At 39.1% G+C, this 72,089-nt stretch overlaps 3 protein-coding genes and 1 non-coding gene across 4 annotated transcripts; 2 read left to right on the forward strand and 2 right to left on the reverse strand.

The window, feature by feature from the left end:
• Positions 1–8,857: 8,857 nt before the first annotated feature.
• ACRALDRAFT_t198 lies at positions 8,858–8,932 on the reverse strand. Its single transcript has one exon. It is a non-coding gene; the product is annotated as a tRNA-OTHER (tRNA).
• Positions 8,933–10,119: 1,187 nt separating this feature from the next.
• ACRALDRAFT_2020636 (uncharacterized protein) lies at positions 10,120–16,564 on the forward strand (the record flags this gene model as incomplete). The annotated part of the gene is made up of 3 exons (XM_071020028.1): positions 10,120–10,144; positions 10,253–10,549; positions 16,554–16,564. 3 exons carry the CDS (start codon positions 10,120–10,122, stop codon positions 16,562–16,564), a joined length of 333 nt encoding a protein of 110 aa, XP_070874259.1.
• A 15,452-nt stretch (positions 16,565–32,016) lies between these two features.
• ACRALDRAFT_1035108 (uncharacterized protein) lies at positions 32,017–32,610 on the forward strand (the record flags this gene model as incomplete). The annotated part of the gene is made up of 1 exon (XM_071014986.1): positions 32,017–32,610. One exon carries the CDS (start codon positions 32,017–32,019, stop codon positions 32,608–32,610), a length of 594 nt encoding a protein of 197 aa, XP_070874260.1.
• A 625-nt stretch (positions 32,611–33,235) lies between these two features.
• On the reverse strand, positions 33,236–35,212 carry ACRALDRAFT_2042984 (uncharacterized protein; the record flags this gene model as incomplete). The annotated part of the gene is made up of 2 exons (XM_071021304.1): positions 33,236–35,136; positions 35,200–35,212. 2 exons carry the CDS (start codon positions 35,210–35,212, stop codon positions 33,236–33,238), a joined length of 1,914 nt encoding a protein of 637 aa, XP_070874261.1.
• Between the last annotated feature and the right edge of the window lie 36,877 nt (positions 35,213–72,089).

A 72,089-nucleotide genomic window follows, 5' to 3' on the forward strand; every position in this document is an offset into this window, starting at 1 on the left:
CTATTCGCTGGCGCGCCTATAGCGTAGTCTTCCCGCTACTAGCCGGGAAATTCGCGGAATAGTTTATCTTAGAATATGTAACGAATAACACTATCTAGAACGCGGCAGACCTCCTACTACTAGTAGCGCTCTAGCGTACAGAGTCCTAAGTCTATATCGCGCGTCTAGAGAATAATAGATTGCTAGAAGATAGTAAGAGGAGCGTGATAACATAGCGCTTTATCGACGACCCCGACTTAGCCATTACCCTTATATACCACGCTAAGGTAATTTAGGAGTATTATAATAGCCGGGCCTATAAGGGTATCCTCGCGTCGTATAATATAAAGCCGTTAGACCTTAAGATTAGGTGTAACGAGATTATTATAGAGGAGGTGGCCGCTATTACCGGCCTCGACCCGGATATATAGGGCATCCTAACCGATAAGCTAGACAAGCCCGCCGTTATTATTATCTAATAGTACCCGGGCATTATCGGTTTAGCGAGTAAACTATCGGGCACTACACGACGAAGCCACTTATTCGGCGCTCTATTACCTCCTTATTATTCTTAATTATCCTTATTATTTATTTTTTCTTATTTTATTTTCTACGGGTCCTTGGTTAGTAATTCTAAGATAGAAGGACGGGTGGCTAGACACACTTGCCAGTGTCGTATATAGAACCCACGGAGTTAGGAAATCGCGCTAGGAAGGCGCTATCTTATATAGTAAATTTTTGTTTCTTAATAGTAAAGAGAGAGAGTGCCTATATCTATAACCATTACTAGTATAATAATCGGCCCAGCCGAGTCCAAGCTAGACTATATAGACTTAAGTATAGTTAGAAGCCCGCGGGACGCAGGGCTTTACCTTTCCCGGGGTATATACTATGCACCACTATCCTATACTATACTGGCACTAAAGCCCGTATAGCGCTAGACTAGTGCTAGCACTAGCTAAGTCCTAAATAGACTGAGGTTTCCCCGTGGCTATATAGAGCGGGAACCTCGCCCTCTCCTTTAAAGAATATATTCTATTTACATATCATTTACTGCACCCTAAGGTTACCTAACTTAAATCCTCTCGTAGGTCCTATAGTACTAGCTGGCCAGAGATACGTACGGTTAGTGCATATTATAAAGACTATTATACCGGCGCCGATCTTTAATATCGCTTATAAATAGGTAGGTAGGTACCTATCCTAGTCCTTAACTCTTATAAAGATATACCGCTCCGGATATAAACTAACTCCTATTAGACTCGGTAAGCATAAGAACCTAAAAACAGTGATTAGATCTAGAACATAAAGACGGTAGGCAGGCCACTTATATATAGATTCCAATTAAGGTAAGGTGCTAGGTAATTAAAGCTATTCCACCTATTATTTAACCTAAATAGTTATATCTTTGTTAATATCGACTAGGTAGAGCTTTATAGGCGAGATAGTATTAATGCCCATAATTATAGGTTTACCGAGGGAGATAATAAGTAACTTAAGGATACCGTTAAGTTCGCTAGTACCATAACTATTATAAGAATAGCAAAGATATATTATTTATTGCTTTCTTTATAAATAAAGATCTAGACGACCCGTCCTATATATTATTTATCGTCGTCGTGATACTATACGTAGTGGCCTTTTCTAAAGGCGAAGCGTCGAAGATCCCTAAGTTAATTAACGGGGTTAGTTACCTCGTGTACTATTAGTAAGTTATCCGTGTACCCTCTAAGACTAAAGAAGTCACTAATATCTGACTCTAACTTAATACTATAAACGTGATATAGGAAAGCTCGTGATATAAGGGGGTCGCTATAAGGTTAACTTCTATCTTTTATCGATATATAGCATATAGATACGCTATATTATAACTATTTTCCTTTAATCCAGGTAACTCACTTTAATAGATGCGCGAGAATCTAAAGATAGATAAAAATATTGCGGCTAAGATATTTATAGTTAATATTAACGATAGGAGATTCCTGTATAAACACCACTTTAGCTTTATAACCGTTTTATACTACCCGCCGGGCACCTAGGATACCCTAAATCTATCTTAATTAAACGAATAACCTGCCTAGAAGATAGAACTCGATATATTAGTACGTACCTATACGTATCTATATATAAAGGCTAGTTTATTTAATTACTGGATCCGTTTATTACCGAATAAGAAAATCTCGGGTTAATCGTAGTCTCTGATATAAGATCTGCGTAATAGGGCTCTAAAGGTTACGGTTATATTATCTTAATAGACAGGTAGCTGGCGACCTTTATTAGCGCTATGCATAGTTATACGTATATCTCTTTAAGGGATCTAGCTAATAGCACTAGGCCGTCGATAGTGCTTATCGGTCCCCTAGTTAATAATATCGAGTTTATTCTTATCTTAAAACTCCTGCTATATGTTATAGCGATCGCTTCTTAATAGGATACTATCGAATAGTATCGGGCTGCTTTCGTATATTACACGAATTATTATAGTTAACTCGCTATTATTATTGGTAAAAGCACCACGGAGTATAAGTCGAATAGTTATCTATATATTAATCTTTTATAGTAGCAGTGTCTTAATATTTAAATGGTTTGTCTCGTAGACTCTCTTCTTAAATATTCTGTAGGCAAACTACACTTAGCTAACCGTATAGAGTAGAAGTGGAAGGATATACCTGTGTTTATCCTCTTCTAAGAGGATATTAACGTTTACTAACAGGGTATACTCTTTTATAATAGCTAGATAATATACGCTAAGATGTATATTAGAACGTATTATATCGTGTAGATATTATATAGCCCGGCGAGGTACTTCGGCCTCTTACTCGACGCTCGATAGAATGGCGCTAGTGCCGCTAGGTCTACTAGACTCCGATAGGGTAATAGAGGGGGTAATAGAGGGGGTAACTAAACGGGCTATACTAAAATAATACGCCCAGGGGTTAGTAGTAATAGAACCGGAGGCGAAGACGTATAGGCTTTAGTATATACGCCGACTCTCCTTGAAAATATCTCTAAGGCGTTACTGCTTATCGCTAACAATATGCCAGCTTATAAGTAAGCTATTAGTCTTTATTATCTTCGCGAAGTAATAGATAATATATTCGATAACCGCTTAGTCTATAGCTGGCTGGGTTAGAGATACCCCCGGGATACCGTGTCGGGCTTGATTTATAGAAAAACTATTAATATACCGCGGTGAAAGCTATAATCGAAGCAGCCTAAGGATAATAACCGATTAAGGGTATAGCTAGCTAGGGAATAGCTTACTAAGTAATAGATAGGTGATATTAGTCTTTCCTAGCTAGGCGGGAATAGCTAATACCTTAGAGCCTGGGCGTATTCCTTAATACCCTAAGCTTTTAAAATACTATCTATAAAGATACTATGTATAAGAGCTAAAAGACCGGCGTACTTAGAATGGGCGGGACCTGCTAGATATAATAGAATTAAATCCAGGGCAGGAGACAGATTAGCTATAGTTAGCAATTCCTTACTGATTCCCTGCTAGGTCCTATACCGTTTTTAATTAGTATCTATATGGAATTTATCTATATCAGATCGTATATTTATATACTGCCGATAATACCGTTTATAGGTAATAATATCGAAGTTTACGATACCCTCGGGGCTAGCTGCCTTCGCTAAAGGACCGATGTGATAAAATCGACAGAACTTATATACCTTCGGACCTTTAAAACCGGAGTTTTTATCCTACTATAATATATCCCTAATATAGCAGATTATCGCTATATACAGGACCTTCTCTTCTCCGCGAATATTAATATAGATACTATAGTCTAGCTCGCCGAGACTCTATAATACTCGAATAATATCCTCGAAATTAGATCTATATAGGCTTAGGGTTAGAGGAAAGATATAAGCGCGTTTATACACAGTATATAGTCAGAACTTAGAGTATAATCATAATAGTTAAGAGGAGAGAGAGGGCACTTACTGATATCCAGTATCCGCGTTTAACCCGCTAAGGATAATATATACGCCAATAAAGGATCGGTACGAGTTTAGTAAAGGCTAAAGCCATTAATAAAGACTATAATAGGACACGATATTATTAAATCGTTCTTATCCTAGTCCTCGAATAGCTACCGTTTATATAACTTAAATTTAAGTTCGCTACGGATAGGATATATATAATAAAGAGGAATAAGACGGAGTACCTAACCGTTATTAAGATACTTAAGTATTAAAGCCTAGCAGATATAATAGGCACGGTTATAAGGCGTGAAGGTAGGTTAATACTTCGGGTATTCCTTTTTAGGTCTAGCTAACCTACCTTTAGTCGGCACTATAGGGCTTAGATTATTAAACGACTTGCCCTAGCTATAATTATAAACTAGCCTAGCGATATATCGAAGTAAGTGGCTTTAAGAGAAATAGGTATTCCCTACGTTAAGGATTATCTTGTCTTCTTCTTAGAGGATCTCTAATACCCGTCCTTAACGTGGATAAGGTGGAAGTAACGATTCGGGCTGATATACTATAAAAGCGTCTTAGATTTATAGGGCTAGGTCTTACTTTTATTAGGTATAAGGGATACTCTAATAGTTATAGCCGATATTATAGACTCGACTAAGATAGGTATAACCTGGACTGTTAATACTAATTGTTTACTAGGAGCACGATATATCTAAGTAGTAGAAAAGTATAAAGTCTAATAAAAAGACGGTGGATAGAACTTCTAGGCGTTCGCTTCTATCTTCCTTAAGATAAACTCGAATAATATAGGCGAAGATACTAGAGGTAGCTTATAAAGAGGATACCTAGTAATACGAATAGAATAATTCGGTTTGGTTGTCCACGAAAAAACTATAGGCCCGATATATAAGTTATTAACTATATCCGAATTTATAAACGCGGTAAAGATATTAACGGGGTTAAGGATATATAATATAGCTATAAGCCCTCCTTATTCCTGCTTTTTCGTTACCCGTTCGGTAAGTAGCTTTTCTATATATAGTAGAATCTCCGTAGTATGTATATCTATTAGAGGGAACCTCTTTAAGATTCTATTCTTTAGCAGAGAAAGCTGGTTCCATAGCGCCTTAATATCCGGAAGTATACGGCTATCTTCTAGCCGTAAAGTGCGTAGCACCTTATATAAGGTATTATACTAGGTGCGATTAATACTAAAGATATAAGCGAAAAGGCTAAAGCTTAGTTAGAAAACGGTAAGATAAAGGAATTAGTTCTACTAGTAAGGGATTAGTATAATAGGATTATCGTTACGGCCTTAGTATACTATATAAGGTTAAGGCTAGTGGATAAGGTCTTCTATAATAGATCCCTACTCTATTATACGGGATTTATCTTTATCCTTAATAGTCTTATTAAAAGGCAGCGCCTTATTACCTTTAATAACCTTATTAATAAGCGTATTATAATCCGTAGCACGCTAAAGCTCGGTACTATTAAGCCCAGGAGGGAGAAGGTCTTCTATCCAATCACTAATATTAAGGCGTACCTCTTTAAGGTTAATAATACCTAGGTATTTAGGTAAATTAGCTATATCTCGTTTTAGCTAAAGTATATACTTACCGTCTTCTAATTCCTAATCGTCTTCTAATTCTTAATCGTCTTTGTATTAACTAGTATTATTAGATTTATTATTATAAGGCCCGGTATCCGCTATTATAGTATCTTCGTTATCGTCGTTTATATATAAGTTACCGCCCTTAATAGTATTATCCGTATGCTCTGATTCTATAGGCTAAGTTTAACTAGGATCTTAACTTTCTATTAGTTAACTAAGGAACCTAAACGCCTACCCACGTCTTAAGTATCAGTCGCTAGCAATAACACCTCTAGAGTCGTAACTAAACGGCTTAGCCCTCCTACGCCTAGGTATTCTATAAAAGGGTTAGTATAGTATAAATACGCGGGATAAATAAAGAATTTAGAGGAGACGTTATAAACCAGAATTAGAAGTTAGTGATAGTTATAGGCAAGGTAGCCAGATAAATTCAAAGTTAATAGTAACCTGGAAAGGAAAAGGTTAAAGAATATCTGTTTAGGTACACGACCTAGAATTCTAAAGAACGAGGGAGTTAAGGCAGGAGTAGGAAGGAGCTCTGGGTCTAGTACCTTCCGCCTATATCTATCGCCCCCTTTTTTCCTTTTTCATTTTTTCATTTTCTTTTTTCTTTTTTTTCCCCCCCGATATCACTAACTTCTATAAGCTTTGCTTAACGCTTATAACTTAGTACTATTTTCTTTATACTACTTCTTACTAATTTCTACCTTTTCCGTTTATTTCTTTTAGCGTTAGCTTATTATAAATAATTATATTTTCTTTTCCTTTTAGTTTTTAGCGTTAGCTTATAATAAACGAATTTACTATTTACGACTTTAATTACTCTTATATATATCGACCCTATTCTATTAAATATATCCGCGAGCTATAAATACCTAGTACTAATACCTCTCTTAGACTATAGTATTAACTATTCTCTTATCTTCTTCCCCCTCGCTAATAGTCAGGTATTATATTACTATATTATCGACTCCTAAAAATACCGGGAGAAGAGCTTATGGTCGCTAGAGCTGCGGGGGTTACCAGAGTCGCGGGGGTCGTGGCTAGGGTCATAGTAGTCCTAAGCCTCCTAATCCTGCTTTTATCCCTCCTAGCTTTATAAATATTTAACTAGTATTAGCGATTTAATTAGCACTAGCGACTCCTCTTCGTTAATCTATCCCTATATAGCCTCTCTATAGCTATATATCCGTAACACCTTAGTCGTAGTAATAATAGCTATAGTAATAGTAGCCGTAGTAATAGTAGCTATAGTAATAGCAGACTAGTCTACCTAATATTACTCCTCGCCCTCCTATTCCGGCCTTTACTTAGCCGATTTAGCCCGGTAACAGTCGCTTAACTTACTTCAGTAAGCCTAGTTCTAAGCTTTAATATAGGTAAGCCACTCCTAATACCTTTATAACGTTACGCTTATAGACTTAAATATTACTCGATATATCTATAATAAGTTTTAGGGGCCACAGTTTAGGTAAAGCAACCACGCCTATATTAGGTTTTAAGGTATACATTTCCTAGCCACTCATAAAGTAACTATAGGTAGGTTATTTCTAATAGTTTATATATATAGCGCCCTAAGCCTATAAGTAATATTAGCTCTTATTTACTCGATAAGTCTACTAGCTCCCTAATAGTAATTATTCGCGCTATACGCCCGATTACCCGCACTACTAGACGTTCCGGTTCTATATTAGGCCTAGGCTCTGGGTCTAGTCCTAGAGCTAAAGTAAGTGGCTCTGGTTCCGGTATATAACCTATAAATTCACCCTAGGTCCCCGGTATTAGCGCCGATCTCCGCTAGCTTTCCCGAACTTGTTTTTTTACACCGTCTTATATAGCTATACAGGAACGTCTTAAGAATCCACCTACCCGTATCGAGTTTAAACTAACTGCTACTAGACTAGTTTAGGTCTATAACGACGCTAACGACGAGGATATTTTTATATCTAATACCCTTACGACTCCTAGTTAGGCCAGAGGCCAGTTCCTTACCTGTATTTCTAAGGATTAGCACGCGACGTCTAATATTATTATAGAGCAGGAATATTAGAAGAATCAGTTTATCTAGGGACTCTCTAGGGAGACCTTATATTTCCATAGAAAGACCTTACATATAACGTCTTCGTGGGATTTTATAGGGCTATAATAAAGCTATAAAGCCGCTTAAGTACCATACCTCTTTTTATATACATACTTAACTATGCGTTATACTATACTAGTCTTATACCATTACTCGATATTCCCTAAAATCAGTGATTTTTTAAGGCATAAACAGCTTAAAACTAGCCCTTAAGCTATCTCGTACAGGGAAGAAAAGGGGCATAGGAATAGTAGTACTTACTAGTAGATTCGAAATCGTAGCTACTAAAGTACCTAGGTACTATGGCCGGGCACCGCGGGAATAATCTAAAAAAAGTCCCGTAAATAGAAGAACTTAAATAGAAATATTAAGTATAGGTATCCACTTAAGCTAGATATATAAATTATATAGGATACTTAGGGAGCTTCATAGCTTTATTATAGCCCTATAAAAGTGTCACGTGTATGGTCTCTCTAAAGAGAGATAATTGTTTTTTATTTATTTATTCTTACTCCCTTATCCTTATCCTACCTAGGTAGCTAGGAGCCAGAATTCTGTCTATACGGTCCTTCTCTGATGCCTATAGGGGGGAAAGCCGTAGTATAAGACTTAGGGAACTAGTATAAGACTTAGATAAAAACCCCTATACTCCCCTCTTTTAAGGATTAGTGCCGCGTCGGGACCTCGACGGCCCCGGTAATAACTCTATATATATCCGAAACTCGCGGCTTCTATTCTGGGAAGCCTATAACGTTTTACTTATAGCGGCTTTAAAGCCGACTACGTGCTCGATTAACGCCGCGTGCGTGGTTATCTCTGTTTATTTTATACGCATTCCTGTATGCCCTAGGGCTAACCTCTATAGGCCCACTACGTGCGGCTTATATATACGCTTCCTAGGGTTTAAAGCTCCTAAGCTTCCCTGCTTTATAGCTGCAGGTAGAGCTAATATAGGCTACGTGCCTACGCAGAACGCTTACGTAATAGCGTAAGAGGTTACCTCTGTATCGTGGAAAAGACGCCGCGTATTTTACTCACGCGCTCAGGGACAGCGCGATACCGTCTTCTTATTTCCACGGTAGGGCGACTAATGCCCCCGTAGCATCTATTATCGACTAGCGAAGCCGGGCGGAAGGTGGGTCTAACGGGCCCCCTATTTAACCCTTATTATATATACTAAGGCAGATAAGGGCCCCCTAGAATAGGATCCGAGTAGCATAAAAAAGGAAAAGGGGTTCCTCTTTTGCGTGCGCCTCTAGCCGGATTCGAACCGACCCGGTCACCTTAACCGTATACCAGGTATACTACTACTATACTATAGAGGCTATAGAAATATAAGTTCTCCGTACAGAGTCACTTTATCTATTATTATAACTAGTTCTTTATATATTCGATTATTAAGGCCTACTTAACTATTAATACTAGACGGGACGTTATAGACCGGCTCTTACTAGGTATCGACTATCTTCGCTAGTACTCGTAGTACTTATAGAACTTCCTGTTTATCGATTTCCTAATATAGGCTAAGAACTTTATTATTAATAACCCTTATATTATCGAGCTCTATACCGTTCAACCCGAGTATCCTTATTTCCGTGCTAGGATAAATTAGGCCCGCGGTATCTTAGAGCCATCCCTTAATAAAAACAGCTTCGAGAAGATCTAGCGCTTTATAGCTAACTATATCGATTACGAGGCTACCTTCTCGGATCATATAGCTTTATCTTTTTTGTTTATTAAGGTTATCTTTTTTACTTTAGAATCTAAGCTCTTTAAATTAATCTATACCGAGAAGCAGAAAAAACGCTTAAATAGGTATTTCCCCTGATAAGAAGCAGTAGATACATAAAAACCAGCGTAAGCTTATTCAGGAGCTATATAACGTCCTAAAGGCAGAGCTATATTTCTAGTATATTAACCGCGATATTTTTACATAGAAGGTAATTATTATAAAGCGCCAGCGTACTGTTACTACCTAACGGCTCCTAAATCAGAATATATGGTTCGATAATAAAGCACCACCTCCCTTACTATCTGCTAGGGTTATTAACGGCGACTCTGGCGAGGCTAGTGGTTATGCTAATATAAGCGGGCTTACTATAGATAGTGCTTACGATAAGTGGCCCGAGATAGGTCAGACACTAGACTTTAACTATTATTATAATCATAACTCTAATACGATAGATACGGAGGGCTCTAAGATTAACGAGAATAAGATACTAAGTCTTACGGCGACGCTACGCGCTATTAGCCCTACTCCTATACGCTTTCGGAATATTCGCCGTTAATAATATAGCGTTTTGGATATTAGATAATAATAACAGTGACTTTCTATTATTATTTTATACTCTAAGCCTAGAGGCTACGACAGTATTATTATTACTAGACTGCTAGATAAGATAGATCTAAGATACTGCTAAGGGTAACTAAAGTTATCTTTTTTGATATATTATATCTCGCGTGCCTTCTGGACGGGATCTTACGTGCCTTCTAGCTCTTTAACGTGTATAAAATGTTCTTTGATATCTTATATTCGTGTGCTTTAACGGTTAGAAGCCCTACTCTGTTTTTTTCCCTTTTCCTATCTCTACCTCTATCTCTACCTCTATCTATTTCCATCTTTACCTATCTCCCTCTTTACCCAGCGAATAATAATAATAATAATAATAATAATAATAATAATAATAATAATAATAATAATAATAATAATAATAATAATAATAATAATAATAATAATAATAATAATAATAATAATAATAATAATAATAATAATAATAATAATAATAATAATAATAATAATAATAATAATAATAATAATAATAATAATAATAATAATAATAATAATAATAATAATAATAATAATAATAATAATAATAATAATAATAATAATAATAATAATAATAATAATAATAATAATAATAATAATAATAATAATAATAGCAGTAATAATAGTAATAATATCACGATAGAAGTAAGTAAGTATACGTATCGTAGTATAGGTTTAGTTTAATACTAACTCTATTCTAGCGCTAGAATAGATAACTAGAACTAATACCTCCAACTAACTTCTGAAGGTATAACCGACCTCGCTTTAGTAAGGGATTATATTCTAATACCTATATTCCAGCCTTTAAAGATTTAGTAACTAACTCGACTCGTCTTATAGTCCTCTGGCTCCGATACCTCCTCCTAGTAACGCTGTAAAGCCCGCCGTGCTAATAAACTTACCGCTACCGGCCTGCCTCTAGACTAGCCTACCGATAACCGGTACGAGAAAGCTATTATAGCTAATAACGATTTTAAAGTCGCTAAAGCCACCGTTACCGATATAGTTAACTTACTACTTAAATACCTTACCCAGGTCGCTAGGCGTAACGAGGTTAAGGAGAACCCTCGCCCTAGATTTAAATATTTTATGCGTATCGTTAAGGCTATTAAGGGAGTACCGGTATCCCGGAGAACCCTGTCTGGTATCTGGCATAGGCCTTACCCTTTTAGGATAGGTTGCCAAGGCATATTTTCGGACACGAAATTAGGCTCTGGGCGTAAGGTCCCGGTATATATACATCGTAGAGCCGCGAAACAGGGACGGAACGGGTTATTCCGTACCGACATTAGATAGGTACGGGTCACCTGCAGGGTCAAGAGCAGAGTTTTTCCCGATCTTCTAGCAGATCAGATCCTTCTTCTATAGAGTCAATTACATTAACAGAGTCAATTACATTAACAGAGTCAATTACATTAACAGAGTCAATTACATCAACAGAGTCAATTAAATTAACAGATCTACTGCTAAGTTTATATACGCTGTTTATACAATATACGCTGCCCGGCGCCTGCTACGTCCCGGGATATATATACTAGCAATCCGACTTGTATTTGGCTAGGAGGATACCCAAGAGATACATAGGTATATGTACTTATAACGTAAGCGTGTCCACTATGTTATAACGTGACTCTACGATATACCGGGACCTTACGCCTAGGAGTACCACTATTTACAGCCGCCCTATCTGGTATTTATAGCCCTCTCTATCCTATTTCGGAAGGTTACGCGAGCCCGCGTAGTAGTCTATATACGCTACTATCTTAGCTATATATATCGCGTACCGGTATATACCTATATCACGATAAAATTTTTATAGTGTTAAGACTACCCCTGTTTACTATGACTTATCTCGAATACTCTATACTGCAAAATCACTGCTATTTTTCGATTATTTTTATTTATCTTTAAGTATCTCGGAATACACGATATTCTTTTCCTGCCCTAGGCCTATTATCCCAGCTACTACTACCCACGATAAGCTCCTTATAGCTATAAAGGCGTATTATTATTAGTATGGCTTTAGTGTCGTGAAGTCGGGTAATAGGAAGCGTGCCACCGGTAAGCTCTTCTATATCCGACTCGTCTATAACCGCGGCGGCGCATAGAGGCTATCTAAAGCCACTAAAAGAGCTACTAAAATAATTAAAATCGGATACCCTTAGGCTACTATTATAGTACTAATTAGGGAGGCGTGGGAATTTATTATCGCGGATAAGGATTTCTATAATTAACCTCCCCTCGCGTCGCATATAGTAGCTATGTTAGTAATAGCGAGGCTAGATTCGTAACGGGCTACTAGAGTAGCGCGGGTTAAGATAATAATCGAGTAACTATCGGGTATAGGTAAGCTCTCTGCCCCGTAAATTACTAGGTAAATATAGTAAAAATTTAGGGAGGATCTCCTTCACGGCCTCTTAATTAACGTATAGGATGTCCGTAACTATTAAGGGCAGTTACGGCGGGAGAAGTACGGACCTTTATTATCGACGCAGTATTTCCTTAAGAAACTATAAATAGGGGCGTTAGGCGAATACCACGTTTATTAGCACTTTAACCGCGATACGAATCGTATCGATATAATCTTTTAGACCTATCGAGACTATATCGAGTAATAGAAAAAGAATCCGGAGTTATTACTTATAGATTACACCTATTCTGTTAGTAAATACCGGCCACGAACTCGTAGATTATTTACGATTAACTAACCTTTACTTAGGTAAATCGTTTTAATATACCTTTTTTCGAGGTTATAGGCGTAGCCGCAGACTATAGCTCTTATAACTACTATTTTGCCCTAGTATCTAGGGAAAATTAAGAGGCTTTTAGATAGGTCTATAAAAGGATAGAGGCGATCTTCGTAATTAAGGCTATTTAGTTTCTAAGTTTTATTATCACTGATTTCGATAAAGCTCTTAGAAATACGTTAAGTGTTATTTTCCCTGCTATTAACTAGCAGAGCTGTATATAGTATATTATAAAGAACGTTAATCTTTATACTAAAAAGAAATAGGACGGCCCTCTTAAGGGAAGCAGCCTTTTCCCGCCCCGTAAGTTAAGTCCATAATCTTTTTTTTAGTGTTTTAGATTACTATATATAGATAGATTAATTATGCGTATATATATATATATATATAGGGTAGGGTAGTGGGTCCTTAAAAATTTTTCTTATAATAATATTAGCTATCTTATTACTTACCCTACCTAAATCGGGTTTAGTATATAAAAATTTTTTACTAACCGAATAATAGCTATATATAATCCTTTTAACGATAAATACGATACTAGTGCTCGCGAAGAGGATAAAAGTAATAATATCGTCGCCTTATAACTCGGCGGTAATCCGGAAATCGCCGCCTTAATTACTAGCGAAATTAGAGATAGTAATTATGCTAGGGCACTACAAGATTCGTGTGTTTCTATATCGGCGCCGTCTAATTAGCCGATAGTTAACGGGTTCCTCGCTTTATAGAGGTCCTGTGTTTATATACTAATAGAGGAATTATTTAATAAGTATTAGGGCTTATTAAAGCAGTAGTTTAGCTATAAATAGTTCGGTACGTTACTATTACCCTCTGCTACCATCATTATTACTAACCTTACTATAGCTTTTATGGATTATCTTAAATAGACCTACCTCCCGTATCGCGATTAGTTCTATAACTACGTAGTAAAGTATTTTTATAACTACGGTATTAGAGTAATAAGCCGTATAGAGTCCGCCCACGCAGAGCTTAAGACGTATCTTCGAAATCGTTTAATTAACCTCGATAAGCTCTCTTCGTAAGTCTAATAGATAGTGACTAAAAAGAGTAAGCGACTAAGGATTAGCCTAGTAAAGGCGGGTATAAAGCACGTACTAATATATATAAATCGACCCGTTATTTCTAGCCTCGTCTTTAAGGTTATATTTAAGGCGCTAGAGCTTATCTAGTAATAGTATCTGATTATAGAGGAAGCCTTTAGGACTTATTAGCCTCTTCCTGACTATATAGGGACCTTTTAGGCGTAGTACGGATTACTATACCGTTATACGATATTACGCTGCCTAGAGGCAGTAGGCGTACTAGAACGTGCTTAAGTCAATCCGCACTAATAGGTTAATTAGAGCCTGGTATATTTGCCCGCTCCTTTTATATTATCTTATTTCTGACCGTTTACCACCTATTTTAGTCCGAAATATGATAGATACGTAAAAGGACCTAAATCCTTAATCCTTTTCCTATCCGATCGACTCGGAATGAATTAAGGGAGCTGCCTAACACTCCTAGCGAGCCGCGATAGCCGTAGCGATCGCGCGCTGCCGGCACTTAAAGGAGTTAAGCGCTGCCTAGGGCTTAAGGCCCTAGGGATCGAAGTGGCCGCTTACTATTATAGTATGAAAGGGATTAACTAAGGCCGCGGCGTAAGAGGATTAATCCGGTATAGGTAGCTATAGTAGCTGCTATAGAGACTACCCGCGCGTTATTTACTAAGCTTAGGGCCGAGATGGTTTTAGCACTTACTAATAGGTATCGCTATATACCTTAAGGGCAGCCGCCTAGCTAAATATAGTGGCTAGAGTCTTAGTAGGTATATTAGTCTACTTAATAGCAGGTATTCTAAGTATATATAAACGTGCCGCCTTCGAATTAATAGGCGGCTAGGAGTAAGTTTTAGGTTACGCCGTAGCCATAGCGATAGGTGATATAGCGCGATTAGTGGCCTTAGTTAAATACTTATTTTATAGTAAATAGCGATTAAGTTTAGGGTAGTTTTAAATAAGACGGTCGATTCAGAAACATAGTATTTTACTAGCTAATTTAACCGATTTTAAGAATACCGAGTCTTACTTAGACTTATTTAAAACTTAACACTATAAAAATTTTATCGCGATACAGGTACGTACCGGTACGCGATATATACAGCCAAGATAGTGGCGTATACAGACTACTGCGCGGGCTCGCGTAACCTTCCGAAATAGGATAAAGAGGGCTGTAAATACCAGATAGGTCGGCTGTAAATAGTGGTACTCTACGCCCAGAGCCTAATTTCGGAGTACCACTATTTGCAGCCGCCCTGTCTGGTATTTACAGCCCTCTCTATCCTATTTCGGAAGGTTACGCGAGCCCGCGCAGTAGTCTGCATACGCCACTATCTTAGCTGTATATATCACGTACCGGTACGGTATATACGTTATACCCTGGATCAGGACAAAATTTTCATAGTGTTAAGACTGCCGTAATTCACTATGACTTTTCTCTGATGCTCTCTGTATAGTAAAATCACTGTTATTTTTCGATTATTTTCATTATCTATTAGTATCTTAGAATACCCGATATCCTTTACCTGTCCGAGGGCTAAAAAGAGGGTGGAAGAGTAGTAGAAAAGGGTGGTGGAAAAGGGTAGTGGAAAAGGGTAGTGGAAAAGGGTAGTGGAAAAGGGTGGAAAAGAGTAGTGGAAAAGAGGGCAGAAAAAATTTTCTCGTAAGGTCACGTAATTAGTCACGTAATTAGTCACGTAATTAGTTATATAATCAGTCACGTGTTTAGTCACGTAACCACTTATACACTATGTTATATCAAGGTGTATATATTATTAGCTCTTAGTCACGTGACTAGTCACGTAATTGATTATGTGACTGATTGCGTGGCTGATTACGTGACTGATTACGTGACCTTATAAGAAAATCGTTTCCGCCCTCTTTTCTACTACTCTTTTCTACCCTTTTTTATTACCCTTTTCCACTACCCTTTTCCACCACCCTTTTCCACTACTCTCTTCTACCTCTAGGTAAACGTGATATATTTATATCGCCTAGAGGTTCATATACAGAAGGTTATTATAAGTAGTGAATTTATAGTTATAGACATTAGAGATAAGATTAGGTAAGAAAGTCTTATCCTAATATATACATACCGGTACGCGACATCTGCAGCTAAGATAGTGGCGTATGCAGACTACTACGCGGGCTCGCGTAACCTTCCGAAATAGCATAGAGAGGGCTGCAAATACCAGACAGGGCGGCTGCAAATAGTGGTACTCCTAATTTCGTGTCCGAAAATATGCCTTAGTAATCTATTCTAAAAGGGTAAGGCCTATGCCAGACACCAGACAGGGTTCTCCGGGATACCGGTACTCCTATTAAGGAAGCCTATACTACCGCCGAAAAAGTAGCTACTATTCGCCTTAAGGAATTCCGCGATAATAATACTTACTGTTAATAGCGTTATAATAAACTTAAACGTTAGGAGCAGTAATAGTAATAGTAATAGCAGCTATAATAGTAATAGCAATAGTAATAGACTATAGGTCGGGCTAGTGAATAATAAGACGAAAATTATGCATAAAGTTAATAGCCTATACTTAGGTATAGGATATCGTTAAGTATTCTATAAGGTGGCTCTAAGGGGTGGGCAGTGCAGTTTATATAACGTCTAACTAATATTAAGAATAAACAAGTATAATACCTAGTAGAAGTATTAAATTTAAATAGACTAATGAAATTATAGTAAAGTAAAATTCCCGTACTTCCTATTAGTTTATAAGCAAGGATTATTCTATGCTAAAGGATAGTGTGTGTGCTAAGGATAGTAAGGCTTTTCTAAGGATATATCATAGGTGTTGTGTGAGGAGTGAAGAGAGTCGTTAAGACTATAACAAGAATAGGTCACGAAGCTGACCTTAGGGGGGGGAATGATTATAAGATTATTCGTTAAGCCCTTTTAACTTAGGACTTAACGGGAAACACCCTACTTAAGGACCAGTAACTATCCTCCCTAGGATCGGTATATAATAACCTAAGGCTCTAAGACCGTAGGTCTTAGGCCAGCTTAATAATCCTAAAACATAACTCGGTCCTAATTATCCCTAGGGTTACCTTAGGGCCGGTTCCGGGTTCTTAACGTATTCTTTAACGCCTCTAAGTCCTATCCGACTCCCTTAAATAGAATATCCCTGATATCACGCCCCTCCTTCTAAGGCTCCCGTCCACGGGAGCCGGTAACCGTTACTAGTCCGGCCCGCCTATTAATCTATCCCGACCTAGGGACGGATAGGCCGGCCTAAACTCCACCTATCGGGGCCACTAACTCCTTCCTCGTCTACCTAAACTAAACTAGCCGTTCCCCTTAACCTGCCCTTCCTTTAGTTAATCCCGTCCACCTTATATAGTATAACCGTAGCCTTATAAACCGAGAGGCCTAGTTATCTTTAGGTAAAGCATAACTCTCTAACTCTCCTAGGTCTCCTTTATTCACCTCCCTTACTACGACTACACTATAATAAAGCCCTAAGCGTTCTGGCCGGGGCCCTATCTAATAAAAGGCTCTAGTCAGAATAACCATAACTCTAAAAACAGATATTATATTAGTAGTGAATTATAGACCCTTATACTACCACCGTTATTAAGACGACCTAAAAAGCCTATATAAAGAACACTTTTAGAATAAGGCCCGCCACGCTATTATCCTAGATAATAAAAGAACTTACTCTATTTCCTTTATCGCCCTCTCGCGGCTTATCCAGCTTAAGGCTAGGTAATAATGAGGCGTGATATCTATTATGAATATTAATAATAATAAAGCCTATCCGTAGACGCGTATACTATAATAGCACCCTAGACGCGCCCTTTATTAACTAAATAACCGTATCGTAGAAACCCGTAATAGGCAGTTATATCTAGGTAAAAGGGGAAGGAATAATATAAGTAAGGCCTATATTAGGTTATACGACTATTCTAATATAGGACTTTTCTATCTACTTAACTTATCTTATTATTTTCCTTTTCCTTACCCTTTCTTATTTACCTATCTATAATAATAATAATAAAATACACGGATAGGATTCAAGCTACCCGACGCGTAACTTAAGTAAAAACGACGAAACTAACTAGAGAAGGAACCTAACTCCCTCCTTTACGCCGCGATAGCACCGAGTAGAAGCCGTAGTGCGGACGCGGGGGCAGATACGATAAAAGGGGTGGTAGCGACCGGCTTACTACCTAAAAATTCTATAAACCGCCCTTACCGATAACGACCACTACTTAACTCTTATCGCCTAAACCAGGGTAATACCGTAAGTAACTAAACCGAGACTAACACGGGGGCTCCGCGGGCCGCTAGAACGAAAATCCAATAAGTTAAGACGTTAATCCGAACTATACGAGCTAATAGGAACACGATTAATTAGGCCGTGGAGCTAGTAAAGGAGCTTATTAAGCTACGCTGCCTTAATAGCCAGAGCACCGTAACGGCCCTGATTATACACCTCTATACCACTATTCGGAGTATAATCAGGGAAGAACTCCGAAAAGGAATAAAGCTAACCTAGGCCATAATAGCCGTATCGCCACCTACTATAACGCCCCTATAGGACCCGGCCCCCCCTAAAGTGATTCTAGCCCGATACTATAAAGAACTAATTATTAAATATAGAGACTAGCTAGACTAGGCACTTCTAGCCTATATACCTAAAAAGATTATCTAAGCTATAAACATAGCCGCTAGCCGCGATAATACCGCGGCGGCTTAAAGGTTACCTAATAGCGATATATACCTAACCTTTACTAAAGGGGCGTAGTAATAGTCCACCTTCGCTAACTACTAGGTTAAATAGGCCTTCGGCGCCGGAGCTAAGCTAGCCACCTAAACCTACCTAGTCCTAGTAAAAACTATCCCCGGCTTAATCCTAGGCCCTTTAACCGAAAATAAGCTCCTATAATCCCTACACACCTCTAATCCCGATATAAAAATATACCGAGTAAGGACCCGGCTCCCTTAACACGGTACTAGTAAGGTAGCGATACTGCTTATCAAGACTATTATACCGGAAGGCGCGGAAAGCCTTATATAGAATAGTCTCCTTTTTAAAGGTAATAGCTTCCTATATAAGCCTTACGACCCGGATATAAACCTTTTATGGTACTATACCTACCTATAATTCGGGTATAGGGCCGCCTAGTGCCTAAAGGCAGAGAAGCGGTGCCGCTACTATACTAAACCCGAGTCTACCTATTAGGATAGCTTTAAGAACTACCTAGCGTCGGCCCTAAAAGCTACCCGGAGGTACGCCGCTTATAACAGGAACTATAAAGCCTTCGACAACGCCTATTAAGTCAGAAAATAAAAAGCCGCGAGAGCCCGGGAAGTATATAAATACCGGGTAAGGGAATTCGATATCTCGAGGTGGACTAAGGCGGCGTATTAGCGATCCCGCCCCCGCTATCCCTTACCCTCCCCCTCCCCTACCCTATTATAGGCCGCCCCTATCCGCCGCGGCCCCGGCCGCCCGCTAAAAAGACCCCGTGAACACCCCCCGGCCTCTAGACCCCTAGAGCCCTTCCTTATCCCCCGTAAGACCGACCCGACCCCGATATAAGACACCTAGGAGGCCGTACTAGCCGGGTCGACCTTAAACCCCCCCCCCTTTAAATAATAAAACTCCGTGTCCTAATATAGAATATAGGGGCTAAATAGGCCTAAGCGGAGCTTCCGCTATAAGCCCGTACTAAGTACGACGTAATAGCTATCTAAGAGCCAGGGCTTAACCCCTTCACGAAAGGACCTAAAGCCCTAAGTAGGGCTCCGTACCTCCTAATCTAAAGAAGCGGCAGAGCCCTGCTTTATATCTATAAACGATACCCCCCTAGTATATAGATATAGTAAGCCTACCGGGACTCCTATACGGTCACCTTTAGCGTAGGTAACTAAGCTATCACGATCTAGTTAATCTACTCTAAGAACTACTAATCCGCCTTTACCCTATAATATACCCCCCTAACTATAAATCTCGCGGGGGCCCTACCCCGGGGCCGCTATATCCTCCTTAGAGACTTTAACCTTTACTATCCCCTCTAAGCCAGCTACCCTAGATTCTATCCTAAGTCTAGCACCCTTCTTAAGCTAACCGCCCGCTAAAACCTTAACCTAGTTACCCCCCCCGGGATAACCACCTAGTATAAGCTAGGCCGGCGACTAAGCACTATTAACCTTATCTAGGCGTCCTAGGGGCTCCGCTACGGCTATAACGGTATAGATAACAAGGTTATTAGATCGGACCACCTCTCCTAAACCGCGACTATCTACCTTAGTATAGACCGCTTTACCGATACGGCCCCGCCATAGCCCCCTAACCGCCCTTACTAGGTATAGAAGGAATTCGTACCCTCCCTTACCTACTAGGTAGCCCCCGGGATCCTCTCGTGACTAGGCCCCCTAATAACGCCCTTTAATATCGATAAGGCCCTTAACTAGCTAACATATAACCTTACTATCGTTACCGACTAAATAGCCCCGTGATACTAACCCGGCCCCCCCGGCCGCCCACCTTACCTATAATAGACTAATAAACTAACGTCCTTAACCTAAGAAGCCCGTAGAATATATAAGCGATATATAGCGAGGAAATCACGGAATAGGTAGGAGGAATATAAGTAAGCTAAGCTCCGCCGCGATAAAGCTATAGCGGCGGCGAAAAGGTAGTATTAGCGCCACCTCCTTTACTCGACCTAAGCGAATAACGGGCTCCTTTAGAGGCTCTAAAGATAGGCCCGAACTAAGGGACACTAACCGCCTAGGCCCCTTACTATACCCCCGCTACGCCGCGACTAAGGCGATCCTATAATATCCTATAATAAAAAGGCAGATATCCTATACGCTAAGTTTTTCCCTCCCCCTAGGGACTCGGACCCTAGGCCCCTAGGCCGGGCATACCCCTCTAGGTAGGATATAGACCGGACCGTTACTATAGCGGATATCCGGGGCCGCCTCCGCTAGACTAAACTATAGGCCGCCCCCGGCCCGGACGGCTTCCTTATAGGCCTCCTAAAGGCCTATAGCCCGGTCTTATATTAGATCCTAGCCACGATCCTCTCGGCCTACTTAGTTATAAGTTACCTCCCGCGCTATTACTATACCGCTACTATTATAATTATCTAAAAGGAAGGCCGCCTATAAGGCGACTATAAGATAGCTAGAGGCTAGCGACCGATCTCCCTCCTTAATATAATTAGAAAGTTACTTAAAGGTATTATAACGGACCGCTTCGCGGCTATAATAGAGGAATACCGGCTACTCCCTAATAGCCAGATAGGGAATAGACCCGGGTATAGTATAGAGACGGCTATTTAGTATACGATAAAAGCCGTTAAGGCCGCCTAGGCCCTAGGCGGTACCCCCGCGATACTCTAACTAGATATACGCGGGGCCTTCGATACTATCCCCCACGCTAGACTTCTCAAGTCCCTTAAATATAAGGGTTTCCTAGACTAGGCCGTCTAGCTAATTAATAGCTTCCCCTAAGACCGGATAATCTACCTCCTTTTTAATAGCTAGACGGTAACCCCGCGGCCCCTATATACCGGCGTACTATAAAGGTCTCTAGTCTCCCTAATCCTCTTTATCTTATATATTTCTACTCTATATAAAGAACTTAAATACGCCGCGAGAACCACTATTATCGGCTTTACCGATAATATAAATATTATCGCCTTTAGCCGTATAAAAGCCTAAATATAACACCGACTCGCCTCCGCTTAGCGGATATATAAAGCTTAGTCCTAGGTAAACGGCCTTTAATTTAAGCCCTCGAAATATATCTTTATACCCTTTATAAAATCCTACTCCTTATCCCTATTACCCCTCCACCTTAGCACCGTTCCGGTACCGCCCTTAACGGAGGCTAGGTTCCTTAGCGTATAGCTAGACTAGAAACTAAACTTCTTATGATATAGGAAGGAGATTTAGAGTAAACTAGCGATATAGAACTATACCCTAACCCGGCTCGCCGCGGTAGCCTAGGGCTATAGCTTCGCCGATACCCGACGCCTTTATACCGCTATAATCCGCCTAACTATCTCCTACTATACCCTTACCTTCTATAAAATCACTAATAGACCCCGCTATAGCCTCGCTACGGCTCTTAGCTTAGCCTAAAATAAGTGCCTTAGGACTATTACGGGAGCCTATAGGGCCACGCTAATCCGGATCCTAGAAAAAGAGACGTTTATCCCCCCCCTTAACCTATATCTTACCCGCCTTATAGCTAAAAGAGCTCTTAACTACTAAAATACCGGAACTAAGGGACTTATCCTAGCCGGCGCCTAAGCCGCTATAAGAGTATTAGCGGCACCGAGGCGTAGCTATATCGCCTAATAAGTACTCGCCTAGCCCGCTTAATCCTTTACCGCCTAGGACTAAGTAAATAATTCTAACCCGGATACCGCCCTCTAAGAGGAGTAAAAGAAAAGGTGGCGGGACTTAGGATCTACGCGGAACCCGACCTATACCGTAGCGGTACTAAATCGAAACCTATATAAAAAAGACCTTTAGAGATATAAAGGCCTCCTAAAGCCATAAAGCTCCGTCCTTACCTAAATCCGCTCTAAGAAACTAAGCCTTAGAGCCTTCCTCTTTAAAGCGAGGGTCCCCGGTTTTACTATAGCCCGGTGCCCTTACGGCGATAGGGGGGCGGAGATAGCTAAATATATTATCCTATAATACTATAGTATCACTCTAGAATCGCGACGGGACCTTTATAGTACCGTAAAGAGGCCGATCTTAACTAGGGGAGACCTTTTCGACGCCCTAAACCACCCTGAAAAGGTAAAAGTAATCGCGAAATAGTTCCTACGCCTTAGCCGTTTAAATAACTTCCGTCTTACTTTAGAGATTATAATAAACTATACCTTAGAGACCCTATAGCGGGACCGGCCCGGTATAAAGGATACGAAACAGAGATAGCACCTAACCTAGACTTTTATATTCACTTAGGGGCCCTATATACCGGGGCCCTAGCGGCACTAAAGGGATATACCTTAGCGGCCTTTACTCTTTACTTAGCCTTATTTCTAGCACCCTCCTCTTTACTCTTACTCTTAGTAGTATTATCGCTATTAGCGTTATATTCGTGACCCTATCCCGCTATATTAGCTTTACTCTACTATAAAAGGAGTATAGGGATATATACGGCCACCTCTAATAGAATAGCGATTATTCCCTTTAACCGATTTAATTAACGCTTTAGGCTAGCTAGTATAGTATTATTACCGTGGCGGCGGTTAGCGGGGCGAGTATACCTAGCGGCGCGCTTAAAGGATACCACCGCCGCTATAAGTCGACCTTAAGCCTATTCTAGGTTAGCGCGGTATAGCCTCGGCACCCCTAGGGCCTTAACTTATAACCACTCTATCACCGCCCTTACCGATAACCGCTATATACTCTTAATAACGCTTAAGGACGCGCTATTAGTGCTTTAAAGCTATAGCTAGAACCTATTCTAGATATTAGAACCCGCTATTACCGCCCCGGCACCACTAAGCCACCACTATAAGACTAACTTATATCCTTATAAGTCCGCTAACTATTAGTATACTAATAGTAAGCTACGCCCTTTCTAGTAGTGTTAATATATACTTCCACGTTTTCGGGTTTTTCGCCCCTAAGGCGTTTAGTGTATCTAAGGCATCTATTTAAAGTTAGAGACGGCCACCTAGCGGTATTACTCTAGCACCCTAAAGGCACCTCCAGGAAAACCCATAGTAGTACCCGCGCGGCTCTAGCGTCGTAATAGCGGGAATTACCCTTTTTTTTAGGCTATTTCTTCTTAGGCGGTATCTAGGAAGCTATTAATACTAAGCTTAGAACTAACGCGCCCCCTTACGGCACCCCCTTAAACTTATATTAAAGACTTCGGGCTATTAATTATTTTAACTATTATTTTAACTGACTATAGCCTATCCTGTTAGCCCGCCCTAAAACCGCTAACTCCCTACCCGCGTTACCGCGCTGCCACTTATAAATTAACGCTACTATAGAAAAGCGGAAAATAGCGACCCGGCCTATCCACGACTTATTAAACGCTTTATTAGTAACTACGGCACGGAGCCGGGAATAGAGGTAGGAGAAGGGGGATAGGCGGCTTAATAGGAAACCTATGATATCGCGATAGGAGGGTTAAAGGAGGGAAAATAAGAAGAAGGGCGGAGGCCCTTAAAATTTTCTATTAACCTAACTATAACTATAGGAAGCTGCCGAATTCGGCAGGCATATATAATAAAGGCAGGAGCCCCTGCTAAATCCCCCGCCTAAAAGGAAGGTGTAAATAAACCGGCCACCCCGATATAAGGAGGATTCCTAGAGCGCGGAGCCGCCGCGGACCTCTTTCGGCCCCCTGTATAGGGTGCCGCGTCCCTAGGCTAACTTAAAACCCCTAGCCTGTTACCTTCCCGTTAGCCACTAGACTAAAGGTATAATCCAGATACGTATTAAGCTACTACCGGGGCCGTCGAGGCCCCGTTACGGCACCGATCCTAGCGAGGAGAGTATAGGGGTTTTTCTACCCGAACGGGTTTTTCCCCCCTATAACCATCTAAGAAGGACCGTATAGCCTAAGCCGGGCTCCTAGACTAGTTAGGATACCGGAGTAAGAGAATAATAATAATAATAATAATAATAATAATAATAATAATAATAGCATCGCTATTATAGTAAGTTATCTATCCCCGTCTATATTAAGGGTATCGACTTATCCTATCGACTCCTTATTAGGCTATATATTATCTCTACGTGGTTCTGTGTATCGCGTATAGGATCGCGGGCGGCTTAGGATTCGGCTAATATCGTGATAGATTATTATTATTATTATTACCACCGTTACTATCACTACTATATAAGTATTATATCCCCTTCGCGTAGACTATAGGCTGACTTATAGTATTAGAGCAGACTACTATTATATAATAGCGCCCCCTGCTTTAGCTAATAAGCATAAAAAGTCCGGCGCGGCCAGTAAATCCAAGAAGTCCGGTAAGGCCGGTATAAAGTCTACTAAGGTGGTACCTAAGGTTATTAATAAGGGGATAACTAAGACTACTAGGAAGAAGGCATAGCGGGCCGCTAAGAAGGCTTAGGCTAAGGCTAAGGCCGCGGCTATAGCGGCTACTCTTAAGCAGTAGTAGTAGTAGTAGTAGCAGTAGTAGTCTAACTCTTTATCGGACTTATTATCGGATTCGTCCTCGGATTTATTGTCTTTTTCCTCCTTAAAGGACAAAGCTATTAAGTAGCTAGGTACGGCGGTTACTCTAGCTAAGTAAGCTACGCCGGTTAGGACCGTTAAGAAGCCGGCTACTATAGCTACTCCGGTCACTAAGTCGACTAGCCCTCTCCTTTTAGGGTATAATAATTCGCTATAGGGTACTCTTAAGCCCCTCGGTAACCTAAAGGGCGTCCTTAACTATACTAGTCAGGACGTTATTATAAGCGGTGGTGCTAATAAAGCCACCCTCTTTAATAATAAGGAAGCTAACTCCGATAAGTCGTTATCGTCGGAGTTCGCTTTATCTATAAACGGGTCTAGCGATAGACCCTCGGACTTTAGTGATAGTAGCGGCGTCGAAATACCGGTGCGTCCCGTTATTTTAGTTAGGTTAGGCCTAGAGCTTCGTGCTCCCTATAGGCGGTGCGCCCGCGTACTGGGTTTCCTAGTGCTACGTGGCGATAGCGTTACCGGTCTTATTACTATACGGCCCTACTATAGTAGTAAGCTATCCGATAAATACCACTACTATTATAATAGTAATAGCCGCGATTACGAGTTAATACGTTTATATAGCTATAGTCCCCTCTACTTTAACCGCTCTTAAGGTTATTAACTGGATATATAGCTTTTATTATAAGCGGAGCGGGTAGCTAAGAAGCTATAGAAGATATTAATAGCGGCTATATAGGGCGGCGGTGGTCTAGACGACTAGGCGTCTATAAGTTAGCCCGATATCCTTATAAAAAGCACCGCTAATATATATAAGCGCCGGGCCTTCCGGGTCTAAATTAAGCTATACTAGGCCCTTAAGGCTATAAAGAAGTACGCCCGCGATAATAAGGGGTTTGACCCCCTAGAGCGTCGTCGCTAGGAGGAGGAGGAGGAGGCGGAGAAGAAGCGCCGCGATACTCCTATTAACACGGAGCGCTACCTAGCCACTATTACCCGCTATCTAGGCTAGTTAGTTAAATAAAATTCGAAGTTAGCCGGTCTTTATAAAAAAACCTGCTATAAAAAATAAATAAGGATTATATACGGTTATCGTTAGGCTCGTACTAAGGGGAGTTAGGGGTGGGGGGGGCGTTAGCGTTTCTTTTTTTTTTTTTTGTTTTTAATTTTTTTTTTTCTCTTTCTATTTTTTTATTTTTTTTCTTCCCTAGACCTAAATAAGAAAAGTCTTTACGGGGCGCCGACGATACTATTAACTAGTCCTACTCTTTTGATTATAATACTCCTCGATAAGCGTATCAGGGAGATATCTTCGTGGTTCCTATATATTATATTTATATTTATACCCGGCCTACTTAATAAGGTATTCGCGCCTATTCCCGTTATAGCGATAAGCCAGGACTTCCTTTACCTTATATTTATCCGACTCTTATAGTTCGACCTTAACGTCCACGGGTATAGGCGACCTACCGTCCCGAGACTTCTATAGTTCGAGGAGTAAGATTAGGAAAACGTTATAAATCTTTATCGACTCCGGGAGCTATAGCTTATAGGCGAGCCTATACTAGCCTATTACGGATATAATCTTATAGGGGCCGAGGAACTTATCTAATAGTTTCTTATTAGGGCGATATTACTTAATATTCTTTAAGGATAATAGTATATAGTCGCTAATCTTAAAACGCTAGGCCGCCCGGCCGGCGTTATAGTACTATTCGTAAATAGTTTAGGCTTTCCTAATAAGGACCTTTATAGCCCTACGATTTAATATAAGGTGCTTTACCCTTTACTTAGCTATAGCGGCACGAACCTTACCCGACTTATATATCTATATATTATATAGTCTATATAGGTTAAAACCTATTAGCGTAATAAAAGGGGTTTACCGGATAGCTAAATACTATACTATATTATAGGTAAACTAGGCTAGGGGTAGCTAGTTAACCTAGTCGTCCTGTTATAGGGCACTGAATACCCATAGGAAGTGCTCTAAGTTCTGGTTCTATCGTTCCGTCTAGCTATCCGTCTAGGGGTGGAACGCGGTTAATAACCGCCGCTTAACGCTTAGGAGGCTATATAGGGTAGTCTAGAACTTACTAGTAAATAGGGACCCTTAGTCTAAAACGATGCTATTAGGTAGGCTATAGATACTAAAAACGTGTACCTATAGGATACTAGTAAGACCCTTAGCTATTAAAGAGCTGCTATAAGGGATATAGATCGCGTACTTAGTGTATCGATATATCACGACTAAGATAGAATCCCTTTTCTTTCCCTATAAGGTTATAGGGGGGAGGCCTATCACGAAGTTTATTAAGATCTCTTAGAACGGCTATTCGGGTATAGGCAGAGGTGCTAGGAACCCGAAGGGCTTATACTAGCGCGGTTTAGTCCTTTAATAGATACTATATATAGGTACGAACTTCTTAACGTCTCGCGAGAGGTATTCCTAGTAGTAAGACTCGGAAATCCTCTTAATTATCCGACCTAACCTATAATAGCCTATAGTAGGCGTATTATAAAATACCTAGAGGACCTTATCGCGTAAACCTAACTAGTTTAGTATAAAAAGACGGTCCCTAAAGTAGACCGTACCTTAACTATTATAGGACTATAGGTCCGTTAAGTTATCCTTTAATACTAAGGAGATATAAAAGGGATCGTCCTTTTAAGTAAAGATAATCTTATCCTTTAGGCTAGATAGACCTAAGGGCTTAGGTATACCTCGGGCCCTTATAAGGCTAATAACGAACTTCTTAGTGAATCCCTTAACGGGCTTCTACCGCTCCGCTTCGAGATCTGCCTAATCTATAGCGAGCTACGGCTTCCGTAAAAGCCTATCTACGGGGTTCTAAACGCCTAAGCGGTAACGAATCTTAAAATCAAAGCTTAATAGCTCCTTTAGCTAACGGGTATATTAAGGTTTAATTTATAGTTTATTTAGTAAATACCGGTGGTTTAAATAGTTAGTTAGTACCTTTACTAGGGTCTAATTATACGTTAAATAATAGCGCTATTACCGGAATACTTTAGTAATCGCTATTAACTCGGTATCTAGTATTAGATAGTTTAGTTCGGGTCCCCTTAGCTTCCTAGATAGGAACGCCACGGGTCGCTAGGTTCGGTCCTTATACTAGCTAATTATAGCGCGTAGTATAAAGTTAGACGCGTCGGGTTCTACACGAATAGGTAGGGCTAGGTTAAAATACCATAGCACGGGTACCGACTAGAATAATAATTATAACTTCTTAAAAGCGGCCCTCTCTATATCCCCTAACTAGAACGTACCTGGTCTGCCCCCTAACCTTAATAGGTCTATAAAAGGGGTAGCGACCTTAGAGTAGCCTTCGATAAAACGTCGGTAGAAACCGGTAAAACCTAAAAAGACCTAAATCTTCTTAACGGAAATAGGTTCCTCCTAATCCTTAATAGCCTCGACCCTTTTCGGGTCTATAAAGACCCTATTAGGGCTATATATAAAGCCTAAGAACTCGACCTCTTACGTCTCGAACACGCACTTCTAAGGGTTTACCAATAGGGACTATTTCTTTAGGAGTATAAGGATCTCCTTAACGTGCACGCGATAGGTATTAAGATCCTTACTATAAATCAGGATATCGTCTAGATATATAACGCAGATAGTATCGATAAAACCCTTTAAGGCTTTATTAATATAATACTAAAAACTAGCGGGGGTATTATATAGACTAAAGGGTATTGCTAAGTACTTAAAGTATCTGTACTTAGTTCTAAAAGCCGTTTTTTACTCGTCCCCTTCTTAAATTCTTAAGTGATAGTAGGCGTCCTTAAGGTCTAACTTAGTATAAACCGTGGAGGATATAAGGCGGTTAAGGATCTTATATATTAGGGGGAGCGGGGTTTGGTCTTTACGGGTAACCTTATTAAGACCTTAATAGTCTATATATAAACGTAGCTATCCACCCTTTTTTAGTATAAACAGGATCAGGGCGCCCGTAGAGCTTATCGATAATCGAATCCACCCTTTAGCTATAGCCTCCTTAATATATTCTTATAGGACGGCTAGTTCTTACTCGGCTAAGGGGTAGATAGGGCTAAATAGGGGTAACTTACCTTCCTTTATCTTAATTATATAATCCTAATACTAGTAGGCGGGTAGACGGCCGGCCTTTATACCGTTAAAAACGTTTAAAAACTCTTAATAATACTTAGGGATAATATTCCCTAACTCGTCCTTATCTAGTAACTCTTAATATAGCCCGGGATTAAGATATTCCAGGATTCCTTTATTTAGTTAGGTCGGGTTAGGGGGCATAGGGGGTATAGGTTATAACGGGTCTAATTAGATAATAGGGATTAAAGGACTATTAGGTAACGTATCCTCTTCTTCCTTAATAGCGTTCCACTTCATACCGATAACTCGGCTAATACGGGGAGTACCGGACTTTATAAGGCGGATAATAAGCTATACGTGCTCCTTCGCCTTTTTTAACTCTCTCCGACCCGGGACGCCTTAAAGGTCCTTTTACTAGAATCGATATATCTATTCGCCGGACCGGAAAAAGGTAATAGGGTTATATTCCACTAACCAGGGTATACTAAGGATAACTTAGGACCTATCGGGGTCTATATCTAGCACCTTAAACTTAATCGGATATATCCGGGTCCGGTCCTAACTATTTATAACTTTAATATATATCTTAAAGGACCCGATAGAATATATATAAACCCTAGGGATAACCTATCTAAGTCGTTTCGGCGGTCCTAGGGGACTATAGTCGGGAGGTAGGGCCTTTTAGTCGATTAGGTTAACCTCGGCGCCTTTATTAAGCTTAGCGCTCTGGCGGCCCTATCCGCCGCTTAACCGTAACTTTAACTTCGCCTTAATCACGCCCTTATTAGCGAAGAACGGCTAAGACGGCGGCCCTTCCTAGGCCTAAGCCTATCTAATAACAGGGTGCCTCGGGTTAACTAATAGGTTATTCGGGTTCTAACTAATAGAGTATCCTAATAACTAACCTGACTTAAAGGGTTTCTTCGGGTATTTATTCCGGTAATAACCCTTTTTATTATAGCTAAAGTATATAACGCCGCTATTATTATACCTCTTAGGGGGCCCGGGGGCTTCTATATCGTTTATTTTAATTAATTCTATAAAACCTTAGGGAGGTATAAAGGGCCGAATAGTTATAGTACGGGCCTTATTAGGGGCCCTATTACGCCTATACTTCTTACCGCGGGGCTACCTTAGGCGATTATTCCGGGGCGTCTCTTCTTTATTCTTATATAAAAGAGTAATCTCTGCCTATTAGGCTATAACACCTAACGCCTTACTATTAGTAGGGATACTAGCGGCTATAATCTAGTTATATAGCGGCTTATTAAGCTTCGTTAAGATTAATTATATACGCTACTTATTAAAAAAGGGTAGGGATACTTTATTAAATAACGAGTCTAGCCTATTAATAAACTTAGCGTAGGTCTAATTAGGTTTTTATATAGTCTAGTCTAAGAATAGCTTCTTAGTTATAGATATTTTACGGGTTTTATTATTAACTAACTACTCGGTTAGGAAGGTCTTAAGGTCCTTTTAGGTAGCACCTTTAGTCTTCCTATAAACGCGCCTATAATAGGCACGCTATTAGGATTTTATAATTTTTAGTAATAGGGTAAAGGTAAAATAGATTTTCTCTGTTTTAGACGGCTTAACCTTATCGAGTATAAAGCGCTCCTTAATTTCTTTAATAAACGTCTAGAACTAGTTATAGGACTGCCTATCCTATTCGGGGAGCTTTTATAGGACCTTATACTAGCTTTTACGGGAGTCCCCTTTAGGGACACACTTAGAGGTATCGGGGTCCTTCCCTTATTAAAGGGTAAGGAGGCGCTTCTCCTTCTTTTCACGGGCTTAGCGGTCCTTATAATACTTAATCAGGAAATCGAGTTCCGCCGATAATAAAGTGCCGGGGGGGCGGCTCTTAAGGTCTTTAATATCGAATTAAGGTCCTATCCGGATAACTTAGGGGGTCCCTTAGTCGAGTAGTGGTCCTACTATAGGATCACGAGTATCCGGGTTAGCTTATCCGCGAATCTTGAATTCGGGGCTACTATCTTTATCCTCTAACTTAGGCGTAAGGGATTACTCGTGATCGGCGCCTAATAGCCCGGCTTTAGCTCCTTTAATAATAGGGGAAGTATCCCGGGTATAAATAGTAATAGTACGTTTAAGGGGTATCTTAGGTATTAGTTAGGGGTAATAATAGGATTTAAAAAATAACTAATCTTTTAAACTCTTAATAGTCGTTATACCCATAAACGGTTAGAACGAATAAAATATTATAGGTTTTATATAAGGAGTAAAAAGAGTTATTAAGACTATAATAAGAATAGGTTATAAAGCTAACCTTAGGGGGGGAATAATTATAAGATTATTCGTTAAGCCCTTTTAACTCAGGACTTAACGGGAAACACCCTATTTAAGGACCAGTAACTATCCTCCTTAGGATCGGTATATAATAACCTAAGGCTCTAAGACTATAGGTCTTAGGCCAGCTTAATAATCCTAAAACATAACTCGGTCCTAATTATCCCTAGGGTTAACCTTAGGGCCGGTTCCGGGTTCTTAACGCATTCTTTAACGCCTCTAAGTCCTATCCGACTCCCTCGAATAGAATATCCCTGATAGGATACCTAGTGGTTCTAAGGATAACTCTTTTCCTTATATTCCCACTAAGGTATATTATAGTGCTTTTACCCTTCTTTTATCTATATATTTAATATCGTGGACTTATACTCTTTTATAGTCTATAATGAATATAAGCCATACTTTGTACGATATTAGTGTCCTGACACCACCCTGTGTAATATAATCTGCTACGGCAGTAACGACTCGACTCGGATCTCTGATCTGTGTGCCAAAATCCTGCCCTAGATCCTGCGGCAGATCCACCTCTAAGTTAGGGTCGGAATAACCTATTCCGCACCTGTTGCGGGCCAGCCTGTGCAACTGCTTCTCTTTCATTCAGTTCAACAGTTTGTGGAATAAGGGGCGTACAAATACCGGTACTGGCATCCAAGGGTCTTGCTATCCGGATTTCTTTTCTTACCGACCTCCTCTACGCTACAGAACCACTAATCGGCATGTCCAATCAATTATTTGGTATTATTCCGGCTGGCCAATCAGTCCTGACCGAGCCGGTCTCATCACCTTCACAGGGTTCTTTCATTTACGCAATCTCTACCACCACACCCATCACTCACGTAGTCGTCTTCATGCTGCCGGGCGTGGCACTTCCACCCGATACGGCCGCAGCCATCTACTTCTCTGCCGCTCCCACTGTCGCCTCCGCTGACCACGCCGCGGAATTCCGGTTTTTAGGCGGCGTCGGCCCTGGCAAAGAAAGTGCCATTTTCAAGATTCATCCTGGAGATGAGGCCACTACTGTGACAACAACGAACTTCATGATTGGTATCTCTATCGAAGAAGCCGGAGCTGTGGCTTCTCAAATTCACCTTAGAGATTCGGAGTGTGTGAAGCGAGGGGTCCAGACTTCGACAACAGTTCTTGCACAAAGAATCATCCAAAATGCCTTTAATTTCTTATCAGGGTTCAGCGGGACAACTGGCTCCGAAGGCGTGGAGGTGGTGCCTCTTAAGGCATTCCAAGAGTGGTGGAAGAAATTTGAGACACGAATCAGATCTGACCCAAGCTTTTTGGATAAGCAGCAAGACTGATCTTTCTTATCCGTATGCACATTTCGGGCTGCACGACGCTAAAACAAGGCGCAACGAGTCCCTCAACATTCTTCAATGACTTCAAGCACCGACCGCTCAGCTAATGGTGCGACTATTCCAGTGCCCACCAAAAGGACTACTATTCCAGCCGTCCACCACCAAACTATGGTTAGGTCGCACCGGGAAACTCACATTGCTGAAAATCTAATATTCCCCAACGTTTGAAATCCAGTTTCAACTCTAGAAACCCTGTTGAATCATTGATTAGTGTGAGGCGACCGGTTATTACACACCCGTAAAACTCTGGATGATACGTCCGCGCCTCTGCTGGCACACTCTTCCGAGTGAGACCAGTCTTGCCATGCACAAGTTTATGGGTCAAAGTGAATATCCTTCAGAACCTGCCACTTCCTTGCAATCCCCGCCAGTTTGTTTAACCGTGAGATGCTTGACAGTGTGCCCAGGCATACCAACGTATCATCAATCCTCCTCTAGAGAGGCCATGGTAACGTATTCATTCGGACGGGGCTCCATGCTCGACTCCTTGTCCGACAGTCGCCATTTCAGGCACCAACTTCTCTCTGAACCTCTCTGCTTTGGGTGCGAAGCGCGACACCACCGAGATCTAAAAATTGTCCCCAAGTCTTGCTGCAAGGGGATCCAGGGTGGATCTGGGTGCGGTTAGCGGAGATAACCTGCGAGCTTGCATAGAGTCGCTCATATCCAAGGCACTACACTCGTCCGAGTCTATGTTCCCAAGATCCATCTGGTCGACATCCCCCTCCTCCATAACCCGTTCATAGTCATAAGTACGGCGTTCAAATAGCCTATTTGTAAGAGAGTAATCCAGTCTGAATCTCAGGGGACTCGTAACAAACCGATTGAGTCGTATAATAGAATTTAGCCACCTGATCCGATGGAGCCGGCGGGCACGCTCGTGGAACAGGATCGTTATGATAGCACCGAGAAGGATTAGCGGGATGATCGTGGATCCAGAATTCGCCCTGGCCTTGTCCATAATGCTGTCCAGAGCCCCATGCCCTTTGTGTACGCTCAGAGTAATGTCGTACGCCGACCCAGCCAGCTCAAAATCAGCAGCACCAGGGACATTGCTGCCGAAACCCACCGGGAAAGAAATATACTGGCGCTGTGGAGGGATCTGACCAGAAGCGTAAAGGATCACTCTCCCTAATGTCCAGCTTACTTCCACCCCACCAATCCTGTTCAATGGTTGGAAGGGGGCCACGAAGCTTCTCTCTTTCCCCGTTTCGATGTTGATTTCGGAAATGTTTGAGTCAAAACTCAGGTCATGCTCCACCCCGAACCTCGGGAATCCAATGCCCTCATACAATATGTTGATCAACCAGGATGCTTTGAAACAAGCCTCCTGTGCGTCCTCTACCTTCCCCTTGACCTTTCTGTCCATTAGGTCTGCTATGACTTCGTCCCAGCTTCGACTGCAGAAATCCAGGACCCTCTGTTGATAGGTAACGGGCTTATAAGCCTCGTGCTTTCCTCCGAACACTCCATGGGTTGTATGCCAATATTCGGATACTCCGACAAAGCGATTGATACTGAAGTCGATTAATGGTACATGTTCCCCATTTAAAAGACAAGGTTCGTCGATGCACGGCGCATCTTTCCTCAGCAATGGTTCCGTTTTTGCAAGACACCCACTAAAGTTCCCAGTTCCCACGAGAGTAAATTCGGTATTTGGCACAGTGCGAGGCAACGACTCGTTGTTAAGCGTCGTGCGAAGACCACTAGGCATGCAAGGGTCAAGGACGTCGAAGCCAACAGGCCGATCGTATGCATCTAGAAGTTTGTCGATATACCTCTTGCGGGCCTGATTGGCGCCATAACCAAGCCACGAAGCCGTGAAGACCTTGTACTCCGAGATCGTGCCATCAATATTCCGAAGTCGAATAAGTTTAAGGTCTTCGGCATGCTTTTCCGCCTCGGTTGCATTTGGAACAAATGCAATCTGTGCCGATGCACCGCCCATGTCAAGGAAACCGTATGTATGGTGCCCGTTGTGATTATCAAGGTCGTCCTGGTAATCGAACAAACCGAGAAGATAGTTGACGGCAAGCCAGCCATACAGACCTTCAGTCTCGCCGGAAATGACTTGTACGTTGGTGGAACAGTCTGGGAGCGAAAAAGAAGTGCTGTCACGCAGATATGAGCACATGGCGAGGAGCAGGCCTTGCCGCCGCCCGGCAGGAAGCAATCGCATTCCTGCCGTAGCCATTATATAGACGGGTGTATCAGGTACTTTATCGTGGGGGACCTTGACCAGGGCAAGTTCCACCAAGAACCTAAGATGGTCACTCCCTATGGTCTCCGGAACTGATGCAAAAGATGACACGCCAGGACGGATCTTCTCGCTGCTTTCGAGCTTGATGGCGGGCAAGCGGCGTAGTTCTTCAAGTGTAGCATGCTGGGTGACCTTTGCCGGGTCTTCCCATTTGTAAATGTACATACGAGTGCCCGAAGAGCCAGCATCGAAGACGACGCCGTATCGCCCTGGAAAAGTAAAACACATGTTAGTTACATTGGCGTTTGGCATACACGGGAGAACCTATTCACAATTTTGCCCCATGTGGCTAGAAATGCACCTACTACTATAAGGCGATGGGGTTCTTTGGCTGAATTCATGGACACCATACCACGAGGAAATCAGTTTCCAGGGGCCTCGGGCTAGTTTGTATAGGCATTAGGCGGGATCTGTCGCATAGGCTGGCCTAAAGCAGGTCCGGAACGGGTTATGCCGGGCCCGAAGGTGGGAGTGGATCTGCCGCAGGAATAAGGGCAGGAATTTAGCACTACAATCAGAGATTTCTATAGAGTTAATTAAATTAATAGATCGATCGCTTATTTTTACGTAATTAAGTTATGCGCTATTCGTAATAATTAAGAGTCTTATTTACTTAATAATCTATTAAAGCTATTTACGCCGAGCTGCCTATAGCTATAACTATAACCTTAAATACGACTATCTATATAAGCCACGAAGACTAGGAGCTATAATAACGACTCTACAAAGTCAGGGCCCGTAGTAATAGAGTTTAGGACTTCCTACGCCCTAACGATCTAGCCCCTAGGCCGTAGCGAGCTACCCGTCCCGAATTTAAATCCTATATATCTATCGCTAATATTAACGGGTAACCTACTAATATCTCCGAGCTAACGGTTACAGGTAAGGCCGCCTATACCGAAGACTACCGCCGATATAAAGAAGATCGTAAAGACTACGAGACCTATTAGAAGGGTATTAACGGTATACTTAAGTGGGTAGAAGAGTCTATCGTAGAGAAAAGACAGAAGGCCCTAATAAAGGGCATAACCCCGGAAAAGATCTATATAGTAGTATAAGCTAACGCTATACCCTATATCGCGACCCGTATAAAGGACTCCTAAAAGAACTACAATCTTTATAAGAATAAGCCGCCTAATAACCTAAGGAAGGTGGCCGCCTAGTTAGACGATTAGTAGGACCGGCTTCAGAACTATTATAATATCGGGATATATAATAAACCCCGGGAGATTTAGATTAACGATTTCTTTAACGCTATACGACCTACCCTAGGTAATTAGGTAGATATAAAGGAAGTAACGCTAGACCTTAAAATAGTATCGGCGATAATCCTTATCGCGGAAGGGAAAAAGGCGGCGGAATAGCTTAACGTACCGCCTACTCGAAGCCATAGAACTATAGCCTTCCCGGCTCTAAACCTAGGCGATAATAATAACAGGCTATAATAGGCCGGGAGGGCTAACCGGGCCGGAGCCTAGCGGGGCTATAGTGCCTACCCTAAAGGTAAGTTAACTAACCGTATAAGCTCTAAGCGCCGATAATCCCTTTTTTATAAGGATAAGTATCCCGCGTGCTTCCGCCGCGGCTATAATCTATAGGGCTACTAGATACTATTCCTAGAGTTAGCGCTAAAGGGCTTCTAAGCTAACGACTCGGTTAGGAGGCTCGTGGAGAAGTGCCTTAAGATAGACCGGGACCTATAAGGCGCTATAGAGAAGATTAGGTCCCGAAATAAAAAGAAAAGGACCGCCGTCACTAACTATAAAGTAACCGATAATAATAATAAAGTCGGTGGCGGCGGCGGTAATAGCGATAATAATAACGAAGTCCTCGAGAAGGCGTGACTATATACGGCTATAAGAGCTACCGCCACCGACTATAAAGTAACCGATGGTAATAATAAAGTCGGTGGCGGTAGTAAAGTGACCGATAATAATAATAAGGTCTACTTTAAAATCAAGGAGACGACGAAGCTAGAAAAGCTTATAAATACATTCTATAAAGGGTAAGGTAAGGCGTTAAACACCGTCCGTTACGAGCTATGCCGGCTAGAAGCCCCGGCGGCCGCCCTCTTAGCCGCCCTATATCCTTTATAGTCGTCCGCTATATTAGACTTAGGTGCTACCTCCTACGTTTTCTATAATAGAAGCAGATTTATAGATTATAGACCGGCCCGCCCTAGTAACGTTATAATCGCCGGTATTATAACGGTGCTAATCTAAGGATATAAAGACGTTATTATTATAATAGAAGGAACGGCCGGCCTAATAAAGTTCCGGTTAAAAGACGTAGCCTATTATAAAGATTTTATCTATAACCTAGTCTGTAATAAGAAGATACATTAGAACGGTTACTAGTAGGATTAGGAGCCACTAAACGATTATATACGCCGCTATAATCGATTAATCCTTTATAAGCTAAGTGTTCACTACGATTAAACCATTATAAAGCTTTTTCTAGTCACTAACGCCCCCGTTACTACTACTCTTCTAGCCCCGAATTTACTAATCCGAAAACCGATCAAAAGAGTAGCCAGCTGAGCCGATAGTAACCTACAGTATCTCTGTTTAGGACACGCTGGCCCTAATATAATAAAGCAACTAGAAGAGTATTTATAGGGCGTTAAACTAAAGGGGCCAGGAGTAGTAGAGTATAACGCCTACGCCTAATTAAAGATAAGCCGCTAGATTAGCCGGCGGACTCGTATAGCTCTAAGCTACGCTGGTAAGAGGTGGGCGAGCGACTTCACGGAGTTCTAACTAATAGCCGAGGGCTATATACGGATTATATTCTTCACGGATCGATATAGCGGATTCGTGGCTTATTACCTTATAACGTTAAAGAGGGCCCCCGATATCTATATAGTTATAATCTAATATATCCGATAGGTTTAAAGTTAATTTAACTAGTAGGTACGAATCTTTAAGTATAATAACGAACTAATATAATCGCTTAAAATATGGGGCTTAGCTAAGGGTTTTAGTATCTAATTAGAGTCCTCTTTAGTAGAGACCCCCGCTTAAAACGGTGGTGCCGAAAGATCTAGAGCCGTTATTATACTAAAGGCACGAGCTATACGAATCCACTCCCGATTACCTGATTTCCTATAGGTTAAAGTCGTTCCTACTACCGTTTACGTGTAAAACAGAACGCTAAAATAACGCCTAGGCTAAAAGACTCTATTCGAGGTCCTTTATTAACGTAAGCCGTAGCTGGGTTACCTTCAGGCCTTTGGCTATAAAGGTTTTCCTATAACCAGAGTAGCTGTAACGAGGTCTAGAAAGCTCTAAAATCGACTAGCGCCGCGGGCCTATATCGGCTACCTTGTGGGATACGACTCTACTAATATTTACTGTATTTAGGTTCCTGACCTTAGAAGGAACGGGATCGTCCGTATACGTGACGTTATCTTTAACAAATAAGAGTATTTTAATAGTAGGCTCGAAGCCCTAAAGGACGATTTACGTTAATTAACGGAAGAAGAGCTAGTAGAAATCATTAATTAGATCCGCCTACTAGAAACATATATAATTAAATAAGGCGAGCCGTAAGATAAGGCAGCTTTATCGCTAAATATATATATAATAGTATACTTCGAGCCTATTCTCTAGTCGGGCAGCGAGGTTAACGAACCTCCCCTAAGGGCTGCGCCTGCCGGCCTTAAGGCTCGGGGGGTGGAACCGTTTATAGCGCCTAAGAGGCCGGAACGGTGGGAGGAGCTTATAAAGCCTACGAGGCCGGAGCTAGAAAAAGACTCTTCCACGGCCGCGATTAATTACTAACGCCTAGTAAAGAAAGGCGAAGCCGTCACTATGCAGAACGGCTCCGCTAGGGCCAAAACAAATAACTAACTAATAGGCTAGCCGAAGGGAAGGGTCAGGCTCGTCACGGGTCCATATCTAGAGCTAAGGGTCCCGAGGAGACGGTCGCCGGGCCTCTAGAAGGGTCGGCAGTGGTCTGATCAGGGGAACGAATAGCTATAGATAGGCAAGCGGGCCCATAGTCGGCTGTTCTGGATCGTCTAGATATCCGGAAAAGGAAGGATAATATAAACTATAAGTATAATAGGCGATAGGTGACGATCGTAAAAGATCGGACAAAAAGCTAGCTGGGTATAGTGGGTCTATTCCGAAGAATAACCATATATAAGACCAGATCCCTAGGACCGCGTATATAGTCACGTGATATCCATAACGTCCAGACCCGGAACACGGGTCTGCCCCTCTATAATCGGCCCTAAATTATTAAGCCACGCCTCGTGGTCTTAATAATTTCAACACAAATACAAATAAGTAACTAAATAGCCGGCTTAACTAGCCCCGATATATCTCTATTACCCTGATCAGGGTATCCATAAGCAGTCCAGTAACAGTTCTTTATTCCTCGCGCGTGTATTCCTAACAACGTCTCTCGAAGACGCGGGCGCGAAGGACGGTAACCTTATAGATTAAGGTGACCTCGTAGGTCCTTTATACGTAAGCCAGGCGGCGGCGGCGGCTTCCTCGGTTCCTGGTCGTGACTATAGGAATAAGTAACGCGGCGGCGGCGGTAATAGGTAGTAGGCGGTAGCAAACAGGCGGCGGCCCCAGCGTATTCTTTAAGAAGACCGTGATAATAAACGCACGCGTAGGGCAGGCGGCGGCCTCTTCGGTTCCGTAATAAGGAATAAGGCAAGGCGGCCCTAGTAAAAGATTAACGACGTAAAACGCAGAACCAGGTAACGGCGCAGAGTATATCCATCTCTTTCTACTGCCTATATTAAGGCAGGCAGTTCACTTCGGGTTCGTAGGTGTAAAGCACGCAGGTCGGATCTTTTTATAGCGTAGCACGGCACGTAGGAGGCAGGTCAGTTCTTCGAAGACAGGAGTCGCGGCAGACTCTTCGAGGCGGCGGTATTATAGCCGGGCTTAAAGGAATAGGAAAAAGAAGAGCAGGATTATCGGGATTAACTGGATTAATTAGATTAACAGGATTAATCGGACTAACTATAGGTAGGCGGATTAGGCTCGGGCTAATTAGAGAAATAAAGAGACCGAGAAGAAAAAGAGTAATAAAAAGAGCAGGAAAAAAAAGGAAAAGAGGAAAGGCTCGTAGTAACTCTACTGGCAGAAAACGGCAGGCAGGATTAAAAAGGGTAGGCGGGATTAATAGTATATAGTCTGCTTCGAATAAACGGCGAAGATATCTAATGCGTACCATTAAACTAACTAATAATAACTTAATAACCAGCAGGCTAAATTAATTAAAATCAGCGCCGTTCGACTCGTCTTCTTCCAATCAGGCTAACGTGGTTATAAGCAAAAAAATAAAAGAGAACTATAAATAATATAGTCTAAGGAAGAGGTAAAAGAAAAGCTAATATACAGGCGGTTCCTATAAACTTATAGGCTAGGCCCCGGGCCTAGTTATTTATTAGCCCTAAGGCTATACGAAGAAGCTCCTACGGCGTATAGCTTTCTAAAAAGAAAAGAAGAGTAATAGGAAAGAAAAAGAGGCGGTCTAGGTGAAATTGGGAGAGGGCAGGACTTTATATCTATCGGCCCTAAAGTTATATAAAGAGGTCCCCCTTAAGGGTAGCTTTCTAAATAACCTAAAAACAAATAAAAACAAGAGGTCCTGATCAGGTTAACGGAACAGCTTTGGGAAAAACAAATCCGGCCCTAGGGTGTAATTAAAAGAGACGCGGCCCTAGATACGAGTCCATAAAGTCGCAGCCCCCGTTAAGAACTAGGAAAGCCCTTATAGGCTCCACGAACGACTTCTACTTCCGAAAACGATTCTATTACCCTAATTAGGTAAAGGTAAAGGCGGGAAAAAGGAAAAGGAAAAAGGGAGAGGAGGCGGGAAAAAGAAAAGGGAAAAAGAGGTAGGAGGAGGGAGGAAGATAGTAAGGAAAAGTCCCTCGGCCCTAGAGGTAAGTCTATTAACGCGGCCCCTATTAGAAACTAGAAAAAGCTCGTGTAATATTATAAACGTCTTTTTCTCCCGAAAACGATTATATTAACGCCTAATTATAAAGGCTCTGTTTACGCTATACTTTTGATTCTATCACCTTTATTACCTGCTATAAAGCTTAAATCTACACCTTCTTCACCTCCTCTTTAAGGGAGGTACCGAATATCTCTTTAATATATAGCCGGCTTCGACTATAATAGCCTATATAGCACTATAAATAAGGATTTTTAAAGCTATCAGGTAAAAGGAAACCCGTCTGCTTAGGTAGGCGGGTAAGCAGGTTAATAAACGGATCAGGACCGGCTTCCACGGTAAGAGGCAGGCTTATAGTATACCGCCGCTCCTCTTCTTCGGCCTTTTCCGTATACTTATTAATGTATACCTGTATTTCCTCTTTTAAGCCTAGAGGTAGGCGGGAAGGCAGACCGACAGGAATAGTAGGAACGGTAGAGCCCACAGGAGGACTCTGGGTTAAAGGAACGGTGGGCGTAGTGGGCGTCTTCTTTATGGTAGGCGCGGTAGAGCTAATATAAGAGCTTTATAGCGGAATAACCGGAATAGTAGGAACGGTGGAGTCTACGGGAGGACTCTTTTCTACTATAGGAACGGTAGGCGTCTTCTTCTCCCTTATAGAGTCCACGGGAGGACTCTGGATTAGAGGAACGGCAGGAGGGGCGGCAGGCTCCTTTGCCACGGAGTCTATAACAGGGGGACTCTTCGGGACCGGTGCCGCGGAATCAGTAAAGGCAGGGGAGCTAGCACGGGAGCTCTTTATCTCGGGCGTAATAAAGCTAGTATAGGAGCTTAACGCCAGAATAACAGGATTAACGGAACTAACACGCTAGTTCTTTTAAAGCGCGGAGCTATCACGGGAGCTCTTCCGGATCACACGGCTAACAGGGCTTTTCCTTTCCGGGCATATAGACCGATAATAGCCTTCCTAATTATAGGAATAGTACCTAATTAGGCGAATAAAAACGTGCCGAATAGCGGGACTCTTTTCCTAACTCTTTTACTATAGGGCGGGACTCTTCGGCTAATCGGAACTCTTGCGTGGAGTCGTACTTCTGCTATAGCGGTAGCGGAGGCTTTTCCGATTACTGCTTCGGCTACCCGGAACGGGGGGCTGCCTATGCCTAGCGACGTTACCGTTAGTTTGATTAGACGAATAGGAAGTAAACGGTAAAGAGATATCGTGACTGCACCTTAGAGCGTATAGCTCTTCTAAGGCTCCTTCGTAGCCACGAAGTATAATTCTCGCGATAACCTTAAAGCAGGAGGTTAAGCCGATCAGGCAAAACAGGAATATATCCTATGCGCGACCACCGGTATATATCCTCCTCTTTCCACGATGCTATTATCGTAATGCCTTCCTCTTTATATTCGACTATTAATATATAGGCAGTCTCTGTGTCGGGATGGATTATGGCTGTTACTAATAAGCAGGTAGCCTCTGCTCTTCCGGATCTATGGTACTCGGGATTATCGAACCGGATCTTTAGGACTATTAGTATATAGGCAGTCTCTGCGTCGGGATAGTATTAGTTAATTATTACTAATAAGCAGGCAGTCTCTGCTCTTCTAAAGCATTATCGGGGTCGCTTTTCCGGAGACTCGGGCCCTAGGAAACTATTTTTATGGTTTTTATTATGAATACTATATTATATCCGGAATCAGAACTCGTATCGTAACCTTCTCTTTCTTCTTTTCTAGAGCCCACGTAACGCGCTATTCTTCCGGGCCTTAACCTAAGCCCTTCGGCCGCTATTAGAGAACAAATCAAAACCGTATCGTAATCGAAGCTATACCGTATCCAAAACTATACCGTATCCGAAGCTATATCCAAACCTATACTATAACCGAAGCTATGTCGTAACCAAGACTTAAGACTTAAGACCAAAGACTTAAAGAACCGAAGACTTAAGGGAAAACCGTGACCGTATTATAATTAAGACCGATAATCGTTAATAGGCCATTCGTTTAGGCAGGCCGGAACTACCCTTGTATGCAGGAAGGGATATAGTCCCCTACGCCGATTATATTAGCCTCCGAGCACTAATTAAAGAAAGGCGACGCCGTCACTATATAGAACGGCTCCGCTAGGGCCAAAACAAACAACTAACTAATAGGCTAGCCGAAGGGAAGGGTTAGGCTTTTCACGGGTCCGTATCTAAAGCTAAGGGTCCCGAGGAGACGGTGGCCGGGCCTCTAGAAGGGTCGGCAGTGGTCTGATCAGGGGAACGAATAGCTATAGATAGGCAGGCGGGCCCACGGTCGGCTCTTCTGAATCGTCTAGATATCCGGAAAAGGAAGGATAATACAAATTATGATTATAATAGGTGATAGGTGACGATCGTAAAAGATCAGACGAAAAGCTAGCTGGATATAATGGGTCTATTCCGAAGAATAGCCGTATACAAGACCAGATCCCTGGGACCGCGTACGTGGTCACGTGATATCCATAACGTCCAGACCCGGAACACGGGTCTGCCCCTCTACACTGGATAGTCACCTTTTAACTCTACTAGGAACCCCTCCTTAGGCAGGGCTCACGGCGGCTGCTTTTACGGGCTATATACCTATAGACTAGGGGGGGAGCTAAATTCCGAAGCTATAGCAGTAACCGAGTCTAGATCTCTGCTTTTAAAGCAGGAAGATGTACGCTATTAGTCCGTAATTTAAATAGTAAGCCGCTAACGAAGTTAAAAATTAAAAAGGCACTTAAGAGACGCCACCGTAAGATACACCGTAAATAACTGCTGGCCCCTCCGAGAAATCAACGAGACCTTAAAAACCACCTATACGAAATCCTGTTCCGATAAGCCTATCGGGATCACGTAAAAACTTATAAAGACATAGGCTCTTGGATTATAGTACAGAAGGATAAAGCGAAGGGACATTAAGTGCTTAGCTGTATATAGGTGATAACTTATAAGTTTAATAAGCACGGCTTTCTATAAAAGTGTAAGGCTAGATTAATAGTCCGCGGAAATTAATAGTATGAGGACTCGTTAGAAGATATATATATAGCCACGCTTGCCGGTCGCTCCTTTAGATCGTTAATAGCGACCGCCGCCCGCTTTAATCTATCCTTAATATAGTACGACGTTATTAACGTGTTTATACACGCCCTACTGCCCCACGATATATATATACGGTTCCCGCCCAGGACCGTGGTGCCGGGTTAATTATGATTACTAAAGAAGGCGTTATACGGGCTACGGGAGTCTTTATTGCTATAGTAAAAGCATATTATAGAAGTATTAAAAAGGGACGGGTTTAAGATAGTGTCGTAAGAGCCCTGCTGCTTTATACGCTATAGGCTAATCCTGTTCTTTTATATAAATAATATCGTGATCGGCTTTAAGGAAGACTTTAAGGAAGAGATAGAGTAGGCTGTCGCGAGCCTACGAAAACACTACGCCCTATAAGGCGGGCAGCCACTATAGTAGTTCCTTAGGATTAAGGTTATTCGGGACCGTCCCTCGAGGAAGATATAGCTATTATAACGCGATTATGTTATAATGGTAGGATATCTATTATTAACGGTATCTAACTATAAGCCTATAAGCCTTATAAAGCCGGCAGAGCTACTGCTATACGCAGGGAAGTCCATTACCGTTAAAAGCTATTAACGAAAAATAGGATTTCTTCTATACGCTATAGTAATCACACGCCCCGATATCGCCTTTTATAGTATCACGACTCTATAGATTTAACGTAAATCCGAGCCGTTAGTATTATAACGCAGCTAATTATTTAATCCGATATCTACTAGCTATATAAACCTACGCTTTAGAATTAGGTAGTAGCGACTCTATCGAGGTATTCACCAATGCGTCCTTTACGGATAATTCAATTAATCGAAAGAGTAGCCAGGTATTTATATACGCCTATTTAGAGGCATAGTAGCCTAGCGAGCTAATAAGTAAGTAACGGTTATACCGTTAATAATAGAGGCGGAACTGCTCTTATTAGTATAAGGTACGAAGGAAGCGATATTCACGAAGAGGCTATTAGAGGCGATGGGTATAATATTCGATGATCCACGATTAAAGATATGATACGATAACAGCTAAACGATACGCCTGCTAACGGCGGAGATTACTTAATTAAATACGCGATTACGGTATATAGATATATAAAACTGTTAGTTATAAGAGGCGTAGCAGTGTAGAAGGATTAAAGTTAGCTACGTTATAAGCGCCGATATAATCGTTAATAGATTAACGAAGGCCCTGTCTAGGGAAAAGTTTATGAGCTTTAGGGAATAGGTAGGAGTAATAGATATACAGGGACGTCTCTATATAAATAAGCTAGAGGAGATCTTACCGGAGTATTTAGAAGAGCTAGAAGAGAAATTTGATAGAAGCTACGTGGATGTTATAAAAGGGGATATATCGATAGAAGAAGCCTATGAATAACTTTAACTAAGTAACTATCGTATAGTTATTTAGTTAGGGGGGTGTGCCGTATAGGCTAGCCTAAAGCAGGTCCGGAACCGGTTATACCGGGCCTAAAGGTGGGAGTGGATCTGCTGCAGGAATAAGGGCAGGAATTTAGCACTACGATCAGAGATTTCCACAGAGTGAATTAAATCAACAGATCGATCGCTTATTTTTACGCAATTAAGTTATACGCTGTTCGTAACAGGATCCACTTTGAAGTTTGCATAGGCCTCGAATCGTATATATTGCACAGGATGGACTAATGAGGAACGGAACAGGTTGTTCCGGCCCGAAATTGGATAGAAGTTATCTGTAAGATCAAGAGCAGGTTTTCTAGCAGAACAGATCATTCTATGGTTAATTGAATTAATAGATCTGCTACTGATTTTATATAAGTTGTTTATATAATAATTAAGAGTCGTATCTGCGTAAAGACTTATTAAAGCTATATATATAGAGCTATTTATAGTAATAATATATTGAGGGTCTGATAGGGAGCCTAGACGGATTAATATCCGGGCTACAAAATAAGGCGAAATAAGGCGTTAAGTGGATCCATGAAAACGACACCGAAAGTCATAAGTACTATACCTACTTAGTATATATAAGTCAAGTACGTAAACCGTATAACTTACAACTCCCACGGAAGTCTATAGGCACTTTTTAGAGCTCTATAGCCCCGGGATATATTATGGTGTATACACGAATACGTACCTACCTAATATAGGTATATATAGTAGGTAGAAGGTAGTGTGGAAAGTGACCCTCTATATCATGTGTTTATATAAGAAGACTTACGTTATGAGTTAAACTATACATATAAATTGGTAGTGGTACTTAGAGCTTTCGGCGTTATAGCCATGAAACCACTGTCAGCCTCACTTTACAGCCCGGATATCAATCCGTCTAGGCTCCCCAGTCAGGCCCTATATTTAGGCTGCTTTCGATAATTTTATTTAGTAAAATAATACTAACTTAGTATAAAAATATAGACTAATAACTCAACGATATATAAAGACTGTCTTATTTACATAATATTATTACTATAATTCTATTTCTATGTCTACCTCTGTTATAGGCCTATTATACTCCTATTATCGAAGTACTATACTAGTATAAGTTGGATTTTAGTAGATATTCTACTAACTTAATAGCTTTTATATAACAAAGCTTAGTAGCTTAAAAGGTTACTTCTAACTTAGTAGGATTTTAACTAAGATAAGACTTATAGTAAGCCCTGCTATTATAGACGAGTACCAGTATTTATGCGCCCCCTGTTTACTATTTATTATCCACTTAATACTAATTAGCAAGGTAAAGCAACCGCGTATATAACTATAATCTTAGCTCTAAATATTTCGTACTAGTACTTTAAGATAGGTAAGAGATAATATAAATTTTGAGAATAAGATATAAAGATTTAAAAAAAGAGTGGAATTAGCTAGTAAAATAACTTATTTCTAAAACATCTATATTAAAAGAAGGCGTTACTATTCACGCCGCTAGCTGTAATAAAAAAGATATTATATCGCGGCCACTAATTCCCTGCTCCCGGCTCCTATGACGGCTATTATTATTAGTAGATCTAAAACTCGTTCCTAGGCGCCTCCTAATAAAGGCGGTACCTATATATACGATACCTGCTCCTGAGTCGGTAGAGGTACCTGTTAAGAGCCCGCCTACTATGTTTAGCTAGGATTTTCCCTAAGAGATACCTACTGCTACCTACCACTAAGAGCCGCGATTATATTAACTCTGAATTCTTAGCGTAACGCCCGGGTAGTCTTTATACTACTATAGCTATGGCCTAGGCCTAATTACCCCTCCTACGCCATTACGGCTATAGCTAATCGCGCTTGTACTACGATAATATACAGCTACTATATACTATTAGAGGAGGCGGCGCCCGGAGCTTACCTATAATAACAGGTAACTCTTATGGTTAGTTCCGCGTTAATTGGACTGGTAAAGGATCGAGAATTCGAGTATACTCGTATATTTATCGAAGTTCGAGCTAGAATAGGTCTAAAAACGGTCAGAAAAGATTAGTAATAGAGTAGAAGAGAATATATAAGGCTCTTATTAACTCATTAGCAACGGTTAACGTGCCGTTATTCTAGAGTGGTTATTACCTCTAAATAGCGTAATGTCGTGTAGTGGCAGGGCAGTCCGTACTGCGCCTAAAAGCGCTCTATATAGGCAGGCGCTAGTATTTAATAAACGCCTCTTATATAACTAGATGCTATCACCAAATAAGATCCAGTGTCTTAGATATAATTTCGAAAATAAGGCTAGTAATAACAGGGCGATATATATATAGGGACTCACTGGGGGGACCTCACGTTTCAATTGAGAGACCTTACACGTGACATTTTTATGGGGCCATGACAAAGCCGCCGAGCTGCTTAAGTACTATGCTTACGAGATTTCTCCCCTCCCCCGTAGGGGGAGGGGAGAAGATCTCGCCCTTCGGGCGCGGCAGCGATTTTTAGCTGGCTCCCTATACGTTAATTTTAAGTGGGCTCCTAATACGATGGATTGTAAAGCGACCGTATAGCTAAAAATTAGTTATTCTTATAATTAATTAGATTACCTTTAATATATGGTGAGTATTTTTAGCTTATGAAAATAAAGGTTATATACTAATAATCACGCCTATCCTTTTATTATAAAGCTAAATAGTATTTTCTTCTTTGTATTATTTTAGGTTATAAGACTTAATATATTAATTAATTATTATTATTCTTAATATCGACTAATAATAATTAACTGCTTATTAATAACTTAAAGAATAATACTATTATAATAGTAAATAAGTATAATAGTAAGTTAAATAACTCTAAAGAAGTCTTAATACTAACTGCTATTATAGAATAGCTACTTTAAATCATATATAGTTCGACTCTTATAAGCAGGTATAAGTAAGGTCCTAATATAATAAATTATTATTCGACTATATTATTATAATTAGTGTCCCTAAATAAGTAATTAGAGTATTTATAATATATTATTTACAACGGTCACGAAGAGATGGAACGGAAGAGGAAGATCTAGAGGAAAAGAGGCAGTTTGAATTATGGAAGACTGTGAAGACTGCAGAAGTAAGATACAGAGAGAGAGAGAAAAAGGAAGGAAGAGGGAGGCGGGCAGCCTGGTATATATAACCCTTTCCTATAGCTTATTTAAGCTCCTGATTTAGTATCCAGACCCTTAAAGTATAGGTGAGAGTCCGTGGGTTTCTCCGAAGGTCCTAAAGGTCCCTGGGTTACTCCGAAGGTCCTAAAGGTCCGTGGGACCACCTGAAGGTCTATGGGTCCACCTGAAGGTCCGTGGGCCTACCTGGAGGTCCGTGGGCCTACCTAAGGGTCCGTGGGTCCACCTAGGGTCCCGGGGGACTCGGGAGGACCCTGGAGGACTCAGGAAGTCCCTAGGGGACTTAGGAGGACCCTGGAGAACTTAGGAAGTCCTTAGGGGACTCGGGAGGACTCGGGAAGTCCCTAGGGGACTTAGGAACTCTTTAACTTATAGGAGGTTTCGTATATTATACTATACCGTATATAGATATATTTATTGTCTGGGTATAGTATTAACAACCCCCCGTAAGCTAACTCCTACATAATAGGTATAGCTTAGCTAGTTATTTATATAGTCTATATATTTTTAAGGCGAGGAAAAACAAAGAAAACCTCTGTCTTTATTATAGTATAGGGAAAAAATTAAAGAAACCCTTCTTAGTTTTATCCTAGGAAAACCTGTCTACAGGTAAAAAACCTAGTATTTAAGTTCTTTTATTTCTTTATAAGCTGGTAGGTTATATTCGGGTAGTGTATTATCTTTATAACCTAGGTTTATATAGCCGCAGAGTGTATTATAAGTCTCTTTTAGTAACCCTTTAGTTATTATATCGGATATATTATATTTAGTGTTTATATACATTACCTTTATATTATTTTCCTACAGTTATTATCTATAGAAGTGAAACTGTTTATCGATATGCTTTACTCTTTTATGAAATTCCGGGTTTTTAGTGACCTTTTTAGCACTCTCGCTGTCTATAAGAATAGTAGGAATCCTTAGTTTCTTATTACTGAATTTTATATTAAGGTTATCTATTAGTTTAGTATATACATTATATATATAGGTTCCTTCTTTTATAGCCTCGGTCAGAGCTATATATTCGGCTTCTGTTATTAATAAAGCAACGACTTTCTGCTTCGATGAGGTCTAGCTAATAGGATTATTTATTCTTACGTAGTATATATATCCTAAGGTAGACGTTCTATCCTTAAGAATATCTAAAAAGCTCGTATCTAAATAACCGTATATATATAGGTTACCTCTTTTATAGTTATATAGAAGACCTATATTAGGATATACGTTTATATAGGCCTAAACTCTATTTAGTGCTATAAAGTGTTCCTTTAAGGGGTTATATATATATCTGGCATACTTATTAATAGTATAGGTTATATCAGGCCTAGAGTAAACAGCTAGATATAGTAAAGCTCCTACTTCTTATTAATATTTCTTTATATCTTCTTTTAACGCTTATTTAGGGTTTAGTATTAGGACCTATTTATAAATACATAGAGTATCTACCTTTTTAAGAGCTCGTTTATTATACCTTTCTAGTATTTTATTCGTATATAGTAGTTGCCTTATAGAGAGTGTCTTTTTAGTTATATTTATATTTATTTTATTACCTAGAAAGGTATATACTTTACCTAAGGTTTTTAGTAAAATATCTGTAGACATCTCTTTATAAAAGTGATCTATTATAGTATCAGAAGGACTTATAACCACGATATCATCCACGTGGCAGAGGAATATAGCTCGGTCTCCTTTATTATAATATATAAAGAGTCCTTTATTAAACTCGGAGACTATATAGCCCAGTTTAGTTAGGATTTTAACTACGAAGTTATACCAGAGTCTAGGGCTCTGTTTCAGGCCGTATGGAGCTTTATTTAGCTTATAAATAGTTATACTATTCCCTTCTTATTTTTTAAAACCCGTTAGTTAAACGGTGTATATTAGAGTATCTATATCAGCATATACGAAGGCGTTTATTACGTCGAACTGCCTGAATTTCTAGCCCAAGGAAACGCCTAATAGGAAGGCAAGTCTATATACTTCGGGTCTGCAGGTTATAGAAAAGGTTTCTAAGTAATCGATTCCGAGTACTTAATTAAAGCCTTATATAACCTATCTTACTTTGTATTTTATTAGTTCTCCTTTATTATTTAGTTTTATTTTATAGACCTATCGTCCGCCTAGGACGTTATATTTTTCCTTTATTTTATTAAGGGGCGTATCTTTTATAGTTATTAAATCCCAGGTCTTTCTTTTTTCTAGTTCTGTTATTTCTACTACCATAGCGGCTATCTATTATAATTTATCTAAGCTCTGTATAGCCTTTTTATAGGTAGCTGGTTCTGATAAAGAGTTTATAGTTAAGAGGTAATAAGGCTCTATTTAAAACTATAAGTTTCCGAGAGTGGTATCTTCTATTAAGTATAATAAGCGCTTATTATTTTCATTATTAACTCATATATAGTCTTTAAAAGCTGACTTTGGTCTTAAAGGTATTTCGACTTATATACTAGAGTGGCCAGTGTGTTTAGGTCTATTACGAGTATTTATATCTGGGCTATCGTAGCCTATTACTGCTCGTAGACTCTTTAGTCTATTCTATAGGTTATTTTCTTCTTTAGTTTAGATAGACTTAAAAGGTCGTTTTAAGACCTGTTATTATATAGTTTTTTCTAGAAGCTAATAAGGCTCTAGGTTAGAAACCTATTCTTCTTAGAAAGAGATATTACTAGTATTTAGGTCTACAGAGGAAGAGTATATAAACTTATTTTTAAGTATATATACATCTCTAAAGTAACCGATCCTTCTTAAGACTAGGTTATAAATCTTATAGTTATAATCGTTAAAACCGATAAGGGCACCAAGAATAGCTCTGCTATCTAGTTTCTTCTAGTTCGGGTCGTTATTTTTATAGTAGGCTATAAAGCCCTAGACCCGAATATTATTTATATTCGGTTTCTTCTTTTCAACTATCTCGAAAGGGGTCTTAAAACCTATAGCTGAATTCGGGGTCCTATTATATATATATACTGCTAAATATACAGTATCCCCCTATAGGTATCGAGGTAGTCCTAAGTGGAAAAGCAGACTGTAAACCTTTTCTATTATAGTTCTAATAGCTTATTCGATCGAGCCCTAAGTTTTATAGGTATATAGTGGTTTTATATTATATTTTACGCCTTAGAAGAGGCGCTTAAAGGAGGCGTTTATAAACTCCTTTCCACCGTCCGTATCTATTTCTTTTATTTTTATATCGTAGTTATTATTTTCTATTAGTATTTTCTACTCTTTTATAGCTAGAACGACGGTTGCTTCTGATTTATTAGGCAGTAATTTTGCCTAGAGGAACCGGGTAGAACGGTATATAATTAGTAGAATCCAGCGCTTCTTATTATATATTATTAGTTCTATTAGGCCTTAGAGATCTATATATACCTTTTCTAGGTAGGAGAAGTCTTTATATTTATTAACTAAGTCTTTATTAGCTAGTATAATAGCCTTACTACGGCGGCAGGTATTATAGCTATTTATATCTATGATTTCTTATTCTAAGACTTTAAAGTCCTTAAAGAGAGAGGTATTATTATATAGGTTTTTAGGGCTATAGGATTAATATAACCTATTCTGTTATGCTATAGTTATATAGTCTCTTTTATTTTTACGGTCCTTTTCTTATTATGTTAGTCTCTTTATTTCTGGAGGTCTAGATTTTTCTGGGTTCTTTATAAGATTTCCTTTATTATATTTATTTCTTTATTTCCGCTTTTTAAGATAACTAGCCTAACTATAGCCTAGTAGAGTCATTTAACCAGTCTGGCTCTTATATATATATAAAGGGACTCTTTAACAGATTTATTTTTAAAAAGAATAAGCTATTTATTACCAGGTAAACCTCTGACTTTGCTATTAAGGTTTAGGAGACTTATTATATTAGTTCCTAGTTAAGGAATATAAAGGCACTCTTTTAGAAATAGTGTTTTCTAGTATCTTTAAACTTTATAATACAGTTTCCTACGCCTATTCTCTTTATTATATTTGCTTTTCCCTAACTAGTAAGCCTAGTGGTGGTTTTATATATAGAGAAAAGAGATTTATTTGTTATTATATAGGAGGTAGCTCCGCTATCTATATAAAAATTCAAGTCTAAACTGAACCTATTCTCTGCCTAAATCCTGAAAATCCTTTTAACTATTCCACCTATATTTAGGTTAGTATTTAGAGTATTCTAGGGATTTTAGGTTATTATATTTACTTCTTTAACGTCTATTATATCCTCGGCTTCCGGGTTCGGGAGGCCGTCTTCGAACATAATCGATTCATCTTCTTCTTTTTCTTCTTCGGGTTTCTCTAGTTACTTTTTAAGGATTATATTTATAGAATCCTTATTATTTATAAGCGTCTAAAGCAGTTAATTCTTTAAAAGAGCCATAATAGCGTCCTCCCTTTTCTTATACTAGGGATTTAGGGACCTAGATCTGCCCCTAGAGGAGGAGGAGGAGGACTTAGTGCTCTTAAAGACCCGATTCTGCTTTTTTCCGGTATTTTCCTTTATAACCTAGCCCTTAGGAGCCTTATCTGGGTAGAGGAAATAGGAGTTAGAGGAGACGTGGCCGGGTTTCTTATAGTTCATATAGAACAGCCCCTTAGTCTTTTTCTAGGGTTTTTTAGACCCTTTAACGAGGAGAGTGTTATTTACTAGGGAACGCTCTATTTTCCGGGAGGCGTCTGTTAATTTAATAACGATTTTATCCAGCATATAGCTCTAGATATTATAATAGAGGGACTAAGTGATCTGGTTAGTAATAGAGTCGTATCTCTTATTAAGGGCGCTAAGAATCCACGCGTAAATCACCTTATTAGGAAAGGAAATCTCCCTTCCTTCTAGAGCTAGCAGATTTTCTTAAACCTTATGTAGAAAGGATTTAAGGGTTTTATAGTCTAAGGGGGAATTATTTAAAAAGGTTCCTAGGGTATTAAAATCAGCTTAGAAGCCTTTCCTTTCGTATAGGCCTTTTAGCTTTTCCTAGACTTTATAGGCCGTATCTAGACCTTAAACCTGGGCGAGAGGTCCTTTAGAAAGGGTGGAGAGTATTTCACTAGCAGCTTTTAGAGAGTCTTCCTTCTGCTTCTAAGAGGGATTCTATAAAGGTTTAGTTATTTTATTTAGGAATTTCCTTTTATAGGCAAAATAAGCGTGTATAGATATCCTCCAAAAAGGAAAATCGGCACTGCCTTATAGTTTCTTAACCGTGGGGATAAAATCCTTACTGGTTATTTTCGTAGCTTTAAAACGGTGGTCTTTTTACTAGTATTAGAAGGGGAGAAGTGGAATTACCCGATTTCTGGTTCTAATTACCCGAGGGGTTAGATATAGGGGTGAAAAGTGGATCTAAAGCGGGGAAAGGTTAGGCCACGTAGTAGTATAGTTTATGGATATTAAAAAAGTGGAGCCGTTTCTTATATATTATAAAGGAGAGATTGGCTTTTTTTAGAGACTAGGGTTTATAAGCCACGTAATATTATAGCCTTTATAGGGGTGTGGTGGGGCGGTATAGCTAGTGTGTAGGGGGTATAGATGCTAAGACTTAACTGTTCGGAACGGGGTCCTATTATAATATTTTTCCGTTTTTTTCGGAAAAAAAGGAAAAGGGGAAAAGGGGTTTGGCCTAAAGAGGGCTTTAGAGGTGGCCTAAAAAGGGCTTTAGAGGTGGATTTTAGGGTAGAAATTGCCTAAAAAGGACTTTAAGGGTAAAAGGAAGAGGGGATCTAGAAATTCCTTTCCTTTTCCGGGCTTATAACCTTTATAACGGTCACAAAGAGATAGAATGGAAGAGGAAGATCTAGAGGAAAAGAGGCAGTTTGAATTATAGAAGACTATAAAGACTATAGAAGTAAGATATAGAGAGAGGGAGAAAAAGGAAAGGAAGAGGGAGGCGGGTAGCCTAGTATATATAACCCTTTCCTACGGCTTATCTAAGCTACTAATTTAGTATCCAGACCCTCGAAGTATAGGTGAGGGTCCGTGGGTTTCTCCGAAGGTCCTAAAGGTCCCTGGGTTACTCCGAAGGTCCTAAAGGTCTGTGGGTCCACCTAAAGGTCTATGGGTCCATCTAAAGGTCTATGGGCCTACCTGGAGGTCCGTGGGCCTACCTAAGGGTCCTGGGGGACTCGGGAGGACCCTAGAGGACTCAGGAAGTCCCTGTGGGACTCGGGAGGACCCTAGAGGACTCAGGAAGTCCCTGTGGGACTCGGGAGGACCTTGGAGGGCTTAGGAAGTCCCTAGGGGACTCGGGAGGACCCTAGAGGACTCAGGAAGTCCCTGGGGGACTTAGGAGGACCCTAGAGGACTCAGGAAGTCCTTAGGGGACTCGGGAGGACTCGGGAAGTCCCTAGGGGACTCGGGAGGTCCCTAGGGGACTTAGGAGGTCTTTGACTTACAGGAGGTTTCGTATATCGTACTATACCTTATATAGATATATTTATTTTCTGGGTATAGTACTAATATATTACATATATTATTAACTTATTATAATAAAGGTCGTATACTAATAAACTTAATTTTTACCTATAAAGCTCTTTACTATATATTTATATATATATATATATATATATATATTTCGTCTTATTATTTTATATTATACGACGTTATTAATTAATTAATTTTCTTTATCTTTAATATTAGTTCAAATTCATTAATCTATTTTAATACCTTAAAAGATAATACTATCATTATAAGTATATAAGTATAGGCAGAATTAAATAGTTATAATATAGTCTTAATACTACTAAATTACTATTATAGAATAACTATTCTAAATTATATATACACTCCCCGTCTACTTACTATACGATATTAATATTCATTGAATTAAATACTAATAGATCTATACTGATTCGATTCTATTATTTACTTGTATAAACCTCTAATGATTACTTTATTAGGTTTTTATTGCTTTATTATAATATATTTATATATACTTTAATACTATAAGTAACTTTCTCTATTTTAATATATAGATTTTTAATAATACTAATGCTAAGACTTATAAAACCTATATCTACGCTATTATAAAACTAAGACATATCTATTTCTATTACTAATCCTACTTTTATTTCTAATTCTATATACTTATATTCTTAATGAATAATACACCTTTAAATATCAGTTTTTATTATATACGTAAGTAAATTTTAATAATTCTAATCGTTTTAAGGGGGTTTTAATACTCTTTACTATTATAAAGTAGCTATTTTAGATTTCGATTAAGGTATAGACTCTAGCCCGGCTATTTATACTATTACTCGTTATATAACTCGTTATATACTATCTACACTCCTCCTATTTATGCTCCTTTTATATAGTAGCTATATATATACTTTATTTATATTCCCTGTATTTATATACTATATTATCGCTCTTAGTTGTAAATTCCATTACTTATTTATAGAACATATTTCTTATTACTATCTTAGCTTTATATAACTATCTATTATTTATAATTTATTAGATATTTTTAACTATTAATGCTATATAAATATATAATTTATACTATAGATAATTACTATGAGTATCATAATTCTTTTATATTTCTATCTTACTATAAGTTTAAATACTTTCTTAGAGCTATATAGTTATTTATAAGATATTCATAAGAGAATAAAGTAATAAATACGTCTTATAGTATTTATAGCTAATTTCCTATCTTAATATATTCCCTTTTACTATATACTATACTATATAATAAAGCTTATATTAGCTAATTCTAAAGTATTATATAACTAATATATATTAATTTCTTTATTACTAATCTACCTATACTCTTTATAATATAGATACTTATATATATTCTTAAAATTACCTTTATATACTTTACTATATAAATTATTATATTAGTTCTTTTTATTAAAAGTATAAAGTTTATAGATTATTCTTAATATTAATATATTACCTTATTATATTTCCTTAATACTCTTTACTTACTTTAATAATATAATATAAAGTAGGATCTTATAAATTTAAAGTATAATTCTAATAATAGTTACGTATAGTATTAGTACCTCTATTACTAATAGCATTAGTTATAAATAGGATTATCACGAATAGGATTATCACGAATAGGATTATCACGAATAGGATTATCACGCACAGGATTATCACGAACAGGATTAGTACGAATAGGACAGTATGGTAGCAAGCGTTGCGCATGTTCAGGTCGTTATCGGGGAGTGATATCCAATTAGGCGGGTGTTCCTATATAAATAGAAGTACCTGTCCGATAAATAAAGATAATTAAAGACTATTTATTAGGGCAGTAGGTTACTTCTATACTATAGACTACTGTTTTTACGGGCAAAAACCAATAAAAAGGGATATGCGTATAGTAAAGGTACCTTTTAGGGTAACCGCCTTTTACGGGTCTAGGAATAGTGAGTATAAGAAGATTTTAATATACACGCTTAACTATCTTATATTCGAGTACCACTATTTGCAAGCGGCCTGTCTACTATTTGCAAGCGTCCCAAACCTAATTAGGAAGGCTACACGAGCCCGCGTAGTAGTGTGTATACACCACGATCTTAGCTATAGATATCCCGTACCGGTATATATCACGATAGAATTTTTATAGTGTTAAGTTTTAAGTGAGTCTAAGTAAGACTTAAGATTCCTAAATTAAGTTAAATTTGCTAGTAAAATAGCTTATTTCTGAATCGACTATCTTATTTAAACCTATCCTAAACTTAATCGCTATTTATTATAAAATAACTATTCGACTAAGGCCACTAATTACGCTACGTTACCTGCGCCTGCGTTACCTGCGCCTACGGCATAACCTAAAACTCACTTCTAGCCGCCTATTAATTTAACGGCGGCACATCTATATATACCTAGAATACCTCCTATTAAGTAGACTAATATACCTACTAAGACTCTAGCCACTATATTTAGCTAGGCGCCTGCCCGTAAGGTATATAACGATACCTACTAGTAAGTGCCGAAACTATCTCGGCCCTAAGCTTAGTAAATAACGCGCGAGTAGTCTCTATAGCTGCTATAGCAGCGGCCTATACCGGATTAATTCTCCTACGCCGCGGCCTTAGTTAATCCCTCTTATACTATGATAATAAGCGCCCACTTCGAGCCCTAGGGCCTTAAGCCCTAGCCGCCTAAGCCCTAGCCGCCGCCTAAGTCCTAGGCACTTAAGTGCCGGGAGGGCGTGGCCGTTAAGGCTCGCTACGAGTAGTAGGCAGCTCCCTTAATCGATTCCCATTTAATCGGATAGGAAGAGGATCTAAGATTCGGGTTCTTTCGCGTATCTATCGTATTTCGGGCTGAAATAGGTGGTAAACGGTTAGAAATAGGATAGCGCGAGAGGTGCGGATAAATATACTAGGGTCTAATTAACCCACCAGTAAGGGTTAACTTAAGTACGTTCCAGGACGGTTATAGCCTCTAAATAATATAATATCGTGTAACGGCACGGTAGCTCGAATTACGCCTAAAACATCCCTATATAGTCAGGAAGAGGCTGGCGAGTTCTGAATACCTAGTCTATAACTAGATACTGCTGCTATATAAGCTCCAGGGCCTTAAACGTGACTTCGAAAATAAGATTAGAAATAATAGGTCGATTTATATAGATTACGGCGTATTTCCTACCCGCTTCCGCTAAACTAATCTTTAGCCGCTTAGTCTTCTTTATTATTATTAGATACACCTAGGAAAAGAGCTTATCGAGGTTAGCTAGGCGGCCGCGAAGATAGGTCTTTAGCTTTACGTGGGCGGACTCTATACGACTCGTAGCCTTAATACCGTAGTTACGGAAATACTTAATTACGTAGTTATAGAACTAATCACGATACGGTAAATAGGTCTATTTAAGATAATCCACGAGAGCTAATACGGCGGTTAGTAAAGATAACGAATAGCAGGGTAATAGAGAGTAGGGCGGCGGAAAAGACTTACTAATCTATTCGCGGCTAAACCGTCGCTTTAACGAGTCCTAGTGCTTATTAAATTCGTCCTCGGTTAGTACGTATATACACGATTTCCACGAATCTATAAACTTATCTATAGTCGATCCGTTAGATAGCGCCTATACCGAAACACGTAAATTTTACTATCTTCTAGTATAGCCGCTATCCGTGATTTCGCCGGTAATTAAGGCGGCGATTTCTGGATTACGGGTAAGTTAAGAGGCGATAAGATCGTTATCCTGGTCTTCCTCGCGGGCGCTAGCGTTATATTCCGCGTTATTATTATATTCTAAATTTTATATAGCTAATACTCGGTTAGTAAAAAATCTTTATATACTAGTCTAGATTAGGATAGTAAAGCGATAGTAGGACTAATAATTCTATAAGAAAAATTTTTATCGCCCTATAGCCCCACCCTATAGATAGGAATATTCCATATATAATAAGTAAGGGTAACCACTAAAAAAAGATTATAAACTTACCCACCAGGAAAAGACTAGTTCCCTTAAAAGGGCTAATCTATTTCTTTCTAATATAAAGGTTAACGTTCTTTAGGATATACTATATACAGATTTATTAATTAATAGCTAGGAAAATAACACTTAACGTATTTTTAAGGGCCTTATCGAAATTAGTAATAATAGAACTTAGAAACTCGATATCCTCGGTTACGAAGACCTCCCTGATCCGGCGATAGATCTATCTAAAGGCCTCCTAAGTCTCCCTCGATACTAGGGTAAAATAGTAGTTATAGGAGCTATGGTCCGCCGCTATGCCCGTGACCTCGAAAAGAGGTATATTAAATCGATTTACCTAAGTAAAGGTTAGTTAATTATAAATAATCACGGAGCGTTTACTAATAGAATAGGTGTAATCTATACTTAAAAGCTCCGGATTCTTTCTCTATTAATTAATATAGTCTCGATACGTTTAAAAGATTATATCGATACGGCCTATATCGTGGTTAAAGTGTTTATAAACATGGTATTCGCCTAAGGATCCCGCCTCTAACCTCTCGAGGAAATACTACGTCGACGACAAAGGACCGTACTTCTCCCGCCATAACTACTATTAATAGTTACGGATATCTTATAGGCTAAGTATAAGACCGCCGGCGACGTCGTACTTAAATTTTTGCTATAGTTACGTAGTAATTTAAGAGGCCGTTAGTCTGCCTATACCCGATAACTACTTAACTATTATCTTAATCCGCGATACTCTAATTACTTATTATAAATCTAGCCTCGCGGTTACTAACGCCGCCGCTATATTTAATATAAGTGGAGGGTGGTTATAATAGTCCTTATCGCCGATAAAGAAAGACTATACCTCCCTAATTAGTATTATCTTAGTAGCCTAAAGGCATCTAATTTTAGTTATTTTAGTGGCTCTTATAACGGCTTTAAATAGCCTCTACGCACCGCCGCGGTTATAGGCGAGGGTAATCTAAGAGACTATACCGCTAATAAGTCTTCTATTACCTAACTTTATAACACTAAAGCTATAGCCATAATAGTACGCCTTAACGGCTACTAGTAGCTTATCCGGGTAGGCGGACGCCGGGATTACGGGTTTCGGATAAGTAAAGGATATAACGCGTTCTAAGATACTTTAATATAATAAAAAAATAATTAAAATAGCTATGATTTTAGTATATGAAATATCAGGTATAAGTCGTAGCGATTAAGGCCTGTCTTAACACTATAAAAATTCTATCGTGATATATACCGGTACGGGATATCTATAGCTAAGATCGTGGCGTATATATACTACTACGCGGGCTCGCGTAGCCTTCCTAGTTAGGTTTAGGACGCTTATAAATAGTAAACAGGCCGCTTATAAATAGTGGTACTCCTTATATTCACTAAGCCTAGACCCGCAAAAGGCGGTTACCCTAAAAGGTACCTTTACTATACGTATATCCCTTTTTATTACTTTTTGCCCGTAAAGATAGTAGTCTATAGTATAGAAGTGACCTACTACCCTAATAAATAGTCTTTAATTATCTTTATTTATCGGACAGGTACTTCTATTTATATAGGAACATATGCCTAATTGGATGTTACTCACTGATAACGACCTGAATGTGCGTAACGCTTGCTACTATACTATCCTGTTCGTACTAATCCTATTCGTGATAATCCTATTTATAATAATCCTATTCGTGATAATCCTATTCATGATAATCCTATTTATACCTAATTCTATTACTAATTAAGCCTATTAGGAATTAATCCTATTTATAACTAATACTATTCGTAACTAATTCTATTTATAAGTATTATTAGAATTATAATTTATTTTTATAAGATCCTACTCTTAACTATAATTAGATATTATACTTTAATAATAAGCTATTAATTTTTATATTTTTAATAAAAAAAGTAAAATAATAATTTCTATAGTGAAGTATATAAAGTAAATCTTAATAATATATATAAGTATCTTTACTATAAGGAGTATAGGTAGATTAGTAATAAAGAAATTTATATATATTAGTTATATAATACTTTATAATTAGCTAATATAAGACTTCGTATACAATAAAAGAACATATATTAACATAGAGAATTACCTATAAATATTATAAGATATATTTCTTTACTTAATTCTCCTATAAAATTCTTATAGATAACTATATAATTCTAATAAAGTATTAAAACTCATAGTAAGATAGGAACGTAAGAGAATTATAATCGTAATAATAATTATATATAGTATATGATTATATATATATATATATATAGTATAAATAGTTTGAAAATATCTAATAAATTATAAATACTAGATAGTTATGGAAAGCTAAGATAGTAATAAAAAATATATTCTATAAATAAGTAATGGAATCGGATTATAATAAAGCAATTAGTGTATAATTAAACTAAGGACTATAATATAGTAGATAAATACAGAGTATATAAATATAGTATATATATATCTATAATATAAAAAGAGAATAAACGGGAGAGGGGGTAGATAGTATATGATGAGTTATATAACGAGGAATAGTATAAATAGCAGGGCTAGAGTCTATACCTTAATTAGAATCTAAAGTCGCTACTTTATAATAGTAAATAGTATTAAAACTTCTTTAAAACTATCAGAGTTATTATTAAATTTACTTATATATATAATAAAGCTGATACTCAAGTTATTAGTACGAGGTTAATTTCTTATTAAGAATATAAGTATATAGGATTAGAAATAGATATAGGATTAGTAATAGAGATAGATATATATTAGTTTTATAATAGCGTAGATATAAGTTTTGTAGGTCTTAGAGTTAGTATTATAGAAAAAGTTTATATATTAAAATAGAGAAAGTTACTTATCGTATTAAAGTATGTATAAATATAGTATAATAACGGAATAGAAAACTAATAAAGTCATTATTGAAGATTTATATAAGTAAATAATAGAATCGAATAAGTATAGATCTATTAGTATTTAGTTTATTTAATATTAATATAGTATAGTAAGTAGATAGGGAGTATATATAGACTTTAGAATATATATTTTATAGTAGTAATTTAGTAGTATTAAGACTATACTATAACCATTGAACTTCTTCCTATACTTACTTACTTATAATCATAGTATTATCTTTTCAGGTATTAATAAGAGATTAATGATTTTGAACTAATATTGAAGATAAAGAACATTAATTAATTAATAACGTCTTATAATCTAAAATAAGAAAACCAAGTATATAAATCTATATATATATATATATATATATATATATATAGTAAATAGCTTTGTAATTGAAAATTAAGCTTATTAGTATATGACCTTCATTGTAATATAATATATACTATATATTATAGATACTCTAATTAATTATTTAGGAAAACTAATTGTAATAATATATTTAAATAATAATTGATTATATTAGGACCTTACTTATAAGCGCTTAAGAGATTCAGACTATATAAGGTTTAAAGTAGCTATTCTATAATAGCAGTTAGCATTAAGACTTCTTTAGAGTTATTTAACTTAGTCTTATACTTATTTACTACTATAATAGTATCATTCTTTAAGTTATTAGTAAGCAGTTAATTATTATTAGTTGATATTAAGAATAATAATATTTAATCCATATATTAAGTCTTATAACCTAAAAAAATACAAAGGAGAAAATACTCTTTAGCTCTATTATAAAAGGATAGGCTTAATTATTAGTATATAACCTTTATTTTCATAAGCTAAGAATACTCACTATATATTAAAATAATCTCATTAATTATAAGAATAACTAATTACGGCTATACGGTCGCTTAATAATCTATCGTATTAGGAGCCTACTTAAAATTAACGTATAGGGAGCCAGCTAAAAATCCCAGCCGCACCCGAAGGGCGAGATTTCTCCCCTCCCCCCTAGGGGGAGGGGAGAAATCTCGTTCGTTGTACTGGTCTTACACCACACCACTACTCGATACCCTGAAGTCGGTGACAGTTCAAGGCAAAAGCCGCCTAAAAAGGGGCCCTTAAGATACCTAGTACAGGGAAGGAAGGGAGCACAGGAACAATGGTACTACCTAGATACGAGTACCACTATTTGCAAGCGGCCTGTCTACTATTTGCAAGCGTCCCAAACCTAATTAGGAAGGTTACGCGAGCCCCCGTAGTAGTCTGTATACGCCACGATCTTGGCTGCAGATGTCCCGTATAGATATATTATATCACGATAAGGTTTTCTCTCCCTTGCTTATTATAAATGTCCGTTACTGTAAATTCACTGCTTATTTTAACCTCCTTGCATAAAGCTCTAGTTAAGAAGAATACACGCTGTCGTGATAGAAAAAGTGGTAGAAAAAGTAGGTGGAAAAAGAGGTGGAAAAAGGAGGTGGAAAAAGAGGTGGAAAAATGAGGTGGAAAAAGAGGTGGGAAAAGGAGGTGAAAATTTTTTAAGGTGATACGTATATAGTGGTGGGTGATTATATAACCTTATCTATGTGATAGATAAGACCTTATCTATATAATAGATAAGACCGTATCTGTGTAATAGATAAGGTTACGTAACCACCCACCACTACGTGTTACCTTAAAAAATTTTCACCTCCTTTTTCTACCTCTTTTTCCACCTCTTTTTCCACCACTTTTCCACCTCCTTTTCCTACCTTAAGGATATAATACAATTTGGGTACTTTGATATAATGGAAAACAGGTTAGAATAGCTGCGATCTTATAGCGTAGGGCATTAAGTATAAGTCATAGTGATTAACGGCTGTCTTATGTGTGTATACAAAACGTTTATCGTGATGTGATGTATCTGTACGGGACATCTGCAGCCAAGATCGTGGCGTATACAGACTACTGCGGGGGCTCGCGTAACCTTCCTAATTGGGTTTGGGACGCTTGCAAATAGTAGACAGGCCGCTTGCAAATAGTGGTACTCCCTAGATACAAGTCGTAACTACGTGTATTACCCCTCTGGCCTGCGGGCGGGCATGGCGGGAATAACCTAAAAGATAAGATATCCATGTCAGTTACAGGTATCTACTTAAGCTGTACAGACAAATTATATATATACCTTAGGGAACTTGGCGGCTTTGTTATTGCCCCACAAAAAGTCACGTATAAGGTCTCTCTATGGAAATATAAGGTCTCCCTAGAGAGTCCCTATATATATTACAGCGTGTTTTATCCCTGCTACTACCAGGCTAATCCTTAACTGTTTAGTCTTTCGTGCTAGTATCTTTTATACCTATCTAGCGAGTTTATAGAGGTTAGATAAGCGGTTATAAACGTATACTTTAAGCTCGGTATAGGCAGACTCTATACGGCTTATTATCCTAATACTGTAATTATATAGGCTTTAAACGGTATATTCATAGTCATAGCACGGTAAATAGGAGATTGAAGATAGTTAACAAGAGCTATAATAGTTAGCCTAGGCCGTGATAGTAAAGGAAGCGTAACTAATCAGACTATTCTACGCCGAATTACCGTTCTAAAGAGCCTTAGCGCTTTTCCAAGTTATCCTTAGATGACGCGTATACGCAGGACTTCTATAAAGCGATAAGTCAATTAATAGTCGAATTATAAGATAAGGTTAATACCAAGATACGTCTATTTAACTACGTCAGGGTATTATTATTATCCGTAAACTCGTCCCCAGTTAAGTTAATAACTTCTGGATTATCGGGATTTAAAGAGATAAGCTGGATAGTAATAGTGTTATTATTATCCTTTTTACGAGCCTTATTATTATATACGGCGGAGTTGTCGTTATAATAAGAATTAAATACGATTAGTTTCGGTTAGTAAAAAATTCTTATATACTTAGCCTAATCAGGAAAGGTAGTCGACCTATAAACTAATCGCTAGGTATTAAAGGCTTTTTATACTCTATATATACTATATAAAGTATATAAACCATATATATATAATAATAATAATAATTAAGACAGTTAAACTACTACGAAGAAATCATAAACTTACTTACGGATAATATAAGATTAGTGCGGTTAAAAGGCCTATTCTACTTCTTCTTTACGTATAGAGTGATAGTCTTTCTAATATACTGTTATAGGTTTTGTATAAGAAGTGAAGAGAGTCGTCAAGACTATAATAGTAATAGATCACGAAGTTAACCCAAGGGGGGGAATAGTTATAAGATTATTCGTTAAGCCCCTTGACTTAGGACTTAATGTGAAACGCCCTACTTAAGGACTAGCGACTATCCTCCCGAAGATCTATATAGGGCAGCCTAAGGCTTAGAGATAATAAGTCTTAGGCTAGCTTAATAGTCTCGAACTACAACTCGGTATCGTATATTCCTATAGTCCACTATAGGACCAGTTCTAGTCCCTTAACGTATTCCTCGACGTCTTTAAGGGCTCTTCTAAAATCCCTTAAACGGAATGTCTCTGATATATACTATATACAAATCTATTACTGAATAGTAGGGAAAACGATATCTAAAGCATTTTTAGGAGCTTTATTAAAGTTAGTGATAATAAGGCTTAGAAACCTAATACGCTCGCTGTTTATTACCGCCGTATTATAGCTAGATACTTATTTAAAGGTATCGCGATCTTCCTTTAAGACTAGGGTAAAGTAGTAGTTATATATACTATAATCCGCGGCCACCCCTATACCCTTAAATAACAGTATATTAAACCGGTTTACCTAAGATAAGCTTAGGTAAAAGTAATTAATCCTAGGATCTCTAATACTTATTTACTAATAGAATAGGTGTAATCTATTAGTAATAGTTCTGTGTTCTTTTACTATTATTCGATACAGTGTTAATAAGTCCAGAATACTATATTAATACGGCGGCTTGTATAGTTATAACCCCAACGGATATAGTATTTACCTAACTTCCCGGCCTGTAATAAAAGGAAAGTCCGTGGACTTTAGTTAAGGAAAAGATATTATAGAAAAGGCTCTATAGCTTAGCATCGTAGAGTGAACGCAGTATATTCGTTAACCAAGCGCTGACCTTAAACTAAGACTTTTACTTAAGGGATTAAACTGATCCCTTAACGCACGTATAGAGATAGGTCGGATCGGTAGTCCGTGCGCGGCTATCGGTCCGACTATATACCGGCGGCTCTGCGATTATCTCATTATACTACCCGCCCTGTAGCGAGTCTAGTCCCATAGACTCGTGTTATCGTGATGTCTTTAATTACGTGTTTATCGCGATTAATTACCTTTATCTAGTTCTATACGAGCCCATATTAAAAGCACATAGGAAAAAAGAGTGGCCGCTCCTTTATTTACTTTAGCGTTCTATCGCCGACTATATACCTCCTGATTTATCTGAATATTATTATAGAAACTCCGCGATCCTTATTATTATTACCTATAGTAATCTAACCTTTCGCAGATATTATGCCTAGCCTTAAGTAACCGTTTAGCGCTAGGTATATAGCTCCTTCGCGTGGTTCCCCTTCATAGCTCTTTCTCTTTCTCCTATAACTATCTTTATCATAATTGCTAAGTATACAGCGATATTTTATCTTATAATTTAATTATCCTAAACCTCTTTTATCGCCGTTTTATCGCCGATTTATCGTTATATCTAACGTTTCCTTATAAGTAGTTATTGTTATAAGTGAGCGGCCGTTTAGTAACGCTTAGGCTTAGTTTTTGGTTATCGCCGAAGAAACGGCTTATTAGCGCGATATTACTTACTTAGGTAGCTATATCAAGGTTAAATATTTTATTAAATTTAATAGCTAAGTGGGCGCGAGTCGTTATATTATTTACGCCCATGACTAGTAATAATACACCGCCGTATATTCGACGACCTCTTAGCGTTTTATGTTTTCGTGCTAAATTTCTTTTATTAGATTCCGGAGTTTTTAATAGGCGTAGCTTAGCTGCTTTAGAGTTATAGTAAGCATATACTCGATAGAATCGACGATTTAACGCCGATTTAGTGTTAGCGTGCTTATATATATATTTCTAATACATATATATGGTTCTAGGCGGTTATCCTGCGTGGTGACTACGAGCTTCCCGCTAAAGCTATAAGTTCCTGTTTTCGCCGAGTATTCGTCGACCCTATACTGATTATTAGTAGAATTAGTAGCTTTTCCTGGATAAGGTCACTTCCCCGCGCTTAGTTATAATATTAGAATTTATATACCGCCTTAGCCGCGTTACTAATAACGACGCTATAGTCCTTTTAGATTAGATCCCTCCGCCTTATAAGGACGACCTACGGGATATTATATCTCTTTAGCGTTATCTCGCCGACCTATATACTATATATCGCCGTGCCTACCCCGATAAGGATAATTAGGAGGGTATCGAGGCCTTCCCAGCCTTACCTAGTCTCGCCGCCCTATTAGCGGCTATTAACGAGCCTCGCTATTATCTTTTTAGACGTCGTTTCGCTAGGCGTTTAGCGGCTCCTTATTATAGTTATGCCCCTCGTGGCCCTTCCGTCCACTAACTCCTGGCCGCCGAGCCGACGCTGTCCGATAAGCCTGCTTATACCCCGTATCGCTGCCCCTCCGCTGCCTTATCCGCTGCTATTAACGATAGCGATAATAATAATAAGGAGGCTTTCCTGGGTCCTTTCCGACCTAACCGCCGTCGCTAATTATCTAGCGCTATATCTGGTAACGAGACGGATTTCTATGGATTTAATAACTAAGTTTCCGCCCGCCGAGTATACGCTAGCTATAAATCGCTCGTAATAGCGTTAAACTTTATACTAATAGTTTAGGATTTTTGGGACTAGTCGAGGCTTAACCCTGTTTCTTTAGTTTCTAATAAGAGAAAAAGGTTATTATAACCTACGAATTAAGTTCTTATTTTTTACATCTGATAACCCATCGGCGCCTTATACCCTCTAGTAGTCGTCCTACTTTTTATATATATGTTTTTTATGCTTCTAATACCTTTTCCGGATCCCTAGAGCGTTTTCTAGGTAGTCCTCTAGTTCCTATATCAGGGATTTTCATGTAAATAGTGAAGAGACGTTGTAAGATAATTGAAAAGGCAATGTGAACTAATAGGTTGGATTGAGAGTTAAATTATTCGCTGAACCTCTAAGTCAGGACTTTAGGTTTACCTATCCCTTTTATAGATAACCTAAGCCTCTTCCCCGGAAACCTTAGAGAATCCCCTTGAAAGTATTCCTAAGTCCGCGATCTATTTATCGGTGGTCCTCCCTATTATACTATACCGGGTCGGTCTAGATAATACTAGTCCCGGAGCTAACTCGACCGTCTATCTTCCGAACACCGCACCCTATCTAATCCCCTTCGTGACTATTAAGATATATTATTTCCTCCTGTTTAGGCTATCCCTGGCTTTAATAAATTATGCCCGTGATATCACGCCCCCTCTTCTAGTGCTTATGCCCCTAGGAGTAATATAGTTAACCTGGTGCCCTCGTAAGGACCCTCTCCTGTCTAACTTATATCCTCCGGACATAGCTACCGGAAGAGATAACTCGGCCCGGGACGGTACCCGACTATAAATAGCTTAAGTCAGCCTATACTAGGCTTCTAGCCCGTAAGCCACTATTCGTATCTAGGTTATAGCTATCCTATTATAGGACCTTTTATAAATAACTTATTAAAGCCAGAGCTAAATATAAATATAAAGATTAACCTCTCCTAAACCTCTAAGCTATTCTAATAAAGCTTAAATAAAGCTTCGTGGATCCTTTAACGCTCTGCCTTTAAGCTATTATTAAAGACCTTATAAATAATCCGTGAATAATCGTATCGCCTAGCTAAGCACAAAGCCTATAGACTTAAAGGAGTGCACGCAACGCTTTATTATTATCTAAATAATAAACTATAGGTGCGCTCCTAATATAGCAGGTATACCCAGATTGTAGAGTAGACAGGAGTAACTATATAGGCTCTACTCGGGGTCCGGTGACTATCGTAGAATATATCCTAGCTAGTCCTCCTAGCTTATTATTATTTTTCCTCTTCTCTTCTTTACCTATTCGAGTAATTATTATAATAGCTATATTCTAAAGCTTTATCTATAAGTTAATCTCCCTCGCTATATTTCGAAGGCGTTATCTTAGTGGTTCGTCTCGGGTTCTCTAGAGGTCCTTCTATCGCGTTACGCGAGGCCCCTGGCTATTTATTAGTTCTGTTAATCTAATATCTAGAGTAGCTTATTCTAATTATCTCTTATATAAATAATAATAATTCCTATCGATAATATACCTTAATCCTGTATAGAATAATAATATAAGTAATCGTTATACGTGGCTCCCTAAGCTTAACTAACCCCCGTATTCTAGTATAGCTCTTTAAAAGCGTTAATTACGTGCGGCTAATAAGTTAGCTCGCTAGCTTAAGTCGGCTAGTAACTCTCTAGCTAAGAAGCCCGTTACTCCTAAGGAGAACGGTAAGAAGGCTGGCGGTGGCCGTAATACCGCCACTAAGAAGTCCTCCGTCGTTAAGGATAGCGTTAATAAAAAGACTACTAAGAAAGGTGGTATTAATAACGGGTTAACTATACCCGGCGCGGCGTCTAAGACGCCCGCTAAAGTAAAGGGGCCGGCCGCGCCTAATACGGAGTCACCTATAACTCCTACTAAAGCGCGCCTAAATAATAAAGGGTCCGCCGTGCCCGGCGTGGTGTCTAAGATATCCGTTAAAACGAAGGGGTTAGCCGTACCTAGTATAGGGTCGCTTATAACCCCTACTAAAGCGAGGGGCCTAGCCCTCCCTAATAAGGAGTCCTTTACGGTTCCTAATCCCTAGGTTAGTAAGGTCCTCGCCCGTATCTTCCTAGTAATTAGGTAGGATTATAGTTTACCTGGTAGCTAGTCTACCGGTAACTAAAGGACTCCGACTCTAGCGCTAGTAAACTATAATAGTGACGATAATAATATTAACGATAGTATCGTTAACTATAATAGGAATATAACTATATCGGGTAGCGCTAATAGTATCCTTTATATTAGTAGTAATAAGAGTAAGGATAATAACTTTATCCTTAGCGGAGGTAAAAGCTCCCTGGGTAATAATATCTTCGGCAACGATAATATTACCGATAAAGGTCCGGGGGCTAACGAGGGTAATAGTAATACTATACCTTCTAATAACGGCGATCTCTTAGGCCTTTACCCGATCTAGGAAGTGATTATAGGGGGCGACCTCTATAATCCTCCTTATTAGCGGTGCTACTCCGGATTCCTTAATATTATCTTAGATAGCTAAGGTCCTATTATCTTTTATTCGTGTTATAACTCGCGCCGATAATCGTTTAAATACTATTACTATTAGGAGGACTAGAATAGTAAGAAATATAAAGAGGTATAGTTATACTCCTTATTCGACGTGGACCGCCCCGGGATACTAACCTATTCATAGATTAACCTTTATGCTACTCGTGCCGCTATCGCTATATAAGAGGCGCTCGTGGATACGGTGTAATATAGTGGTTTTACCCATAAAAAGCTTATAAGTTTTCTCTCCCCTATTCTATTCGTGTGCTTATACTAACTCCTTTCTGCTAGTATGCTGCCTATAAGCTCTAGGGGGAGCTACACCGCGCCTATACTAATAACTAGCATTATAATTCCCGTGACTTTAATAAGGCGCGATATAAGCGTCGCCGCGATAACATGGTTACGGAGGCTTGAATTACCTTATATAATATCCAGGCGCGGGAGGCCTGTAAATAAATAAAGGTTCTTTATTAAATCCGGGACCTGCTAAAGGTCGGTGATAGTATAGAGGATAACAACGATAATAGTAACGATAAGGAACATTTTGATAGTCTATGGGTATATAGTACGAAGTGGATCTGATAATCCTTCGTGGGTTGGCACTATGTGTGTATAGTGCGACCACCACTTTTTTTTTTTTTTTTTAGCGTTTAGGATATAATATAACGAATTAGTAGAGATAAAGATAATAACGAGACCCTCCGGGGTTATAATATAATGAATTGATAACGAGGACGAAGGACCCTATAGGGTTATAATAGTCTCTGTACTTTTCGAGCCCTCTTCTCCTACTAATCGTAATATTCCTAAAAAGGTTTCTCCGGGATATAATACCTTAGTTCTAAGTGTTATCCTTATAGCTATAATCCGCCTACTTCCCTAAATACTGCCTCCTTTTCCTATTAAACCGATAAGCTAAAATCTCCTTAACCTTATACTCCTCCGACTCCTATAGCTCTACATCCACTATTATAAGCTCGGGAGCCTAACTATCACGAGACCGCTAGGGCTTTAATAAAGAGATTAGGAAAATATTATAAATCTTTATTAACTATAGAAGGTCTAGCTTATAAGCGAGACTATAGTGGGCGATAACCAAGATAATACGGTACGGCCTAAGGTACCTATCTAAGAGTTTCTTACTAGGCCGTTTTTACTTAATATTTTTCGAGGAGACTAAAACATAGTCCCTTACCTTAAACCGTTATTAAGTCCGCTTAGTGTTATAGAACCTCTTATAAGACTCTTAGGCCTTCTAAATAAAAGTGTCTATTATTTAACGATTAGCGATTAGGTGCTTTACCCGTTATTTAAGGGATACCGCCTTAACGTTTAATAATTTAGGTAACTAAACGTTATTAGGGCCTTAAGGGTTATAGCCTATTAACGCTATAAAGGGCGTTTACTTAACTACCGAGTACTATACGGTGTTATAAGTAAACTACGTAAGGGATAACTTATTTACTTAGTCGGTTTATTTCCGCGAGTAATAACTACGAAGATAATACTCGATACTCTAATTCTAACGTTTAGTCTATTTATTAGTCTAAGGACAGAATATAGTGGATATCCTATAGTGAATAAGTAAAAGACTATATAGGGTTTTTTAAAACTTACTCGTAAATAAAGAGCCCTGATCCGAAATACTATTATCCAGTAACCCGTAGATACTAAAGACTCTTAACTATAGGATATCGGCTAAACCTTCGGCGGTTAGTATACTACTATAAGGGATATAAAGGGAATACTTCGTGTAACAGTAAACCGCTATAAGAATGGTATCCTTCTTCTTTCCGCCCTAATTAATAGGAGGGAGACCTATAATAAAGTTAATCGAGATCTCCTAGAATGGATAAGACGGAACTAAAAGACTAGCTAATAGGCTATAAGGCTTATACTATCTCCCCTTAGTCCTTTAATAAACCCTATACGTGGGTAAAAACTTCTTTATATCCCGGGATATATACTCCTAATAGAACGAGTCGGAAATCCTCTTAATCGTTTTACTAGAACTATAATA

Source organism: Sodiomyces alcalophilus (genome assembly GCF_042370955.1).
Source record: "Sodiomyces alcalophilus JCM 7366 unplaced genomic scaffold ACRALscaffold_5, whole genome shotgun sequence".
Classification (NCBI taxonomy): Eukaryota; Fungi; Ascomycota; class Sordariomycetes; order Glomerellales; family Plectosphaerellaceae; genus Sodiomyces; species Sodiomyces alcalophilus.